Below are 67,086 nucleotides of genomic sequence, written 5' to 3'. Positions count from 1 at the left end.
GAGATGCGTGGTTAAATTTTCATAGCCTTGGAAAGCATGACCATGGCAGCATACTGAGCAAAACCAGCAGGCAGATTCACCCGTTTCATTGCCCTTATCCTCCTCAAGTGCTGCTGAATCTGCCAGAAGTACACTTCCAAGAGTATCACGAACATCAACGTTGCATATTCCATTGTGGAGAAAAAGATCAGAGGCCATAGGGGTTATGACAATGATATTAAGTGGAGGTCGTCTACTGAGCGCGAGCTCAAAAACAGTATTCTGAAGGGCAGAGGAACCTGTTTCAGAAACTAAAGACTTGAGACTCTCTCTATTCATCAAGGATCGATAAATGTAGAAAAGCACAAGGATGAGAGAAGATATTAACCGTAGGTGACGTTATGAAGAACAACGATTCCAGTGGAAGAGACAGCTCGTAGGGTATCTTCAGGAACGTCTGAAAGTAGGCCAACGGCAACGATGGAGAAAGGGCCAGGGTAGCGAGAACTCTCCAAAAACCGTTTAATACACGGACCGACAAGACGAGGATTAAAGCCATGGGGAACAGGACACTTATTGATGTCCCAAAGCACTTTGGTTAATACATCCTCCTCCTGGTCCGAGGACTGATCCAACGGCTCCTTGGAAAGAAAAAAAAAGCATGAGGTCAAATGAATTCAGAAAGCTAAAACGTTATCAGATATTAGAACACGATTTTCTCACCATGAAAGTAACATTGGCCGGATGAGAATCAAGGGGAGCTGAGGGAACACACCGAGGAGGATTGGGCAACCAGGACAATATCTGCTTGAACAATAAATGCAAACATTGGGGTCAAAACTAGAAAAAAGATAGTTAAGACAAAAGACAAAATGTAATGATTAGGCTATAGTATCCTTGATGATTACCTTCTACTGATGTTCTTCAGTCGAGAGATGGGCGGTGAAATTGTCAAAGCCTTGGCTAGGAGGGTTACGGCGGCATACTAAGCACTCCCAGTAGGGAGAGTCAGCTGTTTCCTCCTCCGGTACCACCGAATCTGCGTGGAAAAAAGAAGGTAGCCACGTGAGCAACAAACATATTTACTGGACTGTGAGAGAGAGAGATAGAGCAAACACACACACCTGATGATGACAGAAGATCACAGAACTTCGGCTGAAGTAAGTTGTATCCCTTATATCTTCGTATGTAGTTAGATATTTCAAGGTCGGGATCAGATAAAGCAATAATGGTAGCTGGACGTGGATTCTTGATAGTAAAGTCACAAATAAATGACAAAATATTCATGAAATCTGTTTCAGAAACACTAAAGAGGTGAGACTCGCTCTCTATTCAATCAAAGATAGAATATAACGATTGACAAGATAGAGAGAGATGTTAACCGTAATCAGGGACGTTAGTAAGAGCAATTCCAGTGGAATAGACTCCTCTCAGGATGTCATTAGGAACGTTGTCTAGTACGCCAAAGGCAAGGATGCTGAGAGGACCACGGTAGCCATACTTCTGCAACAACTGTTTGATACACGGAACGATCCGACGACGATCAAAGCCATCGGGAAGCGGACACTTGGTCATGTCCCAAAAGACCGCTGTTAAAGCTACAGCCTCCTCCGGCGAAGCCTCCTTCATAGAACCTAACAAAATCAAAATTTTCAAGATCGGCTAATCGTTTCTAAGAAACGGTAAGAGATAAGAAGCCATGAATTTTACCTGAGGGAAAAGCAGGGAAGCGGAAAGGACTCGTCATCGGACTAGGGTTTCGATATCCTTGATTGTAGCAAATTCGTTTGTATATATAATTACACGGCGGGAGACAGGAGGCGGTTTATAATGGATTTCTAATGGATTTCGTTTTAAGAATCTATATGTATACTCTCTTCTCCTTCCAGCAATGATATATATATATTTTTTTTTATTACAAATACTATTTTCAATATTTATTTATTACATATTTATTATTTATAATTAATAATAATAAAAAATAAAGAAAAAAAAAACAAATTTTGTAATATTAAAAACAGTAATACAAATTTGTTTTAGTAAATAATAAAAACTAAAATGAATTAAGTTACATAAATGATTAATTTTTAAAATAGTAAAATTAATACTATGATTTTGTTTTAGTAATGTTATTATGCAAATTTTAACCAAAAAATTATCATATTCCAATAAATAATAATAAATAATTATATAAAAATGAATTAAGTAACATAAATGAAAAAAAATAAAATAGTAAAATTAATACTATAAATTTGTATTAGTAATAATGTTATTATGCAAAATTTAACCTAAAAATTATCATATTCCAATAAATAATTAAAATAACTATATAAAAATGAATTCAGTAACATAAATGAAAATTAATTCTATGAATTTGTATTAGTAATAATGTAATTATGCAAATTTTAACCAAAAATGATCATATTCCAAAATTTAGAATGGGTTAATGAGTTTTAAAATGGAAGTAATATTTTAATGCATGGTGAAGTAAAAAAAAACTATGTAATTGTATTTATAACATTCTGAACATAAAAATAAAATTGAAGTGAAACATTAGTTTCTAAGAAACATATACTACAATAACTATATAAAAACGAATTAAGCAACATAAATGAAAATTTTAAAATATTAAAAATAATACTACGAATTTTTTTTAGTAATAATGTTATTATGGAAATTTTAACCAAAAAGCAACCGTATTCCAAATTTTAAAATTGATTAATGAGTTTTATGCATGATGAAGTAAAAAAACAATTTATGTAATTGTATTTATATAATTTTAAACATCAAAATAAAGTTGAAGTGAAAGATTAGTTTCTAAGAAATCTATACTACAAAGATCTATTATTAAATTTCACTTAAAGAAAAATAAAATATTAAACTTAAAAGATTTGATTTAAAACAAAGACACTATAAGGATCACACTTTTTTAGGAAAACTATGAAAAAAAATCTTCAAAAAATAATTCATCTAAAAAACAAAATCAATTTTCACAAAATATAAAAAAAAATGATATGTAAGCCGTTACAAAAAATGACATGTGATTTGTGTAGCATATCTTATAATGCATGTTATCTACTGGAGCTATAATTTTATAACATAATTAAAATATATATTTATAACAAGTTTGAGATGTTATCAATTTTATCAAATGATTACCAAAATATTGGCAGAAACAGTATATTTAAAGTATACTATGTTTTGTTTAGAATATAAAGTTGAAGTTGCATCACAAAATTAACATCTGAAAATAATATATGAAGTCATTAATTACTTGAGATGTTGGATGATTGTATCAAGTGTCTCCAAGACAAGGGACTACTCTCAAAACAAAAGAATGATCAAGCTTATGTAAGATTCTAGAATAATAAAATTGTATTCAACAAATATATAAAGAAAAAAAATTAGACAAGAGAGTTAATGCTAAAACAATTTAGAAAATATTATTAACAATATTGTGTAACTTTCGTGTTTAACTGTTTCATAAAGCTAACCCAGCATTTGCCGCTACTTGGAAATAAGCCCAAGTAAGCCAAACATTTTGCCGGTAGAATCAGAACAAACCACATCATTTGAAAAATACTACCCGGATCCGATCTCTTATCTCTAGTGCATCTAAGTTGAGCAGCAAACATTTTCGGGAAGAAGTAGAACAAACCATTCACCAAAACAAACCAAATCATTTGAAACATACTTAAATTTACTTATAAAATAGAGAGCACGCATAAGTATCTAAGTTAATCAACATACATAAAATTATAGTGCATTTAAACTAGTGTACTTAAAAACAAAAATTTATATAAAAAAGACTTGAAAATAAGCATAAGTTAACACAAGGTTTGCCAGCAAGAAGCAGAACAATCCATTCACCAAGGCGCTAACACTAAATTAGAAATAGAAGCAGGGATACGGTACTCTTCTCCTGGACGTCCTCGGCTTCATGCACTTTGGCTACAAAGTTTTAGTTTTTCATTAAGAAAAACAAAGAATTATAAAAATTAGAAATGTCAACGTCGGAAGCACTCGCCGGACGAGAAAGCCGTGCTGCCCTTGGCAACCAGTCCAACATCTGTTTGAAAAACAAATGTCAAATCAGGAAAACAAAAGAAAGGGAAACAAAAGGTTGATTCAACTAAACAAATAGTAAAGACAAATGACAAAAATAAGTATTGATACAACAAGTCAAATAGGCCCACTAGGGTTTAAGAAACCGTAAGAGATAAGAAGCCATGAATTTTACCTGAGGGAAAAGCAGGGAAGCGGAAGGGACTCGTCATTGGACTAGGGTTTCGATATCCCTGATTGAAGCAAATTCGTGTGTATATATAACTATAGTCTATAAGAATCAATTCTTAAAAGTTTGTTTTCTCACTGATCATGTGTTTGATTGGTCTTTTTTAAAAGCTGTGTTTGCGGGAGAATGTGATTGATTGATGGTGGTCGGTAATAATTCGAAAAACCGTTTGAGAACTGATCAAAAGTGGTCATCATATTTCGAGTCAACTTGAAAACAAATCCTAGCATAAACAAAACACACCCTAACATAAAACTTAAAAACTTAGTCAAATAGTTTTTCTTAATAAAAAATTGTAGTTATTGATAAGGTATAAAGACAAAATCTTCGTATGACCTCTCTTTGGTTGAATGGATTTCTCGAATCGAAGTGGAATAATGAATATCAAGTCAAGAAACACAATACGGTACCGTTTTGACGCTACTCAAGTCTCTCCCACTCAATGAATCACATTGGACTGATCTTGACATCTTGAATACTGCAAACTCTTTTAAGTGAAAACTTTCCTCATTGTCAAGATTGACAAATTCATTTTTTTTTTCAGCGATTGACAAATTCATTATCTGATTGAGGATGTCTGAAATATGTTATGTAGATTTGGTATGGTTCCGCAAAGACTGTAGGGGAGAAAGAAGCTTGGAAGATCGCAATTGAGAATAATCTAAACCTAGTTGTCGTGATCCCTACGTTTTGTATCGGTCCAATTCTTAGTCTAGAACCCACAAGCTCCCCTCTAATTCTTCTGTCCATTGTCAAAGATTAGAGAATCTAATCACTCTCATAATTAAATTTCAAGTTCACAATATAGACCTTAGTTTTGTGTTAGTTTGAACTGATCTTGTGTCGACTGGGGTCTCGTCGAAGATATCCAATTCGATGTAGTAAATTATTAAATAAATTGATCATACCAAACATATGATATTTTCGCTAAAAATAAAAAATATCATATTTTATATCTTTACATTACTTTTTTAAAAAATGAATATAATATGATTTTTTTAAAAATGTAAACTTAATAATTGAAAATATTTAACATCAAAGAAGTATTATAATTTTTCATACTTTTTTTAATATCCTGATATTATTTTAGAATGAAGTTAATTGATGTTATTTTATAATAAAATGAATTGATAATATGAGGTAAAACATTGTGAACTAAATACTTAAAACAACGAAATATTATAATTTTTCATATTTTTGTTTCTTGATATTTTTTAGAATGAATTTATTGATCTAAATTTTATTTATTTATATTGTATTATTTATTTCCAAACAAATGATAATATTATGGTATATATAAAATATTGATAAATGATACCTCATTAAAAAATATATAGTTACTAAATGAGTAGTGAAAAATGATAGGATAACTTTTTAGTAGAAAATGATAATTAAATTTATTAAATATAAAAATAATGTATTTAAATTTGAGAAGAATAACATACAGTATGTCAAAAGAATAGAGTGCCACTTGTCAGCTTATTAGAGTATGAGTTTGAAGATATCTTATATAATATTATTTATATTGTATTATTTACTTCCTAATAAATGATAATATTATGGTATATATAAAATATTGATAAATGATACCTCATTAGAAAATATATAATTACCAATGGATATTAAAAAATGATAGGATATTTTTTTAGTATGAAAGTATAATTAAATTTATTGAATAAAAAAAATAATGTATTTAAATTTAAGAAAAATAACAAATGTTAAAATAATAGAATGTCACTTGTCAACTTATTAGAGAATGAGTTTAAAGAAATCTTACTTTATTATATAAGAGGTATGATTAGTTTATTTGACAACAATTTGATTCTATTATATGTTATTAAAACATGTGTAAAATTAATGTATTTAGAAATAATGTAAAGGAAGATCAATTAGATTACTATCTCATCTACCTGTTAATCTTTTTGCGTTTGTTTTAGACCAGTCTTAAGCAAACCAAATAGAAAACGTAACTAATACTCTAGGGTGACGGGTTAGAAAATTGACGAATCTCTTTTATAAAATAATCAACTTAGATATTGGATTTAAACATAATAGAATATACAATTATGCGCAATGCGCGGGTCTCATTCCTAATAGATACAATGAAATGAATAGAACAAAAAATTTATACAAATTCACTTATTGAGAATGTATCATCAAACTAGACTGTCTAAATTAAATTATTCTCCACAAATCTTTGACTATCTTAATGATCGACGATTCTTATAATATCGTATACAGTTTAGAAATAAACAATGCCGTTAAATACAATATCGTATACAATTTAGAAATTATCCTCAATCAACAACTAACACCTACATATAAAAGTTCACGTCAAAGAACAGCAAGTAGACGTTAGACATAAGAACAACAAATAATAACCATAAGATAATTTTTCAGAACGCAAAAATATAGAATATTAATAAATCTAAGATATGTTAAAATATTATAAAAATCATTTCGCGCATCGGTACTTCTAGTTAAACAATATTGTGTAACTTTCGTATTTAACTGATTCATAAATAAGCCCAAGTAAGCCAACATTTGCTGGTAGGATCAGAACAGATTATTCACCAAAACAAACCACATCATTTGAAAAAATACTACCCGGATCCTATCTCTTATCTCTAGTGCATCTAAGTTGAGCAGCAAACATTTGCCGGTAGAAGTAGAACAGACCATTCACCAAAACAAACCAAATCATTTGAAACATACTTAAATTTACTTATAAATTATAGAGCACGCATAAGTATCAAAGTTAATCCAACATACATAAAATTATAGTGCATTTAAAGTAGTGTACTTAGAAACAAAAAAATTATACTATAAAAAAGACTTGAAAATAAGCATAAGTTAAGCCAAGGTTTGCCAGCAAGAAGAACAATCCATTCACCAAGGCGCTAACACTAAATTAGAAATAGAAGCAGGGATACGGTACTCTTCTCCTGGACGTCCTCGGCTTCATGCACTTTGGCTACAAAGTTTTAGTTTTTTCATTAAGAAAAACACAGCATTCTAAGAATTAGAAATCTCAACATTATAGGATATTAAAACTTGCCTGGTTGTTCCGTCGGAAGCACTCGCCGGACGAGAAACCCTTGCTGCACTTGGCAACCAGTCCAACAGCTGTTTGAAAAACAAATGTCAAAATCAGGAAAACAAAAGAAAGGGAAACAAAAAGGTTGATTCGACTAAACAAATAGTAACAGACAATGACAAAAAGTATTGATACAACAAGTCAATCCGGGTTTGGCTAAGATGCTTGGTTACCTTCCGTTGGTGTGCTCTACCAGAGAGATGCGTGGTGAAATTTTCAAAGCTTTGGAAAGCATGACCATGGCAGCATACTGAGCAAAACCAGCAGGCAGATTCACCCGTTTCAGTGCCCTTATCCTCCTCAAGTGCCTCCTCAAGTGTTGTCGTATCATCCAGAAATAAACTTTTAAGAGTATCACGAACATCAAGGTTGCTTCTAAAGTTTAAAAACCGTCGTTTCGGTTGTAGGTTGTTTACTCAATGGACGGAGGGCTGATGACAATGACATTAGCTGGAGGTTGTTTACTCAATGCGGTGAGCTCAAAATAAAGATTCTCAATGCCACCACAACCTGTTTCAGAAAAGAAAAGACTTGAGACTCTCTATTCATCAAGGATCCATAACTTTAGAAAGGGGCACAAGGATGAGAGAAGATATTAACCGAGGGTGACGTTATGAAGAATGATTCCAGTGGAAGAGAGAGCTCGCAGGGTATCTTCAGGGACGTCTGACAGTAGGCCAATGGCAACGATGCTGAAAGGACCAGGGTAGCTTGAATTCTCCAAAACCCGTTTAATACACGGACCTACCAGACGAGGATTAAAGTAAGGGGGAACAGGACACTTATTGATGTCCCAAAGCACTTTGGTTAATACAGCCTCCTGGTCCCAGGAGTGTTGTTCCAACGGCTGCTTGAAAAAAAAAAACATGGACATGGGCGTCAAATGAATTAAGAAAGCTAAAACGTTATCAGACACGACTTTCTCACCATGCAAGTAACATTGGCCGGATGAGAATCAAGGGGAGCTGAGGGTACACACTGAGGAGGATCGGGTAACCAGCACAATCTCTGCTTGAAAATAAATGCAACATGGGGGGTCAAAAGTAGAAAAAAGACATAAAAGACAAAATTGTAGTGATTAGGCTAGGAGGATTCTTGATGATTACTAGCTCCTGATGTTCTTCACTAGATAGATGGGCGGTGAAATTGTCAAAGCCTTGGCTAGGAGGGTCACGGCGGCATACTAAGGAATCCCAGTAGGGAGGGTCAGCTGTTTCCTCCTCAGGTACCGCCGAATCTGCGTGCGTGGAAAAAAAAAAGAAGGTAGCCAGTTGAGCAACAAACAGATTTTCTGGTCATTTCAACAACACTGAGAGAGAGAGAGAGGGCAAATACACCTCCTGATGATGTCAAAAGATCACCGAATTTAGGCTCAAGTAAGTTGTATCCCTGAACTCTTCGTATAATGTTAGTTATTTTAAGGTCCCTATCATATAAGGCAATAATAGTAGCTGGAGGTGGACTCTTCTCAGTAAAGTCACAAATATGTTGCAACATTCCAAAGCCATCTGTTTAAGAAACACTAAAGAGGTGAGACTCTCTCTCTATTCAATCAAAGATAGAGATATAAGGATTGACAAGATGACTCTCTCTATTCAATCAAAGATAGAATATAACGATTGACAAGATAGAGAGAGAGATATTAACCGTAATCAGGGACGTTAGTAAGAGCAATTCCAGTGGAATAGAATCCTCTCAGGATGTCATTAGGAACGTCGTCTAGTACGCCAAAGGCAAGGATGCTGAGAGGACCACGGTAGCCATACTTCTGCAACAACTGTTTGATACACGGAACGATCCGACGAGGATCAAAGCCATCAGGAAGCGGACACTTGGTCATGTCCCAAAAGACCGCTTTTAAAGCTACAGCCTCCGCCGGCGAAGCCTCCTTCATAGAACCTAACAAAATCAAAATTTTCAAGATCGGCTAATCTTTTCTAAGAAACGGTAAGAGATAAGAAGCCATGAATTTTACCTGAGGGAAAAGCAGGGAAGCGGAAAGGACTCGTCATCGGACTAGGGTTTCGATATCCCACTGATTGAAGCAAATTCGTTTGTTTATAATGGCGGGAGAAAGGAGGCGGTTTATAATGGATTTCGTTTTAAGAATCTATATGTATACTCTCTTCTCCTTCCAGCAATGATATATATATTTTTTTGTATTAAAAATACTATTTAAAATATTTATTCATTGCATATTTATTACTTATAATTAATAATATTACAAATAAATAAAAATAATAATTAAGTAAATTAATTAAATTTTAAAATATTAAAAACTTAAATATAAAATTGTTTTTGTAAATAATAAAAACATAATTATATATAAATGAATTAAGTACCATAAATGATAATTTTTAAATAGTAAAATTAATACTATGAATATTTTCTAGTAATAATGCTATTATGCAAATTTTAGCCAAAAAATTATCATATTCCAATAAATAATAATAAAATAACTATATAAAAATGAATTAAGTAACATAAATGAAAATTTTAAAATAGTAAAATTAATACTATGAATTTGTATTAGTAATAATGTTGTTATGCAAATTTTAAGCAAAAACTTATCATATTCCAATAAATAATAAAAATAACAACTATATAAAAATGAATTAAGTAACATATATGAAAATTAATACTATGAATTTGTATTAGTAATAATGTTATTATGCAAATTTTAGCCAAAAAAATATCATATTCCAACAAGTAATAAAATAACTATATAAAAATGAATTAAGTAACATAAATGAAAATTTTAAAATAATAAAATTAATACTATGAATTTGTATTACTAATAATGTTATTATGCAAATTTTAACCAAAAAATTATCATATTCCAATAAATAGTTAAAATAATAACTATATAAAAATTAATTAAGTAACATAAATGAAAATTTTAAAATAGTAAAAGTAATACTATGAATTTTTTAAATAATAATGTTATTATGCAAATTTTAACAAAAAAATGATCATATTCCAAAGTTTAGAATGGGTTAATGAGTTTTAGAATGGAATTAAGATTTTAAAGCATGATGAAGTAAAAAAAATTTATGTAATTGTATCTATAACATTCTGAACATAAACATAAAATTGAAGTGAAACATATACTACAACAACTATATAAAAATGAATTAAGTAACATATATGAAAATTTTAAAATAATAAAAATAATACTATGAATTTGTTTTAGTAATAATGTTATTATGGAAACTAGGAAGTGGGCCCGTGCGTAAATGAAATTTTAAAGAGATTAACATTACTAAGTCATGTTTTAGAGTGAAAATTTGATAATGAGAGTATTTCGAAATTAGAATTTCTAAACTGGTTCTATGGTATTCATTTTTTTTATTTATCAGGTTTTGTTAAAAATATATTTTTACAACCTTTTATAATCTTAATCACTTTTTATTTAGAAGTGCTCATCATCGGCTCTTTTGCCAATAATAATAATAATAATAATAAGTTAGATAAGTTAAATCTTTATACGAAATAGGAGAGTGCTAAGGTGTATTTACATAAATTAAGAGTGCCTTACATTTTTCCTAGCTTCCTCCACACTAAACCAAAAAAAAAATTACAAACTCTATTGTTAATTATGTTTTAGCCCGACATATATAGGGACATTTATCAGCAAAAATAGAAATGTTCTAAAGTCATGAGCTCATTTATCAATTTTAAATCAAGATCGATAGAGTGTACAATGTGAACAAAACACAAATCATATGTGAGAAAAAATAGAAACATAAACAGATATGTGTATACATGCTCTACTGCTCGTTTTAAGTTACAATTGATGTTATAGTATATATATACTATGTAGCCGTATGCATACTCAATTCAAGCATATTGCCAATACAATGCCATGATAGTTATGCATGTTGTCCAACTAATTAAACTCTTATACGTTAAAATTAAAATCTGAATTAACAGTATACATATGTACTTATTAGAAATATATTTTTCAATAAAGCAAAAAAGAAAATCTAAAATTTCTTTTAGTGTTTCATCAATTAAGAGGGAAATATGTATATAAAAAATATGTATGAAATATGTTCACTTAAAATTTTAAGATGCTCACCAATTAATTTCTCTTTTTTTTTTAGAGTCAAAAGGAACAATGATACTTTATGGTACTTTTTACTAACTTATTTCTTGGTCTTCTTTATATTTCGTAGTTATGAATTTTAAAATGATGAAATTGACACTTTAGCCTAAATTTCCCTATATATACTCCACTATTTTCTTATGATATGAAGATGCAAGAGAAATCATGTAGCAACTTAGTAGACACAATTAGGGTAGGGTAGTAACCAAACCAAGACGCATATATATAAAGCAACATTACTTATTAAGTTACCAGTGACATGAATTTTTATCTGCCAAATACAGAAAAGTATACAACAACGTTTCCAGAACAATATTGTTACAATTTTTAAAATATAAACCTAAAAGAACATAAACAATGCCAAAGCCTAAAGACAATATCATCAGCTTACGGTCATCATAATCCACAACAGATAAACCATTTTGAATTATAAAAAATACTTTCCCATCTAATCAAACATCCAAAGAGTACTCCAAAAATTAAATATACTTATATACACATAGGCGTTTCCAACTAAATTCGTTAAATTGGTAAAGTAACCCTTGGATGAAATATAACTTTTAATTGTTGCAGGCTTGCAGCATGTTAAGTAGAAATGGTAACATTGTTCTATATTTACGAAGAATAAAAATAGGAGTATTTTTACAAAATTTATGTTTTATAAAGAAAGACAAAATATGATAACCTCAAGGAAAATGTTCACAAAGGTTGATCGTATTGGACCCGCGACGGACTTTCCGAAAGACTTTTTCGTTTGAAACACCGATTCAATTACATACATGCCTCTCTGACTACTCTCCCTCCATGGTAAACTATCATCATGAAGAGCAGGGGAGTTAGATGAACCCATAATATTTATAATGTAACGAATCATAATAACCTACTATAGTTACAACACAAACAGATAAAATGGTTAAACGTCTGTTAATTATTTCATATATTTTTTATTTGCTTTTAGTTATTTTATTATATTTTAGATTTGATCCTGTAGAACTGTCCTATACCATATAGGAATACAATATGATAATAAAGAAATCGAAATCATAACTCAAGCGGATAACTCAAGCGGAGTAACGTTTTTCATTGAAATTGAAATTGAAATCAGGATTCCCCCCCCCCCCCCCCCCCCCCACCCCCCACTTCATTAAACGGAGTCATGACTTGCAACATAATCTTTGACGCATCATTCTGCTAACAAGTGTTTTGGCTTCAAGGCATACGTCTCGATAAAAGCGTATCGTGGTTGTATATATACGTTGGTTAAACTCAAATCACATTTATTTTCACTTAGAAAATTAAAAACTCTTGAAATGAAAAAAAAAAACAAAAAGAAAAAAGAAAAAAGAAAAAACGCTATCAAAATAAAAAGACACACAAAGAAAGAAGTTCAAGTACGGGCGTTTCACAATCATTGAAGATCAAGAAGCCCTTGTACGAAGAAGCTTTTCTTTTGAAAGCTAAGAATAATTGTTTATTAACTTAAGAAAGGGAAAAAAATCGTTGATTAGAATATAAACTTTTCGAAGCAAAGCTGCTATTTCATTTCCACGGATTAATAACAACAACAGGTTTGCCGTCTACAACATGAGCGATTAAATGCCGATAATCCTGCATACGAAAATGATGAAAATCAGAAACTTTGATGATCTAACTAAAAAAAACTCAGACAGTATCAAATCCAAACAAAAATGAGTTTGTAATCAGCAAATGAACTAATTCATCAAAGTCAATTTAAACAGTACATTATAATGATGGTTAATATCAGTTCCACAGAAAATCAACATATGGCTTTATATATCAACATGCCTTTAATTATGATAATTAGTGGACTAAGCGACTAACTCAGAGGGTATGATATATGAATTCAACCCCATTCATCAGAGACTAACCAATATAGTTCTCCATCTGTCGGAATGAAAGTGACTCCATCTGCAGTTTTCCATATTATTTTTTCGATTACATTTCTATCAGAACATACAAGTCAAAGGATCACTGGTAAGTTTAATTCTTACTGATCCTCATGTTTGGAAAATAATTAAGAGAGACAGAAGAGGTAAGAGTTACATAAAAGAGAACACCAACCTAATTAAAGAAGAGTAACGATGGTAAGGGTGTCACATCTACCATCGTGTCACATCTTGTTGACTATAAGAGAATTTTACGAAAACAAAGACTGGATTTACAATGCCAAGTAAACGGATGAATATATTCTCCCCAAATAAACACCACATGTAAAAGTACATAACTTAAGCAATGCAACATCATATGTTTCGTTTTCACATCTAATCGAACATTCAAAAAATATCTAAATATAAAATCTACACATTGAGAATTGAGACATTAACGTTACAAAAATATGGCAGGCCTAATTACCATCGAATTCAGGGACAAACGATAGGCTTGAAAAAATTAAGAAACAAAAAGTTTACCAAACAAAGATTAATGATGACTGGGTTTAGAAAATATAAGAAACATCAAAAGGGTCGATTTTATTCTGTAATACATTTGTTAAAACACCAACGAATACGCATATCTCCACCGAGCAAACTGTTCAGTTATTCGAGGAGGAGAGAGTAAACTACTCCTTGCAGTGATTAACAACAATAAAAAAGTATGTAGATAAAAAGGGAACCATAACAACTACAATGGTTGAACGAATTCCAAATATATAGATCTGAAAAGAGGCAATTGAACATGTTTTTTACATAGAAAAGCGTTGATTCGGAGGGCTAAACAAAGAGAAGCGACGATTTGGGGAAAGAAGAAAAGTGTCTTTTCATTTAATAAATTAATGACATCAGGTTAGAGATAAACCGTTGGATGAGAAAATAAAAATAATTTTATCCGTTGGATTAAAAAGATGATATACTATTATATATAGATTTTAACCAAAAAACGATCATATTCCAAAATTTAAAATTGATTAATGAGTTTGATGGAGATTGTGATTGATTGATGGTGGTCGATAACAATTCCAGAAACCGTTTGAGAACTTATCAAAAGTGGTCATCATGTTTCGAGTAGTTGTCTGAAAAATGTTATGTAGAATTGGTATGGTTACGCAAATTAAAGACTTTAGAGGAGAAAGAAGCTTGGAAGATCGCATCTGAGAAGAAGCTAAACCAAGTTGTCGTGATCCCTACGTTTTGTATCGGTCCAATTCTTAGTCCAAAACCCACAAGCTTCCCTGGAATTTTGCCGTCCATTGTCAAAGGTTAGGGAATTAATCTAATCACTCTCATAATTACATTTCAAGTTCACAAATAGACTTTAGTTTTATGTCTGTTTGAGCTGATCTTGTGTTGAGTTGACTAGGGGCTCCTGGAAGCTACCCAAATTTCAGGGGAGGGTTTGTGCACATAGTCTAGACGATGTAGTTTCTGCACAAATCTTGGCAATGGAAGAGCTTAATACATGAGGAAGAATCTTCTGTTCGAGTTAAGTGGCTCACTCGTCAGATATCATTGAGATGCTAAGAATCAAATACCCATTATACCCATTTGAGACCATGTATGTAGTATATAATATCCTCTGCTCTAGATTTGAACTTTTTAAGATATGCCTCTGGTGTATCAAAATAAAACTTGTAACAGATGTGGTACTGAAGAAGGGAGAGATATGCCACATAGCTTGGACAAAACAAAGATACAAGAACTTGGCTTTACCTCTTCCAAGTCATTACGTGAGATGTTTGATGACTGTATTAAGTGTTTCCAAGACAAGGAACTACTCTGAAAACAAAAGAAATGATCAAGCTTTTATGAGAATCTTATGGACCTAATGATTCCACAATATGTCTGTTCCCATCAATCTTGGACACTGAAAATGAAATATCACTCATGTCTTGTGGAGTTTCTTTCTTTGGACTGATAGTGTCACGTGCTTGACAAACATGCACCTGTCCGTACAAGTAAAGGTACAAGAGAACGTGTCAGTCTCTCTACACTAGTACTCTCTACTTTAAAGGTGGTGGAGAATGTCACTTTTGAGAGTCGCCTCCATTTTATTTTTGGTCGCTCACAAGTCACAATCACTCCCAATCAGCAGCCTTCAAAAGTAAATGCGATCCAGCTGTTATGTACGAAGCAAGCATAGTAATTAATTCAACTTATAACTTAGATTCCCACTCTGTAGAATCTCTCAGGGTCTAGAATTTATTTCCTGAAAATAGACAACATTACAAGAGAAAAAGGTAGGACAAGAAGAGACCAAAGATATACGAAGACTAACAAAGAACAACGCATACAAGGAAATAGAAAAAAACATAAAGATTGAAGAAAGTGAAACCAACATCCAAATCGTGAGCAAAACACTCCCTTAGGACTGCTCTAAAAGCAAATGAAAACTCCAAAGGAGATCAGACGGCAAGGATCATACTTTCTAGCTTCTTCATCATGGTTATGGGAAACAGAAAACAAAGCTAACAAGTTGTAAACTAGGCCGAGCTTTCGCAGTATGTTGTCTTGATAGAAATTGACTCTTATTCTTCGAAAGCAATGTTGAGAGGCGGCGCGAGTTGATCGGCATAGGCAAACTTCAAATCACCAAACTCGAGTTCCATATCAGTGAAATCACAGTCAGGTAGCTCACTTGGAACGCTGTTTTCAAACCCGCCGATGTTGATATCCTTATCGAGCAAAGAGTAATCATCCAGCAGATGGTCAGAGTCGGCAGTAAGGAAGCGCTCAAAGTCTAGTCCCGCATCATATGCACCAGAAACCATAATATCCTCTTCTACTGATAAGAAGCTCAGATCAGGGATTTGCAGATCCGAAAAGTCGAAATTGGCAAACACTTCCTTGGTTGAATCACCAGACGCAGCAACATCTTTGTTCAGAGACGTCTTTTCTTCAGACAAATCATCAACACTGACACAAGAAACAGAAGCAGAAGCAGGAGAACGCAAGCACTGGCTAGTCACTGATACAACCGATGAAGAAACAGAAGAACGAGAAGAGGCAAATGCATCATACTCAACCTTTTTGTCAACATAAGCCTTCTCAGCATCTTCAGGAGTTTCAAAAGTACCCAACCATTGCTTAGTTCTAGTGATTGGGTTCATAATCTCAGCAGCAAATCTGCCTGATGGCCTCGGCCTAACTCCCACAGGATACTTAGCTTGCCTAGGAGGTATCTTTCTAGACGTTTTGACACCATCCTGAGAAATCTCAGAGTCTTCAGATAGGAAAGTAATCTCATGGACAATACGCTTTACCTTTCGAGGTTTAGGTATACCAAGCCATTCATCGCCAGAGGAATCATCAGTAGCATCAGGATCACTGACAATAACACTGACTTTTCTCAACAATCTCTTAGGTTTCACAGAGGACTTCATATCTGATCCACAAATTCAAAAAAAACACCTAAGATAACAGCAAAACCCCACACTCAAAATCTCTGATCAAAACTGCTGAAACAGATAAGACACTTTCAGGCTTCTGTTTCAGCGAACTATGAAAAAGGGTATTTTTTGCTTTTCGTGAAAACCCTCAAAAACTTCAACGCCAGAACAAGTCCTGCGCAAAATCCACAACCAAGACTTAACCTTTTAGACTCTTACCTGTAAGAGATAGCAACACACAGAAGATAAAAGAAGAAAGAAAAGGGCATACCTTTTGAGTCTTAAGCCCATGGAAATGGAAGGAACCTCAAGAACAAGCCTCTGTTTCGAGCAGAAGCGAAGAGCGTTGAGAACAGCGGTCAGAGTCAGACCAAAGAACAAGACAGAAGAGGAAGGAGACGATTGAATCGTAAAGGAGACTAGAAACAGAGACGAAATCACAGCCGATTCAGACAAAGCAGACATAAAGCCGCGTCGCGTTTACAAACGCCTTTTGGTATTCCGATTTCTACTAGCTCAGAGACCCCAAAAAATAAATCACGCCTTTTAATTGTTCCTGTTCTTCAAAAGAAACACAACCCAAAAGAGATAAGTGCCAAATACTAAAACCCAGAGAAAGAAACAAACACACCTACAACCTAAAACCCCTATAGGAGAGAAATCAAAAGCGGTGATTTTTATTTTTATTTTCCAACGGATATAATATAAAACGAAAGATCCGTGATTTAATTCCCAGAAGAAAGAAAGTGTAAAAAAAAAACTCCGGAATCAAATAAAAAAGAATATCTTTAAAACGAAAAAAGCATAAATTTACAGTCACAGTGACCAAATCTAAGAGACGAGAGAGTTTGTGGATTAACAAACAAAAAAAAAATCTTTCACCTACCTTGTGGGAGGTTTTTCTGAAATTCTATCTGTTTCTCTCTCTCTTAGGATAATAAAGCTCTTTATATTCGGTTAACTAATAATGTCACTCGTCACTACCTTAATTTTCTCTTGCTTATTAATATTTTTTCTCAAAATATAATATCTACTAAATTATTTATATATTAAAGTATATAAATATTATTAGCTATTATTAGCCACTGAAAAAACAAATTATGTAGTGGTTGTAATAACATTAAAATATTTTACATATCAACGATTTTATTTTGAATATTTTAGGTAGGAGTGGACATTTTAACCGAACCAAACCGACCCAACTGAACCCAAACCGACCCAAACCAAACCCAAATATACATTCAAACCATTTGGTTCTATTTTTCCTTAATCCGAACGGTTCGGTTTAGTTTGGTTTTAAACCGAACCGAACCGATAAGCTAATGTACTTTTTTAATTAATATTACCATAATTTGTAAATATGTAATATTCTCACTAACCCACGATTGCTTCCTCTCGCACATGTTTGATTTTGTTATTTTCTATAATTTTTCTAACTAATTAATTAATGTAGAATTAGGTTTAATGGTCTCTAACCCTATGTTAAAGTATAAAACTCTACAGACGTCAAACTTCCTTTGTTCTCTGCCCTCTTCCTCTGTTCTCTGCCCTCATAATCAACGTCATCGTCTCTACTCTCTACGGCCACAGTAAGAATTTTAACATAATTAAATTCTAAATCTAGCAATACAATTACGTCTATCTCAATATTAATAAAATGTTTTGTTTGTAGATGTCCAAAAGAAACACGACTAACAACAAAAGAAAAGAACATGAGTCTCCAACGTTGTCGCCAAAGCCAAAAAGAAAACTACCTTCAAGATCACCGGCATGGAAAGTTTTTACGAGGCTGGAAGATGACGAGAACCACTGCTCCTGTAATTTTTGTGGTAAAGTCTATTCGTGTAATCCTGCTACATGTGGAACCAGCAATATGATGACACATATGAAAAAGTGCAAAGCTTATTTGGATCATCTTGAATCTGATTCTCAGAATGTCATAGTCTCTAGTGGTGGACGTACTAGTGATTGTGGTGGTAATGGTGTTGGTATGATAAAGCCCTTTGATCAAAACGTGTGTAGGCAAGCAACGGTGAAAATGATTATCATGGATGAGTTGCCGTTTTCTTTTGTGGAGAATGATGGGTTTAAACTTTTTTGTGAGATGGCTGTCCCTTGGTTTACTATTCCATCACGAAGAACAATTACTAGGGATGTTGTTGGTCTGTACAAAGCTGAGAAATTTGCATTGAAGACTCTTTTAAGTCGAAATAGGCAAGCCATGTCGTTTACCACCGACATATGGACTTCTATCACGACTTTGAGTTATATGGTCATTACAGCTCATTTCATTGATATGGATTGGCAACTACATAGAAGAATTATTAGTTTTAGTCCTATTTCTGATCATAAAAGAGAGACCATTGCCAATCAGTTTTTAAGATCTTTGGATGATTGGGGTATTGAGAAAGTATTTGCTATCACATTGGATAACGCAAGCGGCAATGATAAAGCTATTAGTGTTTTGAAAGAGAGATTGGGTAATAGAAACAATTATGCTTTGATGATGAATGGTGATTTTATGCACGTACGTTGTTGTGCACACATTCTTAACTTGATTGCCAATGAAGGTCTTGATGAGATAAGTAAAAGCATCATAAGTGTTCGTAATGCCGTAAAATATGTGAGGTCTTCAAGTTCAAGATTGGAATCATTTAAGCGTTGGATGGAGATTGAGAAGATAACAAGAGGAAGTGTGGTACTGGATTGTGTTACTAGGTGGAACTCCACCTACTTGATGTTGAAAAGTGCACTTAAGTATAAAGTTGCGTTTGATAGGATGGCTGATATGGATAAACCTTATGATGAGTGGTTCAAAGAGCTTGATTCTAATGGAAAGAAGAGGAAAGGACCTCCAATGGCGATTGATTGGGACAAAGCTTGTCATATGGTAAAGTTCTTGAAAGCTTTCTATGATTCGACTTTAGCATTCTCTTCTTTTATAAAGGTGACATCAAATGGTTGTTTTAATGAGATATGCAAAATTCAGTCAAGTGTGCAAAGTATGGCTTTTAGCCAAGATTCTGATTTGAGTGAGATGGCTTCTGCAATGACGACCAAGTTTGACAAATATTGGGAAGGTACAGGAAAAATCAATAAGATATTGATAGTTGCTAGTGTACTTGATCCTCGTCGCAAAATGGTATTTACAATGTTCAGCTTTGAACACATCTATGGAAAAGGTAATCCAAAATGCCTGGAAATGAAGAAATTGGTGACTGATGTTTTGGAGAAACTATTTAAAATATATAGTGCTCGATATGCCAATTCAAGACTACAATCTTCTGCTACCGGTGATGGTGAGAATGTAACCCAAGTACACCAAGACTTTGAGGATATGGAGGTCGACAACATTGATGATCCTTTTCTAAAATTCACGGTTGCTAAGAAAACTTCTTTAGAAGAGGTAAATGAGCTAGAAAAATATCTAAAAGAAGAACTGCATGTATCTACTGAAAATAGTTTGAGGCTTCCGTTTGATCTTCTAGGCTGGTGGAAGACAAATAGCTCAAAATACCCAATTATGTCTTTAATGGCTAGAGAGGTTCTTGCAATACCAGTATCTTCAGTTGCATCGGAGTCCGCTTTTAGCACTAGTGGTCGTATTCTAGATCAATACAGAAGTTGTTTGACTCCTGATATGGTTGAAGTGTTGGTTTTGACTCAAGATTGGTTACGTGCTGCACTTCGTTCAGAAACAATGAAGTCTCTTGATAATTTAGAGGAAGAGAACAAGTTTATGGATTCACTTGAAGAAGGTAATTTACTTTATCTTTATATATATATACGAGAACCATTTACTCTCTCGTCATGTCTATTGCCTAATTTTTATTTTTTTTGGTAGAGTTTAATCTTCCATCTCAGACTGAGAATGCACACGTCTAAGTAAACGATCAGCAGAAGAAGATGATGGGTCATGGAAAATTGTTATGCTACGTTGTTGTTGCTGGTTTTCTTTATTTTTATTTTCTCCTAAGTCCTAAACTTCCGGTTGTTAGGCATTTGATTTTAATTTGGTTGGTTTTCTTTAGGTTTTTCTCTTCATGGTTTATTTGATTTTGAATTATTCAACTTATATAACTTATTGGTTATTTTATTTTTAGATATCAAAGGACAGTTAATTTATTTGTTAGTGTTACATTATTTAATTTTTTTGAACCAATCTAAAACCGAACTAAACCGAATCGAACCGAACATAAACCGACCCAAACACAAACCAAACCAAAGTAACTTTGGTTGAGTTTGGTTAAAGTTTTATGAAAACCGAATAAACCGAACCGAACCGAACCTAAAATTAAACCGAAATGCTCACCCCTAATTTTAGGCATACAATCCATTATGCTAAAGCTTAGAAGCAGATTCTAAACTATCAAACAAACCAGGTTATGTGCGTCTTTAAACAATTTTTGATTAAAACAAATCCACAACTCTGAACCTCCAGAATTTCAAATCTTAGTGGTGTAAACGAACCAAGTCTGCACCATTTTCCAATCTCCTTGTTAAAATATTTTTGTAAAATTATTATCATAGTTGACTTTGAATCTAATTACTTATGCATGCCTTCGTGAGATAAATAATTTACAAATTTATGTGAGCGCTATATTCCATTTTTTTACTAGTTTGGTAATTGAAAGTTGAAACCTTTCATAATAACACTTGTATGATTTGTTTGATCCTTCAATAATGCTCTTTTCTTAATTTTGAAAGATCGAATTTTGCTTATGATCTTATGCATAGTTGTGAAAATGTCTCATGATATTATGCTTACCTTTGTAACCAAAAATTTACAACAACACACAAGATATAGTAAATAATTTTGAAGTATTTTTCATGTGTATAAAATGCATTTTTGGTAATATACTTACATTATCTATTTTCCTAATGAGCAAAATGAATGAACCATTAAACTAATTTTTTAAATCTTTTTGCAAGAAATTTATTATTCTACAAATATTTAATTACATAAATTAGTTTTCTTGTTTAAAATATGAATATATAATATAAATCTGTCAAAAAGTCCATCTAGTAATTTATCATTGTAGAGCATTCACGTTTTAGTTGGTCTTTTTTTTAAGGTTTAGTATATTTGTGGCTTACAGAGATTTTTGTATAAAAAACAAAAACAAAAGCAAAATGCAAAGCCAAGTTAACATCTATCCGGAAGAAACTATTATTTAAAAAAAATTACGGATATTGATTTTTCCTTCCACTCACAAGGTTTTTTGCCTTCTGAAATGTTAAATTTGATTTTTAAAAAAATGTGGTAGACGTACCCAAAATATACAAATTATTACTTTTATAATTTATCATTTTTGTTTTGTTTTGTTTTGTGTGGTTTGTTGAACATACCACATTACCACATAGTACGAATTGTCTATATTTGGAGACGTATATGATAAGGGACATGCATGTTCATATTCATATTCATGGCGCATGACCAAACCATACTTAATATCATGGCCCACTAAGTATCAAATGGCCTCATGTGTATATATCTATCCATTTCGAGGTTGTGAGATTAACTCTTCTCCTTAAAGGAAGATCAAATACTATCGGCTAAATTGTCCTCATAGGACTGGATCATTCATAGATTCATAGGATTATAACAAAAAAATATGAATAAGATTCTCATTTGTGGAATAATTTATAGATTTTTTCTTTTGGAAAAAGAGGCATCCTTACCAAAACGCCTCCGAATCTTTTATAACTTGGCTCCATTACAATATATACATATAGAACAAGAAACATCTTTTTATAAGCTAAACCATGTTTGTTTTTGGTTTTGTCTATAATCATCATAATAAACAAAACCAAAATCTACCGAATTATATATTTTAATCTTATTACATATGTTGTCTTATAGCTTGGGAATCTTTTTTTAACATGCATGATACATCACTTTTTCCAAAGGACCCATTTATTTATTCTTCAAACTTAATAAAAACCCGATAAAATTTTCTTGAAGTGGGATCCATGTGATTTACGAGCCATCTCCTTCACAGTTTACGAATCTTGTTTCTTGTCTGAATTGTGTTGTGTTGTGTTTGAGTGATCTGAGAGAAGATAATGGCTGACCAGACCAGAGAAGGCCTTCTCTCTCGAAAAGGTTGCTCAGATTTCGGATTCAATGACTCCAGCATCATCGATGACCGTCGTTCCAAGTTCCGTTGTTTCCGATTTTGCTCCGACGGGATCGTCGCTTCCTGGATGGCTTTGTACGACATCGCCGCTAAATTGTACGAGATGGGTCGTTCCGACCGTCGGAAAGTTTACTTCGCTGTTAAGATGGGTATGGCTCTCGCACTCTGCTCTTTCGTCATCTACCTCAAAGAGCCATTACGTGACGCTAGCAAATACGCTGTTTGGGCCATCCTTACTGTTGTCGTCGTCTTCGAGTACAGCATAGGTACGTACCTCTGTGGCTGCTGAATTCTTTATAGATTCGGATTCGATTGAATCAAAAATCTTCCGGACTTTATTAGTTAAAAATCAAAACTTTATTCAAAATCTTATCTGATCTTGTCTTATGATTACTGTTCCATTCACATCAAACTCTGTTCCTTTGTTCGATCTAACTCCACTTGTGATCAGATATCTCTGATCTGATTTGGCTCCAATTCTGTCATCAGGAGCAACATTGGTGAAAGGGTTCAATAGAGCTGTAGGAACACTCTCTGCTGGAGGACTTGCTCTTGGCATAGCTAGACTCTCTGTCGCAACTGGAGAATTCGAAGAACTCATCATCATTATCAGTATCTTCCTTGCAGGTTGCACCAGTGTTCTCTCAGTCCCATATTATATTATGAAGGAAGCTTCCTTTTTATTTATGACTCCTTGTGAATCTGGTTTATTAGGTTTTTCTGCAAGTTTTTTGAAACTCTATCCGGCGATGAAGTCGTACGAATACTCATTCAGGGTGTTTTTGTTGACATACTGCATCGTTCTTGTGTCTGGGAACAACAGCAGAGACTTTTTCAGCACTGCTTATTACAGGTTTTTGCTGATCCTGCTTGGTGCTGGTATCTGTTTGGGTGTCAACATATTTATACTTCCGATTTGGGCTGGTGAAGACCTCCATAAACTAGTGGTTAAGAATTTCAAAAGTGTAGCCAATTCCCTCGAAGGTAAAGATTGATACATAAGATTTGGGCTGTTTCTCTTGTATTTTTTTTTTTTTTTTGGGATTAGCCTGATTTTGTTTTGTACTTTTTAATAAAATTTCAGGATGTGTTAATGGGTACTTGCAATGTGTTGAATACGAGAGGGTGCCTTCAAAGATTCTCACATACCAAGCTTCTGATGATCCATTATACAGTGGATACAGGTCTGTAGTCCAATCTACAAGCCAAGAAGATTCTCTGGTGTGTTTTCTGTAAGGCATTTTTTGTTTAGCAGCATTAGTATAACTTTAAAAAAGAATTTGGATGATAAGAAACAAGTACCTCCTCTTTTGTTTCGCAGCTTGATTTTGCAGTATGGGAGCCTCCACATGGACCTTACAAGACTTTCCACCATCCGTGGGCAAACTATGTCAAACTTAGTGGTGCGGTAAGGCACTGTGCTTTCATGGTTATGGCAATGCATGGCTGCATCCTTTCGGAAATTCAGGTAACTTACCGTATTCGTGTCATTCAACTCTTATCTATGGTGTGATGCTGAGTTCTTGATGTTTCTGGTTGTACCTTTCTCAAATGAGGTACTATAATGATTATTAGAGACTATACCCAACTACATCAGATGCTACTCTTCTTGGTTAAAACTAGACTGTTACTCTGAGAAAGAAGTCTGTTATTTGTCATTCAGTTGTTGAGAAAGTGCTTGAAACCAAGAAAGTATCTGAGAGAGCCATATTGCTGTAGAGTGTGATCTCCTATTTTAGAATCTGTTGTTACTAGTTAACCGATGTCATGTCAATAGGCTTTATGTTCGTTCAGTGCTTATGAGATCAATTGGTGTGTGATTTGCAGGCAGCTCCAGAGAAAAGACAAGCTTTCCGACACGAACTTCAGAGAGTTGGAAACGAAGGGGCCAAAGTCTTAAGGTTGTTTGGTGAAAAAGTGGAGAAAATGGAGAAGCTAAGCCCAGGAAACGTTCTGAAAGAAGTGCAACGAGCAGCAGAGGAGCTACAGATGAAAATAGACAGCAACTCCTTCCTACTTGTCAACTCAGAAAGCTGGGCTGCTATCAAAGAGAAAGCCGAAGCTGAGCAAGCGCAACAAAACTACCATGAAGCCAAAGACGACGAGAGCAAAGTGATCCAATCCCTCAGCCAGATTTGGGACAACAACAACCATCACTATCAGAATCCACAGGCCGGTAATGATTCTCAGCTATGGGTTTCAACAGAGAGTATGATGCTTAGGAACCGAGAAAACTGGCCAAGCGTCTCATTCATAGGCGGTTCTATGATCAACGAGATAGAATCCAAAGTATACGAAAGCGCAAGTTCTTTGTCACTAGCCACATTCGCCTCTCTTCTGATCGAGTTTGTTGCAAGGCTCCAGAACGTTGTTAACGCGTTTGAGGAGCTAAGCACTAAAGCAGATTTCAAAGAACAAGTTAGCGAGACACAGAACAAGATAGATAAAGCTGGTCTGTGGACCAGACTCGGCAACTGCTTCAGCTCCAAGGATTAGCAGAAGCATTGGTGTGGGTGAATAGTTTAATTTGTATAGACAATGAAATATAATATTTTGCTTTTGTTTGTCGTGAAATAAGTTCCTATTTCCTTCTCACACATAACTGAAAGTTTTGTTCTCAGATTTTGTTTGTTTTGTTGAAATACAGATTTCAGATTTGATTTGTTTGAACCGAGACCGAACCAAATCAATCAATTTCGAAAGTCAAAACCGAAACCGGAAAAGAATGTGTGAATGAATACAAAGACAAACTACTTTCAAACTTATCCCCACCGACTTCAGTGCTAGGACTGATGAGATGTAAAATCTCCACGTCTAGCTAATAAGATTATTTTAAATACTGGTCGACACAGTCATTTGGTGTTTGGATAGTTAAGTAGATTGGTTTTTGTGCAGTTTTGAGTGGGTTTTAAAATGTTGTTGTGGTATTGAGAGCCTATTGCTAAACCCGCAGGTGCTGCCTGAATTTTAAGGAGGTTATGAGATTAAGAGCCTATTGCATTTATAGATGATGGGGGAATGAACAAATTAGACGCAGCAGGAATGGTAAGGCACGAAATGCAAAATGGAGTAAGAAAAATAAGACCAATATATCATAGGAGTGTGTTTATTTTTTTTACTTTTTGGGTCAATAAGTATATCATAGGAGGAGTGTTATGTAATAATTTGAGTGCTTTCCTCATCTTGATTATTATATTTTTTTTCTTTTTAATGCTTTGCAGTAGCATGAAAATTAAGCTAACATGTCGGTAAGATAAAGCATATCTGAGAAAAATAGAACTCACGAAGAGAGATAGACACAAGACAATATTATAAGGTTCAAAGAAAAGGATACAAGAGTTAACAAGGCACAAGAGTAGAATTGAACCAGAGAACCGTGCTTTATTCATTAATTAATAAGAACCATGACACCAAACCAAACTTACTACTAGTACAAGGCCGCCAGATAAACACGAGAAAGTTCATCCTTGTCTTTTTTCATTCGGAGGAGCTTCTGGTAGGGCTGGGCAAAATAACCAATAACCAAATAACCGATCGAAATCGAACCGAAAAACACCAAACCGAACCGAACCGAAATTCTTCAAATACCCGAATGGTTAGTAAAAATCTATATCCAAACTAACCGAAACCGAACCGAACCGACAATTAAATGGTTAACCGAAATATCCGAAAACCTAGAAGATATCAAATATTATATACTTAATATTATGCAAAACTATAAAATAAACTTAAAATATAAATTATTTGTAGATTCAAAACAATTAAATATTTTAAATAATCAATATATGTAAATGTTATTATTTTGAATTTACAAAGTTAAATACTATTTTGTAAAATTGAATCCATATTTTTCCCTTTTTTGTATTTTTGTTATTGTATATTTGGTTAATTTTGGTTATATTCAGTTAGTTTTGGTTATATTTGGTTTATTTGGTTAATGTTAATATAATTTATGTTAGTTATGGTTATTTATTTAAATAACCAAACCGAAACCGAACCGAAAGAAACCGAACCGAACCGAACCGAAATTTCAAAAATATCCAAATGGTTACTATATTACTATATCCAAAATAACCGAAACCGAATACAACCGAACCGAAACCAAATGGTTAACCGAATGCCCAGGCCTAGCTTCTGGGAAGCAGGCCAATTCTTGGAACTTCTGTCCATGTAGTTCCAGTTTGGGTCTTTGGAGATTAAAGGGAGATTAATCGGGGACTAGTTTTAGAGTTATTTTATTAAATTAACAATAAAATAAAAATATATTGTACTAAATATATGTATAATTATGTTTATGTTAAAAGGAAAATATCAAATAAAATATAAAACTATAATATTGTCCGTAAAGTTATAGTAAACACATTAAAACATCATTTTAAAAGAAAATTTTATGATTTTTGTTAAAAGTTATATATTAGTTATTGTAAAACATCATAATCTCTTAATTTAAATGCTTAAATAACAAAAATATTTATGTTTGATTTTTATTTGGTTCTAAAAAAAATTGATATACAGAAAATTAAGCGGAAAATAATCGGACTAGACATACATAATCAGATAATCGATGCTAGGCGGGGATTAGTCATTAATCGAGGCGGAGAGGATAAGCCTAGTGATTTTGCGGTGTGTAATCGGTGCTAGACGGGAATTTTTAAAACAGGGGTTTCAGAGAGAAAACGGTCATTTCCTACCTGTACCATCCCACAAACGCTAATTTTCTACATATACAAACTATTTATACATGTACTCAAATAAAATTAATTTTTCATATCCAATGTTTAGTGATAATGTGTTTTCAAAATCAACATTAACAAAAATTAGTCAAAAGGAATGATGTAATGAAGTGGCTTTGTTCATCGAAATGATGTAACAGTCTAGACTCCAACCAAGGTCACATATGCTTTCTATCATGCTTTACCAGTTGATCCAACAAATTTATTTGTCATCAGCCGTTGCCGGAGCAGTTGTACAGGCCCTTCTCCAGATGCTAACAGAAGGCGATGCCGAAACAGTAGCCGCCCTATTCCAAAGACGATCGACACCACAAGACGCAGGAGCAGCCACCGTCGTATAGGCCCTCTTCCAGCCGGAAGCCACCATCAGAATGTTCCGAAAATTCATTTCCGCAACCGTGGAAACCCTAACTAAGTTCACCAAACTCTTTCAGCCACTCGTTTTCACAAATCGTACGGAAATCTTCCCTAAAACCCTAAGAGCGATCCAAGGAAATTAGGATGAAGAGTTCAATTCGGGCCTATTCACAACTCTCACTCAGGTCCGGCCCATCCTTCAATCGATACGTGAAGTGAAGGGAAACGCAGAGATAAGAACAGTTACTTGCTGAGTTATTAAACGGGAAAAAAGCCAAAAAAAATATCTCATCTATTTTTTTTGGACGTTTAATACTCATATTAATAAAAACTCAGGTTAATAATCTGGAATTTATTAATATGGGTATTATTCTTCCAACAAAAAAAATCAAGTATTAAATGTCCAAATAAAAAATAGATGAATTATTTTTTAGTTTTTTTCCCGTTATTAAACAGAAGGAACCATATCCGTTGGATCATCCACCTGCCCCAAAATAACATCACAAACCAAAATTTTACAAACTGTGTCCCCACAAATCGCTTCTCATGCTATCCAAAGTGTCAACGTGTAATTTGTTTGACAGATTATTTTCAACCAACGTTATTTTTCTATGTTACTTTATTATTTGTGTGTTCTTTCTTTTCTTTAATTTCTTCTTTTTTTTTGTTCTGCTTTTCTGGTTGTAAACTTATATATATATATATATATATACAACAAAGAGGTTGCCATAAACATGGGATACTAACTATTAATATGATCGATGATATATCACCAAATATGCATGTAATAAGAATATTCCTATTCTATCATTTTGTTTCTTTCTAATTTTACCGATTTACTCAATTTAAATAGATAATTGGATTTGAAAATCTTCTTCATTCACTGTAACCATTCTATATTGTACATAATTCCCCATGGCTTAGCAAAATAAACCTCTTTCATAATTAATTATTAAACATTTTGGATATACCTCCAAAAAGGTGGAATTATATGTTGACAAATAATGAGAAAAATCAATGATGGCTTAGCAAAAAAAACAACAAAAAAAACAACAAAAAAAACAAAAAAAAGTACTGAATGTGAATGATGATATATATGGTCCACTTGCTTTACCAATGGGTAATATTGTGTTTACTTTTTCTTTTACGAGGTGGATTACGATCATTAACAACATTAAAATTTCTTAAATAAAACATGCAACCCTCGTTGCCTTGCCAGAGGACGCTGTCAAATCGTGACTATAAAGACGAGCTGCAAAAGCTAGTGAGTGACCTCCACTCCAACTTAGGTGAAGTTGCAGAGGATGTGTCAGCTTCGTGCTAACAATCGTTCAATTTTATTATCATGAAACGTCCATATGATTCATATATACAATATAGATGTATAAATATCTCTCTCTTAGGTTTGAACAAAAAAAAATATATATCTCTCTCTTAAATGTGCAACAAGGACGACTAAGCGTGTGCTTTTTTTTCTTTTAAAATACATCACATTACCTCGTGTAAGGGTTAATCATATTCTTTATTGACTAATTAATCATACTCTAAAGTTTGAAATGCATCTAAAAGACTAAATTCAAATTGAATTAAAAAAAATGAGAGTATATATCCAAAGTTAGTTGAACATACATATATAGTCCTACAAAAAGCGTTTAAAATGTCTTAGATATATCTTTTGTTTTCACTTATGAAGTGTGTAATCTTTTATTCTTCTTTAAAAGTAACTTCTTCCTCATTACCTCCAAATTAATTATAGTACACATTTGTAAGTCATTTCGTGTACATACATTTACTAGAAAACTTTTTTTTTTTGGAGAGGAAAGGCTTTGCATGCTTTGTCTCTTTCTCATCTCCAATAATTCAAGTTATCTATGGATCACATTTGAGTAAGTATCAGAGATTAAATAGGAGATAAAGCTACTTATATGAGTAAAAAATCGGAATCCTGGAACTATATATGCATGGGAGCAATGGGGGCCATTTTTCTATAAATCTAAATCTTGTTTTTTCTCTTTAACAATAACCTTTTCTTGTGAATTTCATAATTGCATCTTTTACACGTGTATCACAGGGGAAAAGAGTGAGAAAAATCGGTTTAGGTGACCGTTTAATTTGTCAAAATATTATTTTTCCACAAGATTTGAAATCATCATCTGCACCCCTTCCCCTTGTATAGTCTAGTACAAAATGACGACCGGTTACATTGGTTGGTGATATGAAGTAGATTATGTTACATGGACACAGAAGTGTGGGGAAAACTATATATGAATGTTTCTATCTATATATAGGATTGATTTCACTAGTTCATCAGTGTCTGCTTGATTTAGATTGATCCTCTTATACAATACAAGAGTCTCCTGCTTTAGACAGAACAATACATGTTATGTTCTCTAATACGCTTACAATTGTGTGTTTAGGCTCATTAGCCATCAAGTCAATCCCCGCTGACGAATTGAAAGACGGATTGGTAACGATTCCTACAATAAAAGCAGACAATGTTGTGGCGGAGGCTAATGGCGGGGACAACCAGTCAACAGTTACTATCACGGTGGTCGGAGTCTCTGGTGATCTTGCCAAGAAGAAAATATTCCCAGCCCTTTTCGCACTCTACTATGAAGGCTGTCTTCCTGAGGTATATAAAACCTTCCTCTCAAATGAGAGACTTGGCGATACAGAGACGGGTCCTTAGAGGAATATAATTGATGAGAGACTTGGCGATTGAGGTCTTCCTGAATTGAAGTGCAATTTTCATGATTCATGCACCAAGTATTTAGACTGTTTTTCATCAGTTCTCCCCCTCCACCACTCTGTGCTGCTTAAGTTTTCCTGTTCAGGGATATCGTTTTGTTAGACTAATAAATCATGGGAATTAGGTATGGAGGGATGTTATTGGCACGAAAAGAATTGTGGCACCTTTCGAGTTTTAACAATGATGATTGCATGAATCAGTTTTGGTTTCTGGGACAAGAGATTGAATATTCTGGCCCTCGACACTATTCTGTTTCTTGTTTCTATTTGCTTCTCAAATACATTTGTGATTTCGCTCTTAATGAACAACACTGCCAAAGGAAACCCCATCTCTTAAGCTGAAAAATAACATCTGCAGTCAGTAGTGTTTTCTTCAGCTGCAGTGTCACTATTTCATGTTATCTCTGACTTTTATTCTTTTTTGAACTGTGGATTGAAGATTATGGTGGCCAGGCTATTACTGTTGGGGGTGATGTCTCGAAAGCAGCTGATGTGGATGGGATGATGAAAACCGTGAGTCATCAACTGTACATCACCTTCTATTAATTCCTTAATCCTTATACATCTTATCATTTTACTTTTGTTCCTTTTCTGCAGGCTCTTGATAAATGGGGAACCATTGATGTCGTGGTTAACCATGCAGGTAAGTGAGAACCTTGGATCCCATTGATTTTTATTTAGTACCTTACTGACATGGCCAAAAAATTCAGGAATTACTCGGGATACCTTGTTAATACGAATGAAGCAATCACTTAGTCCCGAAGTGATTGCTTTGAATCTCACTGGGTGTATTTCTCTGTACTCAAGTTTGTATTCCTGCAATCCTGCTAAAATTTTGATACTTGGATTCTCAGAGACTGATTTTCATTTACTCTCTTTAGGCAGCAGTAAAGATCATGCTAAAGAAGAAAAAGGTAATATATACTAGTCTTCGCCTTCTACATATTCGCGCAATTGTCTCCACTTTTTATTATGCCGTGTCACCGTCTATATCCTGGCACGTTTGTCATTAGTTTTGACATGTTACTCTTTCTCTACAGCATAACAAGAAATGATATATAAAAAGAGAAATATGTTTTCATTTGAGCTCTTCTATAAGATTTAGAAGTGATATATAAAGACAAGCATAATTTATGGTAAACTTTTGCATATGGTCTTGCAGCCTGCAGGGAAGAATCATCAATATCTCGTAAGTTGTTGGCCTCATTGGCAATATTGGTCAAGCAAACTACGCTGCCGCTAAAGGGTGGAGTTATGTCGTTTTCCAAGACTAATGCCGGAGAAGGTGCGAGCAGGAATATAAATGTATGTCGTTTTTTTAAAAAAAATTTCCTTGACATGATTTTGAAACTTAGTCCGTCAACAAATTTGTTCTCTTCCAGGTCAACGTAGTTTGCCCCGGATTCATTGCCTCTGATATGAATGCCGAGCTTGGAGAAGACATGGAAAAGAAAATCTTGGGAACAATCCCATTAGCTAGGTAATGGAGATTTCATCTTTTACATTTGTAGCAGGCTAATTTATGTGGATTAGGATATGCATATGATGCATCTGAGACATTAAAAAACTGTTAGATCATAAATATTCTGATACAAAGCAAAAACGGTTTGGTTTTCAGGACGGTAATGGGAAGCCTGAAGAAGTGGCTGGCTTGATAGAATTCTTGGCTCTCACTTCTGCAGCCAGTTACATAACCTGACAGGTTAATAACTCGTACACTCCTGTCAAATGAAGGTTTTGTCTTTCGTGGTTAACCTTGCTTTTCTGATTGTGTTCTTTTTCTAGCAGTGTCGGATTTCTATTTTGCTCCCATATTCTGTTTGGAAATATCTAAAAACTCACTGTTTAAAGTTTAAACTACGTATTTGGCCATTTTCAGGAACAAGAATTCGATTAGTACAATCTCTCTCATTAATCATCCTTATCATTCACATAAGAAAGCCCAATAAGCTCCTTAAGGCCCAATAGAACTTTATTAACTTTTTTTCTTTTTAGTCGTAAAAATCAAAAGCAGAATATTATTTTTTTCTACTCGCTCGCAAATCGCAAATTCCTCATTCTCTCCTTCTCTCCTTCTCTCTAGCTCCTCGGAATCTGAATCAGTCCTTCTCCGACGCCTGAATCGGTAAGACGATTTCCACTTTCTTCTTTACGCATCACTTACGTCTTCATTTCCGATTCACATTCCCTCCATTCTAACTTCGAACCGGTGAATCTGGGGGACGTTCCTCGCTTCTTCCGTTTGGTGGTTTATTCACACCCGATTCGTTTCGAAATCTGCTGTATTTTCTTATCCTTGAGATTATAAATTAATGGAACCGAAGCTAACACTCGAGTAGCCATAGTTTTTTCCCCCAGGATCTGTGAAATGATTTATTCCTAAGTATTTTTCAATCGAGATCCGAAATCTATTGTAGCAATTAGCTCTGATTCATTAGCTTATGTGTGTATTAATTTGCTTGTTAATTTTTTTTTTTTTTGCACTGCAGTGACTTGGGTCGATACATAAGTTAGAGATGGCTATGGTAGATGAACCGTTGTATCCGATTGCTGTGCTCATAGATGAGCTTAAGAATGATGATATTCAGCTTCGTTTGAACTCCATCCGTCGCCTGTCTACGATAGCTCGTGCCCTTGGAGAGGAGCGCACAAGGAAGGAATTAATCCCTTTCCTGAGTGAGAACAGTGACGATGACGACGAGGTGCTACTTGCTATGGCTGAGGAATTGGGAGTTTTCATTCCGTTTGTCGGAGGAATTGAGTATGCTCATGTTCTTCTCCCTCCTTTGGAATCTCTCTGTACTGTTGAAGAGACCTGTGTGAGAGAAAAAGCTTTGGATTCGCTTTGTAAGATTGGATCTCAAATGAGGGAAACTGACCTTGTTGATTCCTTTGTTCCTCTTGTGAAGGTTAGCTAATGAGAGATGATATATATATTTAGTTTTAAGTTTACACCCTTTTATCAGTTCGTTCAATCAAGGCTTAATTTTTTGTGTTCTGTTCTTTAATCCTGTAGAGACTGGCAGCTGGTGAATGGTTTGCAGCAAGAGTTTCCGCATGTGGTATATTCCATGTTGCATACCAAGGTTGCACTGATGTTCTGAAGACAGAGTTACGGTCTACTTATAGCCTGTTGTGCCAAGATGATATGCCAATGGTGCGAAGAGCTGCTGCATCTAACCTGGGCAAATTTGCCACTACTGTGGAGTCAACCTATTTGATTGCTGAGATCATGACTATGTTCGATGATCTCACTAAAGATGGTACGTAATGCTTGAAATTGTTATGTCTTACTGTATGTGCTCATCACTTAGAAATAGTTTGCATGGACCTCGAGAGCACAGTAGATAGATGAAATTTGATATGAAGAAGCAAGGTTTGGTGAAGATACCTTTTATAGTGCATAGTACCTTTCTAGAAATGTTTGTTTCTTACCTGTGCTAATATTGTTTAAATTTTAACCTTCATTTCAGACCAAGATTCTGTTAGACTGTTGGCTGTCGAAGGCTGTGCAGCTCTGGGAAAGTTGCTCGAACCGCAGGATTGTGTTGCACGCATTTTACCTGTTATTGTCAATTTCTCTCAGGTGAAGTGAGCTTTGGTTAATTGTCGCCTCTAGATCACACACACACACAAATATATTGTATGCGTAGTTTTTCGTCGGTAAAAGTTTGCAGTTCTGATATTTTTCGATGCTATATGGTTTGTTTTGAGCGCAGGATAAATCTTGGAGGGTGCGTTACATGGTTGCTAATCAGCTATATGAACTTTGTGAGGCAGTGGGTCCTGATTGCACCAAGTATGTGTCATGTGGATTTTTTTTTATGTTTTTATCATCCTTGTTAGATCTAGGCTTTCTTACTCGTAAAAATACTTTGTGACCATCAAGCACATATACATCTAAGAGCCTTGAGTTTTAGATTTATGTTGGTTCACATATCTTATAATTTTGACACCATATGTCGTTCTTTCTCTAGGACGGATTTGGTTCCAGCATACGTGAGATTGTTACGGGACAATGAGGCAGAAGTGCGAATAGCAGCAGCAGGAAAAGTGACCAAGTTCTGTCGTCTTTTGAATCCCGAGCTTGCTATTCAACACATCCTTCCTTGTGTGAAGGTACATCTTTCTGTTAATTAGAATTTCTCAAATTCCAGTTAAAATGGGTTGTTAGATGTCCCCTGACATGTAATATTCTGATTCCAACTCATGTCTGGGTCTGGCAGGAATTATCATCGGACTCTTCTCAACATGTTCGATCTGCTTTAGCTTCAGTAATAATGGGGATGGCTCCTATCCTTGGGAAGGTATGAACTTGATATAGCCAACATTTTTTCGCGATGTTTAGTTTGCTGTTTCGGTTTTCATCATCGAAATAAGCCACATAATCTGTTATGGCTCGGTTATAGCAGGCGCCAATTGGTGTTACAGACCTTATCAATTATTAACATACGAAATCATCAATGCAGGATTCAACCATTGAGCATCTGTTACCAATTTTTCTTTCTCTATTGAAAGATGAATTTCCTGATGTTCGCCTCAACATCATAAGCAAGCTTGATCAAGTCAACCAGGTTTGTTGCATCTCTCTCGTGTTCTTAAGATTTAGCTACTTTTATGACTTGTTTATTTAATTGTTGACAAATTATCTTTTTACGGCAGGTTATTGGAATTGATTTACTATCACAATCATTGTTGCCGGCAATTGTAGAGCTTGCTGAGGATCGACACTGGAGAGTCCGGCTTGCGATAATAGAGTATGTTCCTCTGTTGGCCAGCCAGTTAGGTATAGGGTTTTTTGATGACAAGCTTGGAGCCCTTTGCATGCAATGGCTGCAAGACAAGGTTTCCCTCTTGAATCCTTATATTTTGCATATTCACTGTTGCATAATTTTCGATTCGGGATATTGACACTGTTCGCCTTCTTCAGGTTTACTCCATCCGTGAAGCTGCAGCAAACAACCTAAAGCGTCTCGCAGAGGAGTTTGGTCCTGAATGGGCAATGCAACATTTAGTTCCCCAGGTCTGTATTAATTAACATCGGTATTCTTTGAGCATTTCATACTAAAAGCTTCTGTCTGTTTATCTTAGTGTTGATCTAACTCCACAGTAGCTCGCCTACAACTTCCAATGTCGATCTTTGGTTTATTTACTTCGAAATAGCTAAAGCTGCATGTATTGAGATCTCCAGATTGACACTTTATCATCTAAACAGGTATTGGACATGGTCAACAATCCTCACTACTTACATAGGATGATGGTTCTACGTGCGATATCTCTTATGGCTCCTGTCATGGGATCAGAAATCACATGCTCTAAGTTTCTTCCTGTGGTGGTTGAAGCATCAAAAGACAGGTAAGATAGATTAAGATGAATTGGCCAAAGTCCATCAATAACACATCTTACCTTTGTAACGTTCTTGTTGCACATATCTAATCTCTGCAGAGTTCCAAACATTAAGTTCAACGTTGCTAAACTTCTGCAATCCCTCATCCCCATCGTCGACCAATCAGTAAGATTTAGACAAACCTAACTCAATTATATCGAAAGCTAATGGAAATTGTTGAACTTCAATGTTTTTGCCGTCTCGAAAACTTGTAGGTGGTGGACAAAACTATCCGTCAGTGCTTGGTGGACCTGAGCGAAGACCCTGATGTTGATGTTCGCTATTTTGCAAACCAAGCGCTTAATTCCATCGATGGTACCACAGCGGCGCAATCCTGATTTTTTTTTAATATGTATTATCGTTAAGTTAAGTTTCAATATTTTGTGTTCTCTGCAATTTATTTGGTTTGTTTGTGTAAAACGCCATTTTGGTTGCTGGCTATGAACTGCAATTATATTTGTTAGTAAAATTGTATTCCCTTTGACATTTTCTGTTGTTCCAAGCTAATTCTAACACTTTACCCCCTTTGTCATATAATAGCATCCTGGTGATTTATCGTTTTAGTTCCTTGTTTACTATTACATAAGTTCATTAAATATATGTTAATCGCAGCTTCTTATAGCCATGACTATGTATCAAATTTATGGGTCACGTTGATGATATTGTAACTTATATATTAGCTTTCCCACGTTAACAATTGTTCTTTACTTCGGAAGTGGATGGTTCTGTTTGGTCTTCTGACTAGTTCTTGTTTTAAACTTGATCAAACCTCTCTAAATTAACTTTGTTTTCTTCCGTTACTTTTGTTTTTCTACTAACCACAAAATCAATACATTAGATTTGATACATTTTAATCAACAAATCGTACGCAACTTCCTATTCATAATTTAACGAATGGAAAGCATGAATCATTTGACAAAACAGTGCTAGCCAGACGGGTTAGCCCACTTTCAGCACCCTCTAATAGCATAATATACTACAGTTATCTCTCCTATTTTCCAAGAGGCATTATGGACTAATCAAGCGGTCGTCAAAACTTCACGGGATCGAGAGCTACGATGTTGGAGACGTCGGTGAAGCACCTCAGACATCTCAGTGAAGAAATCAGCATCCCATCTTTGAATCAACAAAGGGTCTTCAGCAAAACAAATGTATATCGATGTCACCGCGCTCTCCACTACCACCATTCCTAACCCCACCTGAAAACCAACATTGAACCAATTAAAAATATTGAACAAGTTGGGCATGTAAGTTTTGGGTGACTTAAGAGTGCACAAAAGGGGTCACACTCACAAGGACCATTCCCATCAACATAGCCGTAGATGCAACCATTATGACTCTGTCACTGTATTTGATCCAAGCCCATATACCAATGCAAGAGCCTGTGATGAGTCCTCCAAAGATGGTTCCCATTAGAAGAACAGCACCAGAACAGTCATATGCAACAAGTGCCTCCACACCTGTCGACTGAAACAATTCCCACGCGTCTCTCGCTGATTTGTTGAATCCTTTTCCATACACTGCAATCTATTGAATTAACCAAAAGTTGTAGCATTTAGATTCTTCATTGCTCATAAGAGAGAGATCATAAGCTTACTGTCTATTAATCCTTCCAATATATATACCTGGACATAGGCATACTTGTTAAAGAACCGAACTAGAGTTTCAACTAGGTGAAACAAGAAATCAACACAGCAAAGTAGGCATTCGTTTCCACAAATCTTGGAACGGAATCCCCTTATCTGCAAACACAAATTGTAGACCAATGTTTTTAAGAATTGGAAGAACGATCATGTTTTACGGAAAGCAAAAGAAACCAGAGACTACCTCCCAGCGAAGTGTTCTAATGGCCGCAGTGAAGAGTGATCCGTAGCATATGCTCCCAAAAGATGTTGTCACGGCGTACCTAAGCGAGTCTATTAAAGAGCTAGGAGGCAAGGATGATGACTCTTCTTGACCACAGTGAAAGAGAACATGAAACACCATCCCAGAAACTATTACATGGACAGTGTTACATAGCACAGCGCCTGTCCAGAATAAGCTAACCGAAAGAACCTGCATAGACACATATCTTCCAATGATCGAATGAAATATAAACATGCTTTTTTATCACCCTTAGACAAAACCCGTAAGGACAACATGCAAAACTTGCCAGCTCACCACAAGAAGCCACCAGCGTCCTTCATCACCCATGCTCGATGCCACAACTCCAGCTGCTCCAAAAGACCATAGAGACATCCACAAAAGCATGACCACTGTGAAAGCATGCGCCACCATTATCACCTTAGGAAGTCCCCAAACTAATTTCAGCGCTTTCCGCAGAACCAGCATGGTGAAGGGAAGTCTACACATGACCAACGCAAATCATCAAGACTTGATAACAATAATAAGTGTTACCAAATTAACCATATTGGTTCAATCACATTTAACCTCGCACGCACCTGTCAATAACTGAAATAACATACAAAAACTGCAACAGAGCTCCAACTGCGAACGCACCACCCCAGAAGAACTGTCTGCACCAGAAACATAGTACACTAACTACAGCTAGATAGGTAGTTAAGATGTGAACAGAAACTTTCATCATCTCATTGGCGTAAGAGCCAAGCAGCAATGACCAAACCCAACTAATAAAGACTCCAATACCACCAGCAACTGCATAGAGAGGCCAGTAGTCCTCGGTGAGCCCTTTATGATTCTCCAAGAAACCTTGAGTGTACCTATCGATGTTTAACCTATCTGATATTCTAAACCTATTGAGTCCAAGCACCACGAGCACAAATCCCAAACAAACCATGTGGATCATAAAGATGGCTGACCAGAATACATCATGCCAGTGGCGAGACTCACTCACAATGGCTCGGTTTCCATCTCCACTCCTTCGACTCCGCTGAAGACTCTGCAAATCGAAAACATTTGTTGCTAAAGTAAGTAAGTTTTTCAAACATCTCTAGCAACTGAAGAAAACAAATCAGACCGGTTCACTCAAAACTACATCATGGACAAGTCTTAGACCTACAAAAAGCTATTCTTATCAATACAATGCAAATACATAAAAGTGATCAAACTCATACAAAAAGACACAAGTCTTCAAAAAGAAACAAAATTTGTTACCAACCCGTGATTTAAAGTTAGAAAACCAAAGTAGCCAACCGCTCTTAACATGGTAAGTAAGAAACAAATCCAAGATGTGAGTTCATCAAGATCCCCACTTGTAAAAAGAAAGACTTTATGGAAACAAAAGCAAAACCCACAAAGTGATTTCTCAAATCGTACACAAACAGATTCGTGCCCAGATCGAAATTGAGGAAAAAAAAATGGAAAACCTGATCGCCGGAGGAGATGGAGGCGTAATCAGAGGAAGGAGAGACGCTGGTAGTGGAGTCACTCATGATTGGAGTACGAGAATATAAAAAAGATTCACAGAGCAGAACCAAATTTCATCTTTGAATAATAAATATCACAAAAGAGTAGAGAGAGAGAGAGAGAGAGAAATGAGGGAGGAGGAGAGAATAGTTAATAAAGGAAACGTGAAACCAAAGGATTGTATGTGAAAAAAAAAAGGGTTTATGAGTCAAAAAAAGAAGTATGAATGTATTGAATGATCAAAGAGAAGTGAGGCCAGACAAAGTTTTAATGTCAGAGCAGTTCTTTCTTCTTCTTCGTCTTCTTCTTCCTTTTTATTGGATAAGAGAAGTAACTAGTTTTTTTTTTTTTTTTTGCAGTGGTCGTTTTCTTAAGTCACACTTTCTCCCTCCTTTCACAAAATTGTTTTCTTTTTTCTTTTTTTTTTTTCTAATGGAACATAATAGGCAACTACTATGCATGATTTTTGTTGAATGTATTTAAAAAGTTTATATCAAACGTTAAAAATGTGAATGATATATATATGCACCTACTAAGAAAGTGTGGTAAATGTTTAGTTTACTGTACGTCATTTGATGTACTTATATATAATGCATACCTCACTCACGTATGTAAGAAAAATATTCAGATATTTAAAAAGGGACCGGTCAAAATCATCTATTGAATCTACGAAGTTTTTTTTGTTTGTTCTGTTTAATAATCAAGGAATATATTTCTTACATACTCTTCAAGTGTGTTTGTTCAAAAACGTTTGAAATTGTCCAGGTTATCTGTTCTGATGGCATAAGGTTTTATTTCTAGCATAAAACTGGAAAAGTAAAAAGAGTGTTGTTGGTACTTTTGGATGAACAAAGGGAGAAAGTAAAAGGTTGACATAGAAAGAAAGGAGAAAGAAAGCTTTTTTTAAGGACAGTATGATTGAACCCATTGCTGCCACTTCATTTGTTGTGTGATGGCAAGTGGTGGCACCATGACTCCGCCACCTCTCTTTGAGTCTTTGAGTCTTTGAGTCTTTGTGTCATGTTTTCTTTCTTTTTTTCTTTTTTTGATGAAAAACATATCTTTGTGCCATCATGTTACTCTTTAAAACATATCCAAAAAAAAAAAAATTTAATTAGAATGATTAGAGTCTATTAATGTGCTTAGAAGAAAATCACTAAACATGAATTTGTATTGACCATATTTAAAACCAACTAATTAATAATTTAATTTAAATCATACAAATATTTTAAGATTTATAATATAGAAAGAAAGTTGTTACTTTTAATAATCACTAAAGAAAATTAGAGGATAAGGTGACCTCAGTTTATCTTTGTTTCGCGATTAGTATTAGCCTACTAGGGACTTTTCAAGCATTCGTTTATTTGTATTTCAAAGATTTTATTAATTTGTGTATCATGTATTTGGGCTTAGTTATCAACACTACGAGTACTGTGGCTCCACGTAATTCATTCATACGTCTCAGATGCCATGTAACGAGGCCCCTCAAGATTCATTTCATTGTATTAGCCACACCACACCCACTCGTTAATTATGAAATTAACTAAACAAATTCCATCTTTTTTTTCACTCTATGCAACAAAAGTACAAGAAACCAAACAAAACCAGACGACAGAAGACAGTACTCTCTAATTTAACTTAAAAGTGACTTTTCATTTTTCATTGTCACACTCATCTTAAAAAAAACTACTAGTACGTCTATAGCTTTAGCATTTATTAGACGAGAATCCAATGAGAGAATTAGCCAAATCGAAAGTGACACGTGTCCCTTGTTGTTGCACGTTGCCGATGATCGCTAACGAACTCGCCGTCGGTGCAAACGCGAGACAAAATGTCCCCACCGAGTCAACCGGAATCATGTAGTTCTTAGCCGGCAAAGCCAACATCTTCCCACCGGGAAAGTGAAAAGCCACCGTCGGGACTTCAATCGTCGTCTTGGTTGATAGATTGTAACACGTGTCGAACATTGCGACGCCGTTTGCTTTCTCCAAGTCCGACGTCCCTTTCAAGAACGAGTCTCTGAGCGAGTTGTAGATTCCTGTCTGGAGACGAGTCACGGCGGTTCCCGAGTCGATGATTATCCCGCCGCTTCCTGACTCGTCCATCTCGAAAGATGACTGAGGAATCTGAAGCAACTCGCCGCCGACGCTTATTCCGGTGAGACCTACGTAGTAAAACGTGTCGAGCTGGTGGTTACGTAGCAACGGAGCTTCGACGGCGTCACGAGGGAGAGACGTACCGAACTCAACCGTCGAAGCCGAGTCTGAGTCACGGTCAACGAGGCAGTACGAAAACGACGACGTGTTGAGCTGCGACGGTAGAGCTAGCAAACCGCCGCCTAGACCGAGCAAACCAGCGGCGCCGACGAACAACCCTTCGTTGCTGTGCCCGCATCCGACAGCGACGTTTTGAACTGAAGTTGACCCGATTGTGAGAGTCTCGGTGGCGAAATCTCCGACGGTGTAAGAACCGTCACCGTAAGAAACCTCGTAGAGACACGTGGCGTTTCTGCATTCCGAGACTTCAAGGGCTTTGCACTGTGAAGTCTCGCAAGAGAGAGGTTGGTAAGAAGAGGAAGAGGCTGGCTCGAAGATTGGTTCGGTTTGGTGGTAACAGTCAGCGCAAGGGGAACACTGTAGCCAGTTCACGTCACTTCCAGTGTCGAGCACCATGTAAACTTCACGCGCCGGGTTACCTATTCCGACGCGTGTGAAGTACTCGCCGCTTCCTTGAGTCGTGCCGGAGATTAAAGGAGCTTCGATATCTTCCTGGTCCGTGGTGTACATTGTGGTAACGGGCTTGAGATCTGCTTTGGATATGTTGTTTAAGGCTAGATCTAAACGTGTTACGAGAGATTTGACTCTAGCTGTGTCGCGGTCTAGTCTGGCTAGTGTGAGTGACTTGTAGTCTGAGTGTTCAACTCCTCCTCGGACAGAAGCTCGTGAATGAAGTTTCAAGCTAAAAGGCGATTGAATCTGTTCTTCTTGCTGGTTCAGCTTAAACGACGACGGATTCTTCGTTTGGTGAATGGAGTCGGCGACATTGAGTAGAGACGTTGTGGTTACGGAGGTCTCTAGCAAGATTCTGGACAAAACAGAAGAATGTGAAGTGAGAAAGAAGAAGATGAAGAAGAGTAAGGAACGGTGAGAAGACATTGTTTTAGTTTCGGACCGTTAACAGTGGAGAAGATGAAGTGAAAGAGGTTATTAAAAGAGAGAAGACAAAAGTGTGGTTTGGTGGGGAAGGAGAAATGAGACAAAAGCTTCTTTTAATTAAACAAAGACAAAGCTGTGTCTATGGTGTTTTTGCAGATTTCGAGGAGATTTATATAAGTAAGTAGTATCTACTTGGAAGAAGAATTAATACAAGATTAGATAAATGGTTTAAGAGGAAGAGGAGGTTTCTTCATCGTCTTTAAGTGGGAAGGTTTAAATAAACTTGTTTTATGATCTCAATGCGGTTAGTGTGGAGATTGTTGTTGTTTTAAAGAATCTAAATCACCCTTTATTTTTAAAAGTCCGCCACTTTTGAGTGTTTCACATAAGCCTCACTTGACAAATTTGCCAATGACCTTTATCCTTAGCTTTTGTTAATGACTTTCAATTTAACAGCTCACCCATTTCAATTTCTATGCACCCTACGTATATAAAAATTATATGCTACTATTAAACGATATATACATAAGAAAGTTTAAAAAGCCAATACATTACATATGCATTCTGACAACAACAGAAACAAACATAGATATGCATATCATATTAACAGTTGTGTGTTGTTAGCATAGAATTACGATGTGGAGGAATCAGTATGCTGACCTGAAGAAACTGAATTCATGGGCCGGTGTGTAACTCTTATTTAGCCTTTTTTACTTGAGCCCTTGAGTCCACACATAACTTTGCTGCCTTTTTCTAAATTCTAATCCTAATCGTAATGACACTTCTAAATTCAGTTTGACCTGTTTGATTTTAGCAACGTTGTTTTCAAATCTGATCATATGATAGTACGATACCTTCAGATTTATATATATTTTTAATATACAGATAGATACAAATATCGCCACTATTTTTTAAATATAATTTTAAAATTAGATAAAACCTACTACAAGTTGAAATAAGTACACAGTTGGCTCAATCAGATTAGGTGTGAGAGGGGAATCAATTCATTCTCCAATAAGAAATCAGTCAATTTATTTCTAAGAATTTTGTATTAAAAACAACTAGTAGGATATAAAACCAAATTGAAAAAGGATTAGTTGGATTAGCTATATTGAGTAAATAATATTCTCCAATGTGACGTCTCAATCGTGAGATCGCGACGATATAAAATATACGAGTGCAGTAAAAAATCTTATCGTTTAGCTTATGAGACTGAAGTGATGACTGGTTTTTCCGCTACCTCCCGCAAATATTGTATTTACGAGTGGTAGCGGTTGCTAGCGATTAGAACTAATCATACAAATTGCTTCCAATCGCTCCTAATCGTTTCCAACCGCTTCAAACCACTGAATTTCAAAAGCTGTTTCCCGCAAACGTTTGCGGTTACGAGTGATTGCGATTAGAATTTTTTTTTTTATAAAAAAACTTAAAAGAAATCAATGATAATGAATTTTTTTGTTTGTTATATTTTCTATCTAACCATTTTACTCATTAAGGATGGGAGAAAATGAATTACGGATACGTTTGCAGAGATTATAAAATAAACAATTAGAAAAAAATAATATTTCAATTAACAATAACCTGAAAAATTTGATGTAAATTTAACGGCACATCGCACATAAGTTCAAAAAAATCTAAATAAATATAATATTTCATCAGAAATTTAAGAAAATAAGATTATTTGTGAAAAATATTAAAACAAATCACTAGTGACTCTTCTCAACTTTCACTTGACCATTCCTACCGATGCAACTACTGACCCACGATCTAAGAGAAAAGAGAAAAAATCTACGATCTAAAGCATATGTTTTGTCATTTATCAAATTACTTGCTTAAATTTTTGTTGAAAAGCCAAATGCATAAAGGAATAAGTATTTCAATATGAATTTTTTTTTGAATAATTATTATTTTAATAAATTTTAATTATAAATCAAATTTAATAAAAATTTTGGTGTTTTTAAACATTTATATATTAGATATCATATTTATTATGTTCTAACCGCTATTGCACCCGCTGGTCAACTAGTCGTAAACCTTCCGGAAACGCACCAATTTTAAACTGCTAAACCACTCGTTCAAAACGCTTAATAACGCTTGAAACCATAATTATCCGATTCCGTAATTTTCAGCAACCGCAACCATAACCACAGCGTTTGAACCAGTCAACCCTCGAGAGCAGCAGTGGGTGACGCAAACCGTAGGGAACTAATTAATATTAGCATTCACTTCTTCTCTATAACTCCAAACTCCAAGTGAGATTGGTTTTGTAGAACCCACACATCAAAATCCGTTGGTTGTTTATTAATCCACGTGGCACAATCTTAAGGGTTATTGAATCAGAATCAAATTCATATCTAAAATTCCCCAATAAAGGATTCACCTTTTATATCGCCTTCAGCGTGTGTTGTTGGTCGTCTCTGTTTCTCTCTCTCTCTCTCTCTCGGCGACTACTAGCTTCTTCTTCCCGGCGATAGATTATTCCGTCGGTCGTCGTCTCGAAAGTTTCGGTTTTTTTGTTTTCCTGTGAATATAGCTGATTCGCTGTCGATTTCAATTCGGCAGCCATGAGCTCGGTTTTGCAGGTAGAGTTTAAAAAAGATATCTGTTTCTAGATTTTGTTGTTGGTCTTTGGGATTTTGTTGTGGAAGCTAATTGTGTGGTTTTACGATTGATGGGTTTTGTTAGGGTTTTACCAAGTCACTCGCTATGACGTTTGTCTCTGAGATTGGTGACAAGACGTTTTTCGCTGCTGCTGTAAGTGTTGTGTTTGTTCCCTCTTCCTTCGTTAATAGTTCTGTAAACTTTGTTTGAGTTGGAAGAACAACAATTCAATTGCTTTTTTTCTATTTAAAGTTTAGTTTTTGATTCTTCTTTGAAACAATTTTGGAAGGGGGCAGTGACGAAACGAATCCCAAATCCTTTTGGTTTTGTATTGCCATTCAGTTTCGTATTGTTTTGCTTGTTTTGAATCTTTAACAGTCTTCTTGATGATGGTGTATGATACTTCTGTTGTTATCTTGACTTGCAAAAAGCTTATGATCTCTTTTCCTTAAATCAGATTTTAGCGATGCGTTATCCTAGGAGACTTGTGTTGGCTGGTTGTCTATCCGCTTTGATTGTAAGTTTTTCTCTTTTTAACTATTGTCTTTAGTGAATTTTCTCCTGGATTTAGAAGCTCATGTCTTTGCTAATTCTTAGGTTATGACTATCCTCTCTGCTACTCTTGGATGGGCTGCTCCAAATCTGGTATAGTGGAATGGCTTATTGCTTGAACTCTGTTTTGTAGTTTGAATATAAGACTTTTCCATGATGAAGTTTCCCAATCTATTACTAAATGCGGATTCAAACCCTCACTTGCAGATCTCACGCAAATGGACACATCATATTACAACGTTGTTGTTCTTTGGTTTTGGACTTTGGTCTTTGTGGGACGGTTTTAAACAAGGAGGAGGGTAATAATTCCTCACCTTGATGTCATATAAGGACACGATATACATCTTAGAAATTCAGGGTATCTGATTCTACTTTATTCGCAGGGGTTCCGAAGAATTGGCTGAAGTCGAAGCCGAACTGGTTTGTTTCCTCTTTCTGCATGTCACTATCACGTTCAGATAAATGTATTTTTTGGTTTGACTTTCTTGTGTTTGATTATAGGATGCTGATTTGAAAGCTACTGGTAAAACTACAAAAGACAGCAGTAAGGTATGGAGCTAAAACAATAAAGATCACAGACTGCGAATGCGAAGTATCTGTGCTAAGTTTTCAAAACCATTTGTTGTCTTTGTAGATTGAAGATGAAAACAAAAAGCAGAAAAGGCCGTTCCTGACACAATTCTTCTCTCCAATTTTTCTCAAGGTATATAAAAGATCCTCTCAGAAATTTTTGCTCACAAAAGCAGTAAACTTTTCTGGATTAGTTTCATATTCCCCCTTTTCTTCTTGCAGGCGTTTTCGATTAACTTCTTTGGAGAATGGGGTGACAAGAGTCAGGTACCTTTTTGCTTACTCGATTGATTCAATCTAAATGTTTCACATGCTCACCAATCACCATAACTCTTTTGTCTAGCTTGCGACAATTGGTTTGGCTGCAGATGAAAATCCACTCGGAGTGGTCCTTGGCGGAGTTGTGTAAGTTTCACTGTAAAACTTTTTACATCCGTCTTGTTTTGTGTTTGCATCACAATATGTTTAGCTGACTTATCTTGTGGTTTATACAGGGCACAATTTTTGTGCACCACTGCTGCTGTGATTGGAGGAAAGAGCTTAGCGTCTCAGATATCCGAACGAATAGTAAGTATTTCTCATTATCCCTTTCTACATTTGAGGTATAAGACTCATCATAAGTTAAAACGCTGAGTGGTCTAATGTTGTTTCAGGTTGCTCTTTCTGGTGGAATGCTTTTCATCATTTTTGGCATCCAATCGTATCTTACTTCTATTGAGGCTTAATGCTTCTTTATGGTATAATTCTGAATCCTAATATATTTCTTATATTCATTTTGTCAATAGTCTTCCGTCTCTTACTCTAGAATTGTTCTCCTGAAAAATAAATGCAGGTTTATAGGGAGAGATGACGACGAAGAATGTCACCAGCCATAGTTTCTTAGATATTTAATCTTTTGATATTAAACGTTTACACTAGTGATTACAAAACAAATCTCCAAGATTGTCTTACAGTGAAAATATTGATATGGGCTGAAACAGCCACCTGACTTCAATAAAGTTTTGGTAATGTCTTGTTCTTTTTCGGAATCATGTGGATTTTGAAGTTTTATGTTAATGCATTTGAAGCGAACCCCATATAATAGGTAACAACAGTAAGCAGGAATTTGATTAAACAATATATGGTTTCATTTAGAAACCAAAATTATTGGAAGATATATACGGTGAAAGATTAGGATAAGTGTGGAACTGTGGATGATGGCATCGAAGAGCTCGGAAAATAGTAAGATGTCTTTATTGAATATAGGTAGCAAATTATACATTATCTCTCTCTAACTCGATTCGGACGACCATTTTAGATGATTTTATTCCTACACTTTTATAATTAGATGATCCAATGATCAATAACTTAGTGTATACATATATAATTAAGATCTAATCATTAAGCATAGAAACTATAAGTAGAAGAATCTGCGATGATGTTCCTCAGTCCTCCAATTGTTGACGCCAGCATTATGAACACTCCTACGAAAATGGAGATCTGCCCAAGATAATATATGATCAATTCCCTAGACAGTAGACATAGTTCATTTTCATTATATACATGAATGAAAATAAAGATGCAAGTATAGATGCTTACCCAATTGATGAACCAGGTCATGCTGAATCTCTTTGGTTTCTTGATGATAAGCCACATTATACTAGGGAGCTGCATCGTCATCATCGATTGTTATCTTCATAACACTGAACTATAATATAGTCTAATGATACATCTTATAATGAAAGAAGAGAAAGTGGACTTACGAAGAAGGAAGTAGGTGCAAAACCAAATCCTCCAAAGAACCCTAGAAGGTCTCCAAAGAATGGGAAGCTCACTCCAACAAACAATGTAAATGCTGAAGTTCCAATCACAAAGATTCAATTTATAAATAGACACACTTACTATATATATTATGATGAACAAGAAGTAAAGTCTTACCAACATAAGTAGTCCGAGTGAAAAACCTCAGAACAACTCCATGCTTAAAACCAAATTTGTTAACCATCATCCTCTCCAAAAGATCAAAAACAGGCATAGCAAACACTTGGTAGCTACCAATAACGTGAACAACAACCATGAGGTTAGCAGTAGCAATGAGCCAGGCTGGTCTCTGTAAATTCATCAGCACATTGTCGTCTACGTCTTGACCAAAGGCCCAATAGCAGATTAGAGCCACCGGAAAATAGCAAATGGCGTTGACCAAGTAAGCTCCCACCACGCCTTGCCACATGGGCACTTTTGATGGTCTCTCGGGAGTGGAAGGCATCGTGGCTTGAATCTCTAGAGCCACAGCGTGGCCGGCGAAAGCAAAGGAGATCTGACCCAAGGCGTTAAAGACTCGGAACGTGAAGTCACTCGGATTCGTGGCCTTGTAATCGTAGCTCACGTCTGGCATTCTTCCATGTGCGATACTTCCTCCCCACGCTATTGTCGAGTAGCTACAATACGTACATAACAAATTTCACAAAGTCTCATCAGTCTTGACCTAGTTAATAATTTTTGTTTTCAGAAGATCCACATTAATTTCAAATACAAACTGGACTAAATGATATTTGGCTTGTAGGAACATGGGTATAAGCCTTTGAAGATATAATATATCAAATAACTCTAGTCCAATTATTTTGGCTTTTGGTATATATAGTGTTCTGAAGTTGATAAAAACAAAATGGTACTATAGTTCTAAAAGTTTGTGTTTTGTATTGTGTTATAACAGTTTTGTTACTAAAATATATTATTCCAAAACTGAAAAAAAAATGTACTAACAAATTTAATATGTATCGCATCAATATGGTAAAATAATATTGGAGATAAGGTGGTGAGAGTGACCAGAGGGACATGACGGCGGCAGCCAAGGAAACTCCGGCGACAGAGTTGAAGTTAGGAAGCTGGGAGAGGATGAAGTGGACTCCACCGAAGCCGAGGATCCAGTACGACTGTCGTACCGGAGTGCAGGTGGAGCACGTGATATCCACAAACTGCTTCAAGCACTTGCCTCCTGTAACCATGTACACGATGTTGCAGCCGACCTGGACGATGAGCTGCTGCGGAAGCACGATCCAGGGGCCGAGTTTGGGACCAAAAGCGTATCGGCCTAGATCGATATACCGGTCAAACCGGGTTCCTGGTACGCACTCATGGAGCTGCACCATTTGCCACATCGTGTTTAAGGTCAGTCCCCATGTCATTGCCAACACCAACGTCCCTGGTCCCCTGTTTTCACCATACATCACATCATTTTTTTTACAAACCAACAAAAAAGAAAAAGCACTTTGCTTTAACTTTTTTGCCTGTTCTATGAATCTTCTTATATCTCAATTTAATTGCAACTAGTTCAATGTAACAGGTTAAAGTAACGAAAATATATACGGATTTTAAAAAAAACATGTTAGTAGAAAGATTAGAAGTGTGAATTTCCATTTACTTGCATGTGTTCATTTTAAACAATTAGTGGCAAACAAAGTAAGTCTTTTGTTTGCTCTTTGTCAATTAGGTTCGCTTGAAATGCAAACATAAAAACATAATTTAGGGCATAAAAGGTTGGTAATATGATTGAAGAGAGGAGTACCATCCAAGGTAAGCCATAGCATAAGGGAGGCTAAGGACTCCCGCGCCGATCATGGCGGTGACAGTGTGGAAGGTGGAGTACCACCACTTGGCTGGCCGTGTTGGATCTCCCCCAGCCCATTTCTCGCCGGACTTCTGGTCAGTTTCCTACAAACACAAATCAACTTATACGAAAAAGAAAGAATAAAACAGAAACAAAAAGTAAAGAATGAGAAGGTGAATGATGTATGGAGAAATACCTTAGAAGGAGAAACCGGAGAAGTAGAGACCATTGTGTATGTTTTTTGTTTGCAGTGTAGTGAGACGATCTCAATTTCCCTAAAAATGTGGACAACTCTGAGCTTTTAAGTACTGTTTTTGAGTTTTTATATTTGTAAATAAAAAATTTGAAGGAATTTTTCTTTAAGATCTTACCTAAATTTAAATTAATGTCACTTGTTGGCCTTTTCTTTTTTTTTCCCGGCTTATATTTTATGTCGGATGCTCATGTAAAGGAACTTTAATTTTTCCGCACTGTGATCATATAAAAGTTGAGAAGTTGATCAAATTTTTGAAACGTGTAAAACTGTCAAATCCAAGTATTTTAAAAAAAATTGAAAACTATCATAAAAATTTTGGTACCATAATGATAATACTATAAACAATTATAAGTAATTAACCAACGTGGGATTTTCTATTAATATTTTATGTCGACCAATATTTTTGTAATTTTCTTCTGTCTGTATCATATTGCCAACATTAGTTTCTTACCATTTACGTTTGTCATATAGTGCTATGATTGATTATAGCACTATAACATCAAAAGGGTAAAACGCAACCAACAAAAGAGAATCCGTCATAATCTCAAACATTTAGCACTTTTAAGTATAATTGAACTCTTCCTTACGGTATTAATTTGTGACATTTACCATTGTTATAAGTAATTCACTTACCAAATTGAATATGAATTATTAGCAGAATTCGAAGCTAAATAGCGAATAGAAAATAAAAAGAGTTATGTAGCCCAACAACCCACCCACAAAAAAAGAATTAAAGTGTCCCTATTTAGACAATCTCGGTTCCCTATATAAAAAAGTAGGAAAATTTGAAAATCAGCTTTTTCAGTTTTTCGTGTACTCCTCCGTATGTACTTCCTCCGTTTCAAAATATAAGATGTTTTGAGTAAACCACGCAAATTAAGAAATAAACACTTTAAAAAAGTTTAACCAATCACAAACCAAACTACATAATATAAAATATTAAACTAATCTGAAAGTTACATGGAAACTTGAAAACATCTTATATTATGAAACAAAAAAACTTCTCTAAACATTCTATATTATGAAACGGAAGGAGTACTATAATCAAATTTGCATCTTTGCTTTTTACATATCCCACTTAATGGTGCATTACTCACAAGTCTAAGCTTATGAGAATTCTTCTTTAAAAATCATAGAAAAAGTTGAGTGCTGGCATTTTCTTGCTTTCACTCTCTCATCTTTTAAGAAAAGGGCCTTTGGTTATATATTGTTTCCCCATGATTCGATGAAGAAAGATCTACGGGTGCGATGAATCGTATCATAATGGCTTCGAATTGGTACAAGTTTCATCAAATTTTTATGTGCCACGTGAATGGGACCCCTCCACTCCACCTCTCTCAAGGAACTTACCTCGATTCGGACAATGAACGAGAGCTTTTAGCTAAGAGTGGAGAAGAGAAGTCATGTTTGTTGTCTTTGATTTCAAAAATAAAAGCAGTCGATTTCGATTTAGTGCGCGTCGTAGTTACTACGTCTTATCAATCTGTAAATCAATAATTTTAAGTTTTCCTTCTTTTTGTTTCTAGACAGCAACAACTTATCAAATAGTTTTGTCAATCTATTTAGGGATATTCAAAGATTGTTATGATCAAACAGTAAGATTGTTCCAAATTATACTTATGACTTTATTGACTTTATCGGTACTAAAACAAAACAAGATCTGTTTCAAAGACAAGAAAAGAAACAAACAAACAGACAAAACACCTACGACATGATAAGCATTTTTGTGCCAAGACTTGAACCAGTAGAGATAGTGTTTGGTGTGAGCAAATTATCAATGACAACTGGAATATGGAAAAATGAAAATTGCTTTGTGGTGATACTTTTTATGTTTAAGATAATCATAAATCCTAGTTCAATAGTGTAATTTTGATTTAATAGTTTTCTAATGCAATATGCAGTTCTAAAAAGGTGTATATTTGTTATTTTTTTTACGGCAAAAAGGTTCAAGGTGTATATTTGTTGGGGGAAAAAAATGGTATATTTTTACCGTAAACCTTTACAAGGGGTATTAAAAAATATAGATAGATAGAATTATTGACATGAATTGTATCTTTCATACCTGCAAACAAACACAGAGTTCAATCTGAAATGGTTTTGATCCTTTATTTACTTGTTGTCAATCAGATAAAAAAGATCGGAGCAGCTTGTCGACACCACAAACAAAATAGAAACCATCCACTTCTTTTTTCTTCTATTTATCAAAAGTAAGAAACAAAGTAGTTTGGGTGATAAAAAACAAAATAGTTTTTTGGGTGCCGTAGCTAATGGTCAGACCCATGATAGGGATATGTCATTTTCAGGCTCAAGAGAACAGAGAGAGAGAGAGAGAGAGAGAGAGGACAACTTAACAGTTTAAAATCTAGTTGACCAAAGAAGAAAGAAATCATTGTAGTTATGATGAATCTAATTAGCACTGAAGATGATGAATCATTTTATTTATCCCATGAAGCCAGCTCCTGGCATGTTAGGCTGCCCTGAACCACTTTGTTGTGATCTACCTGGGGGTTGAGCAAAAGCTTGACTACCCATTACCATCTGTTGAGGCTGCTGCTGCTGCTGCATCTGATTCAGTGGCGAAGTCTGTTGCTGCATCTGGTTCAGGGGAGATGTCTGCTGCTGTTGCTGCTGATGATGGTGTTGAAGCTGTGTCAACTGATGCTGCTGCTGTTGCTGCTGTTGTTGTTGTTGCTGCTGCTGCTGATGATGTTGGAGCTGCGACAATTGATGCTGCTGCTGCTGCTGCTGGAGTTGTGGCATCTGTTGCTGCTGGTGCTGTTGTTGTTGTTGCTGGAGTTGTGGCATCTGTTGCTGTTGGTGGTGTTGTTGTTGTTGCTGCTGCTGCTGGTGGTGGATCTGCTGTTGTTGTTGGAGCTGTTGTTGTTGCTGCTGCTGCTGCTGATTTGGAATTTGTGGTTTAAACACAACCATATCCTGGGCGAAACCAACACAAAATACAAAACAAAACTCAAGAGTCACTTAGAAAATGGGTATACATGTGAATTAGACACCTTAGTAGGTAAACTTGGTGTTTCCTTACCCCTGGAAAAAGCATTCCTATCAAGCGGCAAGCCTTGTCAGAGACAGAGAGCAGCAGCGTCTGTGATGGCAACTGGATAACTGCACACTGCACTTCGGAAAATGACAAAGCTATCATATACAATTCCACAAGAGCTAAGTGCGAAGATGAAAATAATATGGCACACGATTAGGCAATCAACAAGTGTAGGAGTCGTAAAGAGTATGGTGAACATAGCAAGAGATTTGCTAGTTCATGCAGAAAAAGTTTACAGATGCAGTTCAACATTTGTTATAAATTTTGAACAATACTCACAAGCTTCTTATCCTGAAGTTGTCCTAAGAACCCATGTTGACTCATGGCCCGAAACACAAGGAAGTCAGCTTTGCCAACATATTGCCTGATGCAATGTCAGGTAAAACAATTAGTGCACGAAAACAACATCCACCCATGACCCAGTTGGAATAAGGAAGGCTAAAGCAAGAAGACATTACTTGTTATTCATATGATCCTGGGATATGAGACGAACAATTTGCATCGTTGGTGGCCAATTTGCTGCCAACCTGGAAAGATGCACAAAAAGAGAAAGCAAAACTTATTTTAGCAGCTAACATATCATTCCTCAATGATAGACTGCTCTTTGACGAGGGGTAATAAGGAAGCAGTTTCGAACTTACGTATCAGAGGCAGAAGCACTTCGGTAACCCTGTCAAATAAAAATAAAAAAGACGTTACCATCTAATTAGGAGCAACTAAACAAAACTATAGAAAAGGGAGGTGTGCTTTAAGCATTAATCAAGCGTGTGATCCCCGAAAAGACACAAAGGGGGAAAAAATGCATAGTCAGTCCCCCTAAACACACCTCAAGTCTGGTGATAAGAACAGGCTGCCCTTGTCTTTGACCAGATAAATTTCCCTACATGAATTTGAAAATGTAAGTTAAGTTAGCAGTTAGCATAAGACCACCGATATTGCAGACAAAGTAAAATGACATTACCTCCCAGACTTTTACATATTTGGATTGTGAAGTCTGCAGAGCCCCAGACGATGGCTGCGACAACTGCATATTAGAAGTTGAACTGTTATTGCCACCAAGTTGTTGTATTGCTGATTGCGTTTGTTGGGCAACTCCTGGAGTAGGCATCATTCCCCCTGTTCCAGACGAGACATTTCCTTGACCGAGACCACTCATCATGTTCTGGTTCATGGAAATTCCACCTTGCATCATTTGTGGTCCAGAATGACTTCCTTGGCTCATCCCTTGCATCGGTTGTGAAACACCAAGGTTTGAAGTAACGTTTGACGTTGTTTGAGGACTAAAGGCATTATTAGTACCCGGGCTTTGTCCTGTTTGTGCAGATCCCATTAGTGCACCGGAACTAGAGATTGAAGTAATTCCCTGCTGTCCAGATGAAAACACAGTTTGTGAAGGAGGCAAAGATGTAGCCATTCCTGTTGATATCATATTTGACATATGCATTGCAACCGCACTTTGCCCAACCGAGGAGGCTGCACCTGCCAGAGCTGCAGAGCTCATGACTTGTCGCACTTGAGAAAGATTATTAAGCAGATTTACATTGGCTCCACCAGAAGGACCAGCACGCAATGGTGGCGTCATTCCACTCACCACCACAGGCTTAATATCTGGTGCATTCTCGGCGTTGGTGACCATATCTTGGGAAACTGGTGATGCTGAAGATGTTTGAATTGAAGGAATTGCTTGTGTGGCAGGCCGAGCAACAGACGGGATATGGGGAAAACTTGGAACTGGTGCCATAGAAGTTACAGTGCTAGGCTCCTGCAATTAATCCCAAAAATCCAATTAACAAGTTCTGTATACTTCTGTGATGCTATGTTATCTAATAAGTTGATTGCGTATACAATATTATATCAACTATTAAAATGGGATATTCATATGAGCTTAATACTAAATCAATTTAGTAATATATAAAATATTTGTTATGTCTTATCAAGCACCATCGAATGAACTTACAATTCATTTCAGTTTATATCTAGTATATAATTCGTATAAAACAAACATGGGTTGGTTGCCAATAAAGCTACCTCCTCCAACTGACTAAAAAGATCAAATAGACTTACAACTTTCACAGTAGCAGTTGGAACTGGTCCAACAGAAACTGGTTGCCGATTCAAAATAGGTATATTGGCTGAAAAATCATACAAAATTAGATCTTCACATAGAGAAATCAAGATAGTTGAACTAAAAAAAAGGCTGCTATCAGTAGAAGAACCTGATGTCACAGGAGCTGGAGGTTGGCCAGTGACTGGAAGAGATGGAGCAACAGTGGCCCTGTCCACTTTTACAGGACTCTGGGTCTGTGGCAAATTTGTAGCAGAATGACTTAAGGCAGCACGTGCCTCCACAAAATTCTCTGAGATCAGGACAAGATAGAATGGGTTCTTAACCGTATCCATTGACAAGTCCGCACTTTGTGGATTGAGCTTTCCCTGCATATATAACAGTATAGAACAAGCTTTTACCAGTCTATAATATTGAAAATAAAGACAGCCTTTGAAAGAGCTAGCTGACAAAAGAACAGTTATGATAGCTGCACATCTAGTGAATTGCAAACAGATACGCAGTCTCACCGCATTGTATAGTGCTCTAATCTTGGGAAGCTGCTTTGGACACACAACAGACAAAGAAACAGAACACTGCACAGAAATATGGCAGGTTAGTGATTCCCAATTAAAAGGAGTAATTGTAGCAAGTCGTGTTACATGGGGAAATCATTAAAAAAAGTACCTTAGCAAAATATGAAGCAACTGTCTCAGCATCTGATAAACGACTTTCAGATTGTGCATCACCATTGTCATTCCGTTCCACATTTTGCACTCGTGGACGATATACAGGTGTCGGCAATGTGTGAGGGTTGCTGGCTGTGATTAGGATACAGTGCCTTTTAAGATCATTACTTGGTTGAGCTTGGCCGGAAGGAGGAGGAAACATCTGTGTCATGAAGTCAGAAGAAAATTGTGAGGTTTACGGATCCGAAATATCGCTGACAGAAGTACCACCATATACAGTGACAGCCATGGAAGAAAAATAAAAATTTCATTAGGAAGGGTAAAATTAGTCAACAGTGGCTTCAAGGACAGAGGCCCAACATGTATTTCTAGTTGTGTCACAGATGACAAAAGATCAAGTTTCCTACCATCAATGCTTCGGCGAGCCCTTCGGCTGTAGCAACCTCACTGAAACCACCACCACCAAATTGTATGGACGAAAGCCAATGCAAGAAAATATCAACATCTCTTGTCCAGCCACTCCGTTGTACCAAGCAAGCTAAAAAGAACGAAATATAAGAACAACATAATCAAATTAAACGATAATAAGCAGGACCATGAAAAGCACCCAAACAATGTTTGTATTTGGACATCACGAAAATGGAGCACAATACATACCGCAGTATGAGCCATGAGAATTGAAGATCACCAGTGATAGCTCAACAGTAGAAGCAGGATTCCTCTGCAAGTTTAGTGAATATATAAAGACTCATCAACAATCGAATCAGACATATCAAACTATCTACTAGCTCTCTTAATTTTTTGTGACACAATGATTTGAGCTGTTAACTAAATTAACGTACAAAAACATTTTCTTTATACAAGTTTGCTCAAAAACATTGAATAATTGTTTGCCCTAGAATGAAAATTTGAGTTTGCTCAAAAAAGAGGATGAGTCAGATACAGTACCTCTCCATTTAACTCACTGCCACAAAAAGACCTGGACAAACGCAAAGAATGCATTAACAGATGACGTAATTGAAACTTTAACATAAAAAAATTTAAAAAAACAAATGTCAGGCAGCGATCTTAGTAGTTCAAGTGGTGCACGATCCAGGAAAAATATTTTCACAAGTCTCAACATACTCAAACAAAAAAAACTATCTAATTTTCAGAAAGAAGGGAGCATGTGATGCAACAAGAAGCAGGGAACCAATAGAAAAAAAAAAATCTGAAAGTTTGATCTCCATAGACCTCTGAACAAGGACAACAATCTGCTTAATAGTCACTGATCTAACCTATGTTCTCAATATCCACCAAAAAGAATAAATCCAAACCATAGAAAATGTACAAGTATATTGTTAGTTACTCAACCAAACATCAGGAGAAGCTGTGAAAAGCGATTAGTATTCCGACTGTCGTATAAGGTAAACTTAACCAGACGATATATTGTAAGTTTATTTGTATTGAAACAGAAAAGCCATAGATTCCCCAGCTTTAAGTATACAACAACAAATATGGAATCTGGGTGGCAGAGTTTGCATAGTGGATATCAAATTATCAAACAGTATGAATATTGACATAGTGAATTCTCTGTAACCACATACTTAACACAATTCAACCTGATGTAAGAAAGAAAACACTAATTCTAGGGGATCATAAGTTAGGCTTAAGTGATTGCTCCAAATGAATGAAACACAGAAGCAACAATTCAGAAAAAAAATCAAGAAAAGATGAATAAAATAAACACAGTAATCATCACTCAAACGCGATGAACAACAACAACAACAACAACAAAAATTCGCAGCAGAGGATTAAAAACAAACAAAGGTTTCGATCTAATCAGAATTGAAATGTGAAGGCATGATTTGAGAACGGAATCAACTAAACCCTAACTTCGAATAGGGAGGGAAAAAAAAAACCTGATGATTTTGTGGAGATAGTCGGAGACGATGGTTTGCCAATAAGGACCCAACGCGGCGGTACCTTCAGCAACGACGATCAGCTGTTTCACCTCCGACGACATAGTAGTAGAAGCGTTGTGAAATCAAAACAAAAGACTCTCTCTCTCGCCTTGGAATTGTGATGATGAGCCTAATTAACGATTTTTATCTCCTCTCCTGTCCTGGAGAATTCGCTTTGTGTTCTTATGAATTTTTTTTCCTTCTTCTTCTCCGCCCAGCAGAGAAACAAATAAAAAGAGAAGATTTGACACAAATATTTTTGGGATTGGGCCAACTCCAAAATAGAAAATGTGATTATACAAAGACTTGGTCGTTCGTATTTTGTTTCAATTTCTTTTCTTTTCTTTTTTTTTTTTGTGGGGAATGAAATTAATTTGATTTAGATTATTTAACTTTTATGAAATAATCATATTCCATCTGTGGAATTAATGCAGATTTTCTTGTGAAGAATAGTGTGGGAGGGGAGGTTCATCCGAGACTGGTCAGAGCAAAGAAACTGGAAATTGCATATTTGGTTACTGTAAATTTGTTTTTTACGTCTTCAATCTACGTTTACTGATTTTGTACTACTAACCAGATTGACTCTGATTAGAACCGGGATATATTATAATTTTAGTGGGTTAGTTTATCCAGCAAATTAGCAGTTGATATAATTTTTTTATTATATACATACTAATAGTTGATAGTTGATACTACTATGTTCTTTTTTCATACTTGTTATTGTGTTTTATATAATAAAATACATTTTCTTTTACACAGGTGACAAACAATAAGCATTTTTGTAGAGTCAAATTCCGCCGGACTAAAGCTGGATCTTCACTCTTCAAGATTTTTGTTTCCCCATTCAAAACACTCAACCTTTAGTGGGTTCGTGTCTTTTACTTTTAGTAGTAGCAAAAATGTTTAGCCATCTTCTGCTCAACTTTATTCTCTCTGTTTTGAGTTTTGGGGTCCAATACTTGACCATTAATTTAGACTTATTATCAAGTCCTAGTTAAAGGCTAAAATCTTTCTCATCCAACTTTTTACTTAGTAAGAAGTTTATGGTTTCATGTCGGATATTTTTTTTTGTATTTTCCGTCTTAAGAACTTTGTTTTGTAAGTTTATTCCAAGGCTAGCCAACATGAAACTGGATGCCCTTGCAAAAACAAACGTTATCAGCTTGTCTTGTGAACTCTTGAAGTAATCAAAGTTTATGTGTTGTTTGTTAAGCAAGAAAAAAAAAACATTCTGTATATGCACATTGTAATTGGTCCGAACTTGAAACAAATAAACGCCATGATAAACATTGTGAAGTCCGTTTAAGATTGGTCCAAAACTTAGGCATGGGCCGCATAACCTTTAAAAAGTTTGTATCTACTTTTTATCTAGTTTTCTCTAGGTCTGATTTACTTTTTTGTCTTCAGTGATCTAGTGGGCAAGAAGATCTACTTTCATATTTCGTCGTAATTGATGTCAATGACTTTTTTGGGAATAGATAGTCATATAAGACGGCTCCAAAGCTGTAGACGTCGGTCTTCTCGTTGACATGGTAACTAGCAATAGTAACCAGGGGGCAACTGGCAACATATCCTGAAATGCCATACAATGTTGTAGAAACTTGAGCTTGTGAGAGAACACAAACGAGCAACTTTCACCTGATAATTATATTATCTAAAAGAATGTTGGTGGTCTTTCGCATCATGTACATGATCTCTAACTCGAGATGATTATCACAACTATCGACTGATTAACTATTAGGATTCTTGTTGTATGTATTTGCAAAAGCTCTTGTTCACTGTTCAATACGCTTACATGAGAGGTAGAAGAAAATGAAAAACTTTGGGTGTTGATGATCATGTATTCATGTATAGTAGTAATGCATATAAAAAAAGGGCGAGATTCTACTACTATGTCTTGGTCGACAAAAGCGCCATTGGAATGTACTCATACATTTGTATAGTATCTTTCTACTATGTCTTGATTTGCAACAATACAAAACCACTCTACTATATACTGCCTTTTGGGGGTCTTTAAGATTTGATATCATTCTTCAATTGCTTCACGCTTTTGACAGCCTCTCGTACAAGTTTTCTTATTAAAGCCACAATTATTCTCGTCCATCATTTTTAGTAAGCTATCACAATTGCATAAACTTTGGATATTTTATTTGACGAGAAAATGAGAATTAAGTTTGTGTTTTTTTTTCTTTTCCCACAACAAATTAATTTAAAGACTGGCGAAGAATTGGCGTGTCAGGTATATTCACGAGAATTTTGCTTGAACCTTTGAAGAATACACAAAGGAAACACACAACGACGCACACCGAAGCGCGTGAAAATATAGAGGTTGGTGCGGGCAGGTAAGGAAGGTGGCTCTTCGGTAACGCCAAGGGTCAAAACTAATTAAAGAGGAAACGCGATCTGGATAAGATCGATAATAATAATGTGTGAATTTCACTCTTCTTCAAAGATTCTCCCCTTCACATTTTTTTTTCTCCATTTTTGTTTCTTATTTTCTCATCTACTACACCCAAGGAATATTCCTCCACTTCCACAAAAGTATGCAGATTACTTTCTTTTCTTTTCTTTTTGTTTTGTTTTGTTCCTTTTCTTTTATTCTATTCAAAAATGTAATTTCATATAATATAATTATTAGTTTTCTATTTACATTTGTGTGTGTTGGGATTCCTTTTATCAGTCGATGTCAAACTTTCACATAATACAAAAAAAAAAATACACAACGTCCAACATATGGAATCTATAATGGTGTACTAGTAGTATATTCTCCTTTTTCCCCCGTTTGTTTAATCTTTAAGATACAACAAAATCATGTGTATATTTCTATAATAGGGAAAAATAACGGAAGGGTCACTACTACTACTAACTACAATACTAAAATGACTCGAAATGGAGTCGTCGTTCTTATCTCAACGTCATGAGAATGCTGACGTCATCGCCAGATGTGATTGAATATGGAAAGGAATCCCATATCCCTGAGAATATTCCCTCTTGTATGAATCATCAAACAATAACCCCCAAATCCTAAAAATCTTTATGCTATTTTACTATTCTACCCATTTTCCCACAAATCCGAATAAATCTTTTTAAACTTTTTTTAAAAAACATCAAAAGATTCGGTTTTAGGTACGCGACGGCCCGACCTTGATTAGACACCAATTCTATCATCTCTCTCTCTTTCTTTCTCTCCTTAAAACTTCCCAACTTGACCGTCAAGCTTATTCTCCTCTCTCTCTCGTTTAGATCCAATCTCTCTCTTCCTATTTCTCTCTAGATTTATATGTTCTGTCACTAGTCTTTAGCTTAGATCTTAAGAGCGTTGGCATGGATTACACCCACAAAATGAAGAGATGTCATGAATATGTTGAAGCCCTTGAAGAAGAACACAAAAAGATTCTTGTCTTTCAGCGTGAGCTTCCTCTCTGTTTAGAGCTTGTCACCCAAGGTATACATATTTATATTTTTTATATTCTTTTTGGTTGTGATCCAATTCTTGTTTTTTAACTGTTTATATATTCTTATATAGCGATCGAGTCGTGTCGGAAGGAGCTATCGGGATCGTCGTCTATGTCCGAACATGTTCGTAGCCAATCAGAATGTTCTGAGCGGACGACGAGCGAGTGCGGTGGTGTTGCTGCCGTGTTTGAAGAGTTCATCCCAATCAAGTGGAGTTCATCATCTTCATCTGATCATGAAAACGATAGAGATGGAGCTGATGAGAAGAAGATTAAGACGAACAATGAAAATAACGGTGATAAGAAGAAATCAGATTGGCTTAGATCTGTTCAGCTATGGAACCAATCTCCAGATCCACAACCTAAAGAGGATGATCAAGTCGTTAACAAGCAGAAGGCTGCGGCTGTCATTGGGGTCAAACGCAACAACGCCGGTGCTTTTCAACCGTTTCAAAAAGAGAAACCTAATAAGGCTAATGATCATTCTCCTCAACCGTTAAAAACAATCACTCCTACGCCTACGACGACATCTAGCTCCACGGCCGAAACAGTCGGAGGTAAAAGCGAGTTTGAGCAGCTAAAACAATCTCAATCCAGTAGGAAGCAGAGACGTTGCTGGTCTCCGGAGTTACACCGGAGATTCTTGCACGCGCTTCAGCAGTTAGGAGGATCACATGGTAAAAGATTAAATCCTTAGATTGTTCGTATCAAGATTTGTTAATAGCAATTAGTGAATAAATATTCATTTTAATTAGTTTTATTGCGAAATATGCAGTTGCTACACCTAAGCAGATTAGAGACCTCATGAAGGTCGATGGTTTAACCAATGACGAAGTTAAAAGCCATTTACAGGTAACAACACGAATCATATATGTTACGTTCTCTCGCTAATCATAGATTCATAGTTACATAATTCCATATATAACTTATACTTATATTGAAGTTTGTTGATTTTTAACAGAAATATAGATTGCACACAAGAAGACCAGCTACTCCGTCATCAACCAACGGGGGAGAAAATCAACAACAACAACAACGGCAGTTCATGGTGGTGGAAGGCATTTGGGTGCCGTCGTCGCATGATCATGCGACGAATACAAGAGTTTACGCTCCTGTAGCTACACAACCACCTCCGCAATCTTCACAGTCGGGAGAGAGAAGTAGCAGCCATCGTTGCAAATCGCCGGCAACATCTTCTTCAACACACACACCACAACTTCTTCCTCTTTCATAAATAGTTGCCGATTTTGTATGAAAAAAAATTCGTTTCTTCATGAATATTGTTTTGTAACACCAAGAATGTTCGTTCTAGATAGGTTAATTTTTTTTGAATAAACTGTAAACGATAGAGATAAATATTTACACACAATAAAAGTAAGATATATATATATATTTTTGATCTTTCGAGTAAATTACAATCCAACATCCGATTTTGTAAATTATAGTTGTTTATCTCACATTAACAAAGGAGATTATACTAACACGTAAGAATTTTTTATGTTTAGTTTGCCTGATCCCATAGTGGTGGTGGTGGTAAGTAGTAACGCGCTTTCATAAACGGTCCACGTGGCAACGTGTTCATGAAGAATGGACCAAAGACCATTTAAAGAGAGTAAAGCATAATCATTTTTTCTTCCAAGACGGTGATTATTTAAATATTTTAAAATAATTAATAAAACGACCTACACAGAGTCTCTATTTTAATGTTGAAAATATATAATTTTTTCCAAAAATTCCATTTTTCGTTTGTTTTCATTTTGAGGTGTGTATGGTCCCGCGTGGCCGAATATTCTTTCTGGTTCTTTTGTTTTTTTAAAGAAGCATATATTTTCTTTGTCATTTTTCTTGCAACTGATTAGAGAATCACAAGAAAAATGATTCCTTATCAAAAAAAAAAAAAAAAAAACATATACTGTATTGTATTGTATGTATGCTTTTTAAATATGATATCTGTGCTGTCCAAAGTATATTCTCTTCTTCTATTTTTTTCTATTGAGTTTTAGATATTCTCTAGTCTCTACCATTTTAAAGTTATCTTATTGTGAATAAAATCATTCTCTTAAGACGAATCAGTTATTAAAAGGTAATAACGCTAAAGAGATTGTTTCTTAACATGCATTACCAAGTATTGTCGACGTTTCAGAAGTGTGATTTATGTTTTCGATTCCTATGATCTGTTAAAAGACTTAAAATAAATAAAATCATCTATCTAAAATATATCCTTTTTACTTTCATCATAACTTCACACAAGAGTTTTGTTAATTCAGCCAACCACTATTCCATCTTTTCATTATTCATTACTCCCACTACTATATATCTCAAAATACAAAGTCATAACTCATACCCATCAGGTCCATCACTAATGTTCATTGAGTTTCGAAACATGAAATCATGTATATTTTTTGAAAACGTACTGTTTTTTTTTTAAGTATAGAAAATGTTTCAAATAAAATTCAACGCCTACTTTTAGTTCAGAAGACTAGTTTTTGAAGTTCTTAATTTAAATTCTTAAGACAGTGATCCATGTAATCAGGAGATTAATCATCGGATTCAAATGTCTTAAATTTGCATTAAACACCCCTTCTAAAAAGAGGTTGGATAACAAAGCTGACCCTTACCTTCTCCTAAAGGGCAAGTGGCCCTCCCTCTCCCTCATATACAGCTAACCATGGCATCACCTATCCTTTATTTATTTATGAAGATATGTTTTGATATTTGATATTTTGTGTTTAAAACTTGAATCTTTTCTTCTGAAAATGTAGACAAGATTGTCAGCCCTTTCCCTTAATAACCCATACAAATTGTGACAAAAATAATAGCATTAGCATCCACTTTCGTTAATTCAATAACATTTTTTCTTTTCTTATGGTATCTTATATACTATAGTCACTAGGGGTGAGCCAATGGATTCTAAATTACGTTAACACACTCATCTATAGCATGGTCTTAAAATTTGCTGAGATGGCAGGTGAACTGTCATTGGCTTGGGATTCCAGTTGTATCTATTTAATTAGTTAGTTATACGATTTCAGTTAAGAGTTAATTAGTTAAGTACTGTACTCATCTAAATACTACTACTACTACTAAATTAATTAGGTAATTATCAATTGCAACAGTTAAAACAATGGGTGAAGTTTAATTAACAGACTACTTTATTGGATGTATATTACTTTTATATATTCAATTAGTATTTTTGTAACTAAATATACAAATATATAACGTGTTAAGAATCGGTTGTGTTGTTTGAAAATGAAAAAAAAAAAAGAACTCATACTTTGACAAAGATATATACACAATATATTGATTATTGAGGAAATAAACCAAAAATTGAGAGAGAAAAAGAATTTGATTAGTCATAACTCATAACTCATAAGTAATCCGTTACACCGTTATCTATATGAGTCTTTGTTTGATAACCTATGTAACAAATTTCTTATGTTTATATTTCTCTAATTAGATGAGTTGGGAACCACAATTGACAAACCGCAACAATTTTCACATAAACCGCGCTCTGAGATTAACAACGACATCTCTATCTTCAATTCATTCTTTTGAGACAATTTTCTTCTATATTTTCAACTTTCTCCAGTGTTTTCATTTGTTGATGTTCCAACATAAGTAAAATAACAGGCATGTCATTCCAATACCATCAAATTCAAACCAAAGATAAAGAGTACAATTTTGTGCATTCAATGCATTATAAATTAGTAAATTACAATACTTCATCAGACAAAAGTTTGTTGATATTGACATTGTAGATATGCAACATAAGACGTATAACTTATCTTCTGTTGAAGGGGAGTCAGTACGTCTATGTTATACTAGTAAAGATTACATCCAAAATGTAATGTATAAAGCTGTTATGGTTCGACCAAATGTTGATAGCAAATGTGATATCAGATATGTTGAACTATCAAGCGATGAACACTTACAGTATGTCAAAACGTTTCAAGGATTTTGCTTAGTTGAGATTCCATAACGCCAGGTATAGTATTTTTTGTATTACACTCAGACTTTCATATTGATTTTGATGTCTTATGTAATATGTGGACGAAGAAGGTCAGAATGTTTCAACTCACATATCAAATTTTAGATTTCAAATTTGCACAAACGTTAATGATCATGGGCTGTGTACGTTATGGGCTTTAAGTCATGAGAGCAATGATACTCAACAAGACAACAAGAGAGTCGACTATTATTCTACTTTTTGGGTTATATTGAAACCATGTTTTAGAAAATTTAATCATGTTTTACGTTTAATCGGAAAAATAGTTTTTTTGTTTGTTAATAATTATTAAATCTTTATTTCACAATTATATTAGGTTTTAGTACTACATGACAAATTCATATTACAAGGAATTTTAGATTTTATTTTCTTTCTGCTGTTCAAACCTGACTACAGTTAACGTACTTTCATCAACTTACCAAAATATTTCAACATTACAGTGAATATAAAATATTTCTTGGCAATTGTCAAAAAAAAAAAAAAAAAAAAATCTTGGCAGTGTCCGGTAAGTGTTAGAAAAACTAAAAACTGTGGTTGATTATTGCATTATAAAAAAAGCGGTACATGAACCAGTGTCGACTGCACATACATTTTATGTAGCCTATAACTTTATAAGATCTAATTGATTCTCTTTTTTAAAAACACAACTATACTTCGTGAAATAAACAAGATGCATGAATCATACGGCATAAGACAAACAATTATCAACTTCGAGATCATGCACTTGTATTAGATATATATCAAATGGTTCTAAAACCGTAAATTTAGATCCCGTGCATGTTCTTAATTATTTAGGTCAGTGTTTTCCACAAAACCGTATAGACCTGGGCATAAAAACCGTACCCGAATACCCAATCCGGAACCCGACTCGAAAAACCGGGTTCGGATTGGTTACGAGTTTGTCTATAAAACTTTATTGGATTCTATTTTCTAATACTCGTGGGTTCGGGTTAGAGTCGGATAATACCCGGTACCCTTTTGGGTACCCATTAAACCCGAACATATAAACATATTTATAATATTTATCATTTATAATTTTGAATATTTCATTTAGTTTTATACCTAAATATCAAAAATAATCAAAATATATAAAATATTTTGTTATGTAAGTCAAAATTTAACTAAATTTATTTAAATTTAATTGTATTTTTTCGGGTACCCGATAGTTTGGGTACTAATTGGATTCTAAAATTTGTAACTCAAACTGACCCGAACCCGATAGTACCCAAACCAAACCGAACCCATATATCTAAAAATACCCAATGGATTCTATTTTTCTAAATCCGTTTATCCGAACCCGAATGGGTAATACCCGAACCCGAATGGATTACCCGAATGACCAGCCCTCAAACCGTACACGAAAACAGTTTTTAAAACTTAGTTTAAGCAACCAAACGTACATAAATCTTTGAACGATCGATGTTGTTGTTCTCCGTTTAAAGCATCTCTCAACCACATAAATAGATTTTTCGTATCTCACCCACGTTTTTTTATTGGACATGTTGACATTTAACTCTATAAATTATTCTGTTTGATCGATCATATAAGATATTTTCTCCAATAATGTATATAGTAAGTACATGTACATGCATAAAAATTAGTGGGATTATATACTCCAAACAAAT

At 35.2% G+C, this 67,086-nt stretch overlaps 11 protein-coding genes and 2 pseudogenes across 22 annotated transcripts in view; 5 read left to right on the top strand and 8 right to left on the bottom strand.

Annotated features, from left to right (window-relative positions):
* Nucleotides 1–1,854, bottom strand: part of LOC147928077 (uncharacterized) — a 2,433-nt gene extending 579 nt beyond the window's left edge. Inside the window, exons 1-7 of the mRNA XM_087486576.1 lie at nucleotides 1,690–1,854; nucleotides 1,362–1,613; nucleotides 1,104–1,271; nucleotides 888–1,018; nucleotides 703–783; nucleotides 368–620; nucleotides 1–278 (exon numbers count right to left, since the gene is read on the bottom strand). The exon at nucleotides 1–278 is cut by the window's left edge and continues 24 nt beyond it. Of these exons, the coding sequence (XP_087342702.1) occupies nucleotides 1–278; nucleotides 368–620; nucleotides 703–705 (534 nt within the window). The 5' untranslated portion in view covers nucleotides 706–783; nucleotides 888–1,018; nucleotides 1,104–1,271; nucleotides 1,362–1,613; nucleotides 1,690–1,854. The remainder of the gene's footprint in view (nucleotides 279–367; nucleotides 621–702; nucleotides 784–887; nucleotides 1,019–1,103; nucleotides 1,272–1,361; nucleotides 1,614–1,689) is intronic.
* A 5,119-nt stretch (nucleotides 1,855–6,973) lies between these two features.
* On the bottom strand, nucleotides 6,974–9,492 carry LOC147928076 (uncharacterized). Of its 2 annotated transcripts, none has more exons than XM_087485855.1 (9): nucleotides 9,346–9,492; nucleotides 9,018–9,269; nucleotides 8,708–8,878; nucleotides 8,477–8,607; nucleotides 8,298–8,378; nucleotides 7,971–8,220; nucleotides 7,544–7,880; nucleotides 7,332–7,399; nucleotides 6,974–7,247 (listed from the first exon to the last, which is right to left on the bottom strand). In XM_087485855.1, exons 1-7 carry the CDS (start codon nucleotides 9,380–9,382, stop codon nucleotides 7,783–7,785), a joined length of 1,020 nt encoding a protein of 339 aa, XP_087341981.1. In that variant the 5' UTR covers nucleotides 9,383–9,492; the 3' UTR covers nucleotides 6,974–7,247; nucleotides 7,332–7,399; nucleotides 7,544–7,782. The 2 variants fall into 2 exon arrangements, with proteins under 2 accessions (XP_087341981.1, XP_087341982.1); XM_087485856.1 differs by having other exon boundaries at nucleotides 7,971–8,217.
* A 6,115-nt stretch (nucleotides 9,493–15,607) lies between these two features.
* On the bottom strand, nucleotides 15,608–16,813 carry LOC147928075 (ethylene-responsive transcription factor ERF116-like). Its single transcript, XM_087483445.1, has one exon. The coding sequence runs from the start codon at nucleotides 16,811–16,813 to the stop codon at nucleotides 15,959–15,961; it is 855 nt and encodes a 284-aa protein (XP_087339571.1). The 3' UTR covers nucleotides 15,608–15,958.
* LOC104741262 (uncharacterized) lies at nucleotides 15,608–17,775 on the bottom strand. Of its 3 annotated transcripts, none has more exons than XM_010462070.2 (3): nucleotides 17,706–17,775; nucleotides 17,091–17,375; nucleotides 15,608–16,994 (listed from the first exon to the last, which is right to left on the bottom strand). In XM_010462070.2, exons 2-3 carry the CDS (start codon nucleotides 17,282–17,284, stop codon nucleotides 16,922–16,924), a joined length of 267 nt encoding a protein of 88 aa, XP_010460372.2. In that variant the 5' UTR covers nucleotides 17,285–17,375; nucleotides 17,706–17,775; the 3' UTR covers nucleotides 15,608–16,921. The 3 variants fall into 3 exon arrangements, with proteins under 3 accessions (XP_010460372.2, XP_010460373.2, XP_087339572.1); XM_010462071.2 differs by having other exon boundaries at nucleotides 17,091–17,380; nucleotides 17,706–17,772; XM_087483446.1 differs by lacking the exon at nucleotides 17,706–17,775 and having other exon boundaries at nucleotides 17,091–17,598.
* Nucleotides 17,776–22,370: 4,595 nt separating this feature from the next.
* Nucleotides 22,371–25,629, top strand: LOC104741261 (aluminum-activated malate transporter 4-like). Of its 2 annotated transcripts, none has more exons than XM_010462068.3 (6): nucleotides 22,371–23,225; nucleotides 23,449–23,586; nucleotides 23,674–23,943; nucleotides 24,044–24,180; nucleotides 24,281–24,427; nucleotides 24,787–25,629. In XM_010462068.3, the coding sequence occupies exons 1-6, from the start codon at nucleotides 22,886–22,888 to the stop codon at nucleotides 25,453–25,455; spliced, it is 1,701 nt and encodes a 566-aa protein (XP_010460370.2). In that variant the 5' UTR covers nucleotides 22,371–22,885; the 3' UTR covers nucleotides 25,456–25,629. The 2 variants fall into 2 exon arrangements, 1 of the variants encoding a protein (XP_010460370.2); XR_015580084.1 differs by having other exon boundaries at nucleotides 22,559–23,225; nucleotides 24,044–24,191.
* Nucleotides 25,630–30,236: 4,607 nt separating this feature from the next.
* On the top strand, nucleotides 30,237–32,496 carry LOC104743534 (3-oxoacyl-[acyl-carrier-protein] reductase-like; annotated as a pseudogene).
* A 294-nt stretch (nucleotides 32,497–32,790) lies between these two features.
* Nucleotides 32,791–36,669, top strand: LOC104741242 (uncharacterized). The gene is made up of 13 exons (XM_010462042.2): nucleotides 32,791–32,922; nucleotides 33,287–33,706; nucleotides 33,814–34,060; nucleotides 34,271–34,383; nucleotides 34,517–34,596; nucleotides 34,775–34,916; nucleotides 35,024–35,104; nucleotides 35,267–35,371; nucleotides 35,460–35,642; nucleotides 35,728–35,820; nucleotides 36,013–36,152; nucleotides 36,243–36,309; nucleotides 36,399–36,669. Exons 2-13 carry the CDS (start codon nucleotides 33,314–33,316, stop codon nucleotides 36,519–36,521), a joined length of 1,767 nt encoding a protein of 588 aa, XP_010460344.1. The 5' UTR covers nucleotides 32,791–32,922; nucleotides 33,287–33,313; the 3' UTR covers nucleotides 36,522–36,669.
* A 315-nt stretch (nucleotides 36,670–36,984) lies between these two features.
* Nucleotides 36,985–40,001, bottom strand: LOC104741243 (uncharacterized). Of its 4 annotated transcripts, none has more exons than XM_087484528.1 (8): nucleotides 39,510–39,891; nucleotides 38,625–39,082; nucleotides 38,344–38,527; nucleotides 38,011–38,238; nucleotides 37,809–37,925; nucleotides 37,639–37,710; nucleotides 37,477–37,608; nucleotides 36,985–37,382 (listed from the first exon to the last, which is right to left on the bottom strand). In XM_087484528.1, the coding sequence occupies exons 1-8, from the start codon at nucleotides 39,573–39,575 to the stop codon at nucleotides 37,203–37,205; spliced, it is 1,437 nt and encodes a 478-aa protein (XP_087340654.1). In that variant the 5' UTR covers nucleotides 39,576–39,891; the 3' UTR covers nucleotides 36,985–37,202. The 4 variants fall into 4 exon arrangements, 3 of the variants coding, with proteins under 3 accessions (XP_087340654.1, XP_087340655.1, XP_087340653.1); XM_087484529.1 differs by having other exon boundaries at nucleotides 37,477–37,710; nucleotides 38,625–38,699; nucleotides 38,830–39,082; nucleotides 39,510–39,853; XM_087484527.1 differs by having other exon boundaries at nucleotides 37,477–37,710; nucleotides 39,510–40,001.
* A 1,087-nt stretch (nucleotides 40,002–41,088) lies between these two features.
* On the bottom strand, nucleotides 41,089–43,107 carry LOC104741245 (protein ASPARTIC PROTEASE IN GUARD CELL 1 pseudogene; annotated as a pseudogene). The gene has a single exon (XR_015580082.1). The product of XR_015580082.1 is annotated as a protein ASPARTIC PROTEASE IN GUARD CELL 1 pseudogene (transcript).
* Nucleotides 43,108–44,947: 1,840 nt separating this feature from the next.
* Nucleotides 44,948–47,455, top strand: LOC104741246 (GDT1-like protein 4). The gene is made up of 13 exons (XM_010462046.3): nucleotides 44,948–45,286; nucleotides 45,390–45,458; nucleotides 45,763–45,822; nucleotides 45,903–45,950; nucleotides 46,065–46,156; nucleotides 46,241–46,277; nucleotides 46,359–46,406; nucleotides 46,492–46,560; nucleotides 46,650–46,694; nucleotides 46,771–46,832; nucleotides 46,922–46,994; nucleotides 47,081–47,164; nucleotides 47,260–47,455. Exons 1-12 carry the CDS (start codon nucleotides 45,269–45,271, stop codon nucleotides 47,150–47,152), a joined length of 693 nt encoding a protein of 230 aa, XP_010460348.1. The 5' UTR covers nucleotides 44,948–45,268; the 3' UTR covers nucleotides 47,153–47,164; nucleotides 47,260–47,455.
* Nucleotides 47,456–47,644: 189 nt separating this feature from the next.
* Nucleotides 47,645–50,527, bottom strand: LOC104741247 (lysine histidine transporter-like 6). 4 transcript variants are annotated; one of them, XM_010462048.3, is made up of 8 exons: nucleotides 50,385–50,527; nucleotides 50,210–50,288; nucleotides 49,972–50,117; nucleotides 49,233–49,616; nucleotides 48,345–48,844; nucleotides 48,170–48,261; nucleotides 48,006–48,074; nucleotides 47,645–47,906 (listed from the first exon to the last, which is right to left on the bottom strand). In XM_010462048.3, exons 2-8 carry the CDS (start codon nucleotides 50,240–50,242, stop codon nucleotides 47,808–47,810), a joined length of 1,323 nt encoding a protein of 440 aa, XP_010460350.2. In that variant the 5' UTR covers nucleotides 50,243–50,288; nucleotides 50,385–50,527; the 3' UTR covers nucleotides 47,645–47,807. The 4 variants fall into 4 exon arrangements, with proteins under 4 accessions (XP_010460350.2, XP_087340652.1, XP_010460349.2 ...); XM_087484526.1 differs by having other exon boundaries at nucleotides 49,972–50,105; nucleotides 50,385–50,455; XM_010462047.3 differs by lacking the exon at nucleotides 50,385–50,527 and having other exon boundaries at nucleotides 50,210–50,362.
* A 1,910-nt stretch (nucleotides 50,528–52,437) lies between these two features.
* On the bottom strand, nucleotides 52,438–58,575 carry LOC104743533 (mediator of RNA polymerase II transcription subunit 25). The gene is made up of 15 exons (XM_087484525.1): nucleotides 57,959–58,575; nucleotides 57,006–57,036; nucleotides 56,715–56,778; nucleotides 56,465–56,595; nucleotides 56,056–56,259; nucleotides 55,899–55,964; nucleotides 55,541–55,757; nucleotides 55,389–55,456; nucleotides 54,286–55,086; nucleotides 54,151–54,204; nucleotides 53,966–53,994; nucleotides 53,783–53,851; nucleotides 53,604–53,688; nucleotides 53,310–53,396; nucleotides 52,438–53,203 (listed from the first exon to the last, which is right to left on the bottom strand). The coding sequence occupies exons 1-15, from the start codon at nucleotides 58,060–58,062 to the stop codon at nucleotides 52,709–52,711; spliced, it is 2,505 nt and encodes an 834-aa protein (XP_087340651.1). The 5' UTR covers nucleotides 58,063–58,575; the 3' UTR covers nucleotides 52,438–52,708.
* A 2,491-nt stretch (nucleotides 58,576–61,066) lies between these two features.
* LOC104741248 (transcription factor HHO3) lies at nucleotides 61,067–62,867 on the top strand. Its single transcript, XM_010462050.3, has 4 exons — nucleotides 61,067–61,445; nucleotides 61,527–62,132; nucleotides 62,231–62,307; nucleotides 62,417–62,867. Exons 1-4 carry the CDS (start codon nucleotides 61,325–61,327, stop codon nucleotides 62,687–62,689), a joined length of 1,077 nt encoding a protein of 358 aa, XP_010460352.1. The 5' UTR covers nucleotides 61,067–61,324; the 3' UTR covers nucleotides 62,690–62,867.
* Nucleotides 62,868–67,086: the final 4,219 nt, after the last annotated feature.

The sequence above is a fragment of the Camelina sativa genome, chromosome 14 (genome assembly GCF_030686135.1).
Source record: "Camelina sativa cultivar CO46 ecotype springtype chromosome 14, ASM3068613v1".
Lineage (NCBI taxonomy): Eukaryota > Viridiplantae > Streptophyta > Magnoliopsida > Brassicales > Brassicaceae > Camelina > Camelina sativa.
The sequence above is the reverse complement of the archived record's forward strand: the minus strand, read 5'-3'. Positions and strand labels throughout refer to the sequence as shown.

Bases quoted from the DNA above. Each gene is read 5' to 3' on its own strand.
- LOC147928076 (XM_087485855.1), bottom strand. From the start codon at position 9,382: ATGACGAGTCCTTTCCGCTTCCCTGCTTTTCCCTCAG. The intron at 9,270-9,345 runs GTAAAATTCATG...TGATTTTGTTAG, and splicing joins CTTCCCTGCTTTTCCCTCAG to GTTCTATGAAGGAGGCTTCG. The intron at 8,379-8,476 runs GTAATCATCAAG...ATTTTCAAGCAG, and splicing joins GTGAAGAACATCAGGAGCTA to AGATTGTGCTGGTTACCCGA.
- LOC147928075 (XM_087483445.1), bottom strand. From the start codon at position 16,813: ATGAAGTCCTCTGTGAAACCTAAGAGATTGTTGAGAAAAGTCAGTGTT.
- LOC104741262 (XM_010462070.2), bottom strand. From the start codon at position 17,284: ATGTCTGCTTTGTCTGAATCGGCTGTGATTTCGTCTCTGTTTCTAGTC. The intron at 16,995-17,090 runs GTATGCCCTTTT...GATTTTGCGCAG, and splicing joins ATGGGCTTAAGACTCAAAAG to GACTTGTTCTGGCGTTGAAG.
- LOC104741261 (XM_010462068.3), top strand. From the start codon at position 22,886: ATGGCTGACCAGACCAGAGAAGGCCTTCTCTCTCGAAAAGGTTGCTCA. The intron at 23,944-24,043 runs GTAAAGATTGAT...ATAAAATTTCAG, and splicing joins TGTAGCCAATTCCCTCGAAG to GATGTGTTAATGGGTACTTG. The intron at 24,428-24,786 runs GTAACTTACCGT...TGTGATTTGCAG, and splicing joins GCATCCTTTCGGAAATTCAG to GCAGCTCCAGAGAAAAGACA.
- LOC104741242 (XM_010462042.2), top strand. From the start codon at position 33,314: ATGGCTATGGTAGATGAACCGTTGTATCCGATTGCTGTGCTCATAGAT. The intron at 34,061-34,270 runs GTACGTAATGCT...CCTTCATTTCAG, and splicing joins CGATGATCTCACTAAAGATG to ACCAAGATTCTGTTAGACTG. The intron at 35,821-36,012 runs GTCTGTATTAAT...TCATCTAAACAG, and splicing joins TGCAACATTTAGTTCCCCAG to GTATTGGACATGGTCAACAA.
- LOC104741243 (XM_087484527.1), bottom strand. From the start codon at position 39,575: ATGAGTGACTCCACTACCAGCGTCTCTCCTTCCTCTGATTACGCCTCC. The intron at 38,528-38,624 runs GTGCGTGCGAGG...GGTCATGTGTAG, and splicing joins GTTATTTCAGTTATTGACAG to ACTTCCCTTCACCATGCTGG. The intron at 37,926-38,010 runs GTAGTCTCTGGT...TTGTGTTTGCAG, and splicing joins TTAGAACACTTCGCTGGGAG to ATAAGGGGATTCCGTTCCAA.
- LOC104741246 (XM_010462046.3), top strand. The intron at 46,157-46,240 runs GTAATAATTCCT...CTTTATTCGCAG, and splicing joins GGTTTTAAACAAGGAGGAGG to GGGTTCCGAAGAATTGGCTG. The intron at 46,833-46,921 runs GTAAGTTTCACT...TGGTTTATACAG, and splicing joins GTGGTCCTTGGCGGAGTTGT to GGCACAATTTTTGTGCACCA.
- LOC104741247 (XM_010462048.3), bottom strand. From the start codon at position 50,242: ATGGTCTCTACTTCTCCGGTTTCTCCTTCTAAG. The intron at 48,845-49,232 runs GTCACTCTCACC...TACGTATTGTAG, and splicing joins GCCGCCGTCATGTCCCTCTG to CTACTCGACAATAGCGTGGG. The intron at 48,075-48,169 runs GTAAGTCCACTT...ATGACGATGCAG, and splicing joins TTGCACCTACTTCCTTCTTC to CTCCCTAGTATAATGTGGCT.
- LOC104743533 (XM_087484525.1), bottom strand. From the start codon at position 58,062: ATGTCGTCGGAGGTGAAACAGCTGATCGTCGTTGCTGAAGGTACCGCC. The intron at 55,087-55,388 runs GTAAGTCTATTT...GATTAATTGCAG, and splicing joins CAACTGCTACTGTGAAAGTT to GAGCCTAGCACTGTAACTTC. The intron at 53,689-53,782 runs GTAATGTCTTCT...ACATTGCATCAG, and splicing joins CAGGATCATATGAATAACAA to GCAATATGTTGGCAAAGCTG.
- LOC104741248 (XM_010462050.3), top strand. From the start codon at position 61,325: ATGGATTACACCCACAAAATGAAGAGATGTCATGAATATGTTGAAGCC. The intron at 61,446-61,526 runs GTATACATATTT...ATTCTTATATAG, and splicing joins TTTAGAGCTTGTCACCCAAG to CGATCGAGTCGTGTCGGAAG. The intron at 62,133-62,230 runs GTAAAAGATTAA...CGAAATATGCAG, and splicing joins GCAGTTAGGAGGATCACATG to TTGCTACACCTAAGCAGATT.